Source organism: Arvicanthis niloticus, chromosome 15 (genome assembly GCF_011762505.2).
Source record: "Arvicanthis niloticus isolate mArvNil1 chromosome 15, mArvNil1.pat.X, whole genome shotgun sequence".
Taxonomy (NCBI): Eukaryota; Metazoa; Chordata; class Mammalia; order Rodentia; family Muridae; genus Arvicanthis; species Arvicanthis niloticus.
Window position 1 is genome coordinate 39,754,716 of NC_047672.1, and position 72,089 is coordinate 39,826,804.

At 40.1% G+C, this 72,089-nt stretch overlaps 1 long non-coding RNA gene across 2 annotated transcripts; it reads right to left on the reverse strand.

The window, feature by feature from the left end:
• Positions 1-6,000: 6,000 nt before the first annotated feature.
• Positions 6,001-52,679, reverse strand: LOC143434562 (uncharacterized). 2 transcript variants are annotated; one of them, XR_013104165.1, is made up of 5 exons: positions 52,458-52,679; positions 23,377-23,471; positions 15,309-17,203; positions 7,783-7,888; positions 6,001-6,549 (listed from the first exon to the last, which is right to left on the reverse strand). It is a non-coding gene; the product is annotated as an uncharacterized LOC143434562 (long non-coding RNA). The 2 variants fall into 2 exon arrangements; XR_013104166.1 differs by lacking the exon at positions 23,377-23,471.
• Positions 52,680-72,089: the final 19,410 nt, after the last annotated feature.

Consider the following 72,089-nt stretch of genomic DNA (forward strand, 5'->3'; position numbering starts at 1 on the left):
TATTTTTTTTAATGTTAATCAAAGGATTTATAAGTTTGGTAATGCTCAATCAGAAGCGTAACCCAATACCCAACCTAGATATAAAAACTATCTTTGACTGGCGGAGACATGTGAACATCTGCCTCCATGCCCCCTCTCTCTTTCTCTCTCTCATCACCTAGCTTCTCCTCTTCTTCATCTTCTCTCCTTGTTCCATCTCTTCCTCTCAGTACTCCTTCCCACTTAGCTCCTCCTACATATCACCCTTCCTGTTAAAGAAGAACTTTTCTCTCAAAATACAATTAGAGCATACTTATTCCTAATTGTAACAGTGAGGTACAAGATAGTCCTAGTACCCAGTCCATCATTCTGTTGACTAACCAGAACCTCTGTCATCTCTTCTAACTAAAACACTTACTTTTGATCCTGGCTTTTTGGCTTTAGAATGAATGTCAGCTGAAAACCATCCACTCAGATCTTTTCTCTCAAAGTAAATAGCCAGGATTGGTTATGAGACTATAGGTCTTCAACCCCATCAGAAATCCAGAATGACTGAGTTAACTGAAGTTATGGGAAGCACTAAACATAGCTTCTATAACTTAGCCAATTTATAGAAACCACTGAACACCTGAAAAGCCCCTATACTACCAAACGTTGGAGCATCAAATCTTCAGCCTTCTGGCCCAGAATCATCTGACAGACCTTAGTGGTGCAGGATTATTAAGGGCTGATTACTCTGTCTAGGCAGATATAATCAGTCGACTACTCTGCATGTGTGTCCTTTTCTGGACAGTAATTTGTCTGTAGATGGAGAGAAGCGAAATAAAATCGTTCAAGAACCCTTAGAAGATGTCTATATGTGGTAGACCAGCACTGAGGTCACATACCTAAACATAGAAAGAATATTCCATACCTCGTAGCTGTTTTAGACTAATCAGAGTTTATTAAACAAGAATGAGCATTCTACCATTTAGAATGTGGTTTATGGGATGGGAGAAAGGGTTCTAAAGAGGGTAATAGTAGGATGCAGGTGCTATGAAGGAGGAAATGCAAGACACAGAGGAAGGTTTTGACTATTAAAAAGAGTGTGGAAAATACAGAGGGGGGGACAGAGATAAAGAGAGGGGGGAGGTGGGAGTGAAAACACCACAGATGTTTGAAAAAACAAAGCAGGGAATCATATTTTTACATTTACCTAGATTTACATATAATGTTTATATGTATGTTTACATATATTTTTTTAAATAAAATTGCAACTGTACTTATATTAATAGTCAACACAAACCCCAGTAACTAGGCATGAGAAATCTTCTTTCAAGCCATTGGTCAGGATAGTCAAAGAAACGGCTCCCGCCAAACAATACAGGCTACTGTAGTTGCCCTTGGTTGCCTCCCAAAATTTGAAAGTAAGTCCCCTTTTTGGAAGACATCACACTCTTTGGATACAGGGCTTGGAGGAATCTAGCTGGACCTCACCTGAGAGCATCCTTCTTGAAAACTAACTCTCATAGTGTTGTGAGGTGCTGTATACACTGCCAAAAAAGAAAAGCAATCAGTAATCCTACCCAGCTGTGATGCCTACAAAACACAAAAATGACCAGCATGGCAAGATTCTCCAAAGCTACAAAAATAACACATAGATTGGTGGTAACAAACAGTTTTCTAATTGAACTGAAGACCTATTTAGTGAAAGGGAATTCATGCCTGCGATTGTAAAGTTGGTCTGATTACCCATGAATGATGAGACCATGTAATCTAGAGAGCCTACTAGTGCAGTTTGTAAGCCAGTATAATTTCTAATTGCCCTGTAAATACTCAACCTTCTAACCATAGATAAGTGTACTTCTCACTCCATATCAAAGAAGCTTCTTTTTCCAAAAGATCATTATAGAAAGCCATAATCGGCCATAATTGAGAGAATCGTGTGGCACCCAGCTCCAACTGATCCATCTACAACAAAACCTTAACACCTAAGGCTCAAGGAACATCAAAAAGGAGGAGAACAGAAAGACTGACAGGTTATCTGCTGCTGTAAAATATGTCTTTATAGAGAATAGGAAATGACATCCATGCAATCCCAACAGTGTGGTAGCCAAAATAAGAACTTGAACAGGGGTTCATATTTAACTACTCTTTAAATTTGCCTGTTACTGATAAATATTGTTTTAGTTATGAATGTAATTGAAAAAGTCTTCATTTTAGATTTTTGAAAAACAATGTTTTATAGTAGCGTCTTCCTGTTCTATGTATGCATGTGTAAGTCCTCTGTGTGTGTGTGTGTGTGTGTGTGTGTGTGTGTGTGTGTGTGCGTGCGTGCGTGCGTGCAGGTGCACATACACGTGGATATTTGTGGGTGTGCAGGTCAGAGGTCAGCTTTGAATGTTTTCTTCTATTGCTCTCCACCTTATTTTTTTTTTGAAACATGATCTTTCATTCAACAAGGAACTCAATAATTCAGCTAGACAGGCTGGTCAGTAAGCTCCGGGGGCTTCCTGCTTCCAATACTGGTATTATAGACACATATCGTTATGCTGGTTAAGCTTAGATTCACATGTTTTTGTCGGCAAGCACTTAACCAATTCAGCCATCTCCCCAAGCCCCAAATTAAACCTTTCAGAAAGATACAGAAAAATGAAAATGTTTTAAGTTCAAAGGAGATAGTGTCAGGCCCATTATTTATACTAAACAACAAAGTATATAGGTAGGTATCTGAGAGAGAGAGAGATGGCAAATAGGTAGATAGATGATAGACATACAGATAGATGATAAATTGATAGATAAATAGATGATAGATGATGGATAGATAGATAGATAGATAGATAGATAGATAGATAGATAGATAGATAGATAGATGATAGATAGATAGGTGATAGGTGACAGACAGATGATAGATGGTAGGTACATACATACATACATGGATAGATGGATAGATGGATAATTTAAAATGCAGACGTGAAGCTTGCCTAGTTGTTACCAAGAGTTATCTCTGGGAAAGGAGTAAAGACAACTAACATTTATCCAGTGTATTCAATTTTATATATTTTGAGTTTTCACAATAAGAATATGTTTGTAGAGACTGAAGGAAAGGCCGTCCAGAGACTGCCCCACCTGGGGACCCATCCCATATACAGTCTCCAAACCCGGATGCTATTGTAGATCCTGAGAAGTGATTGCTGACAAGAGCCTGATATGGCTGTCTCCTGAGAGGCTCTGCCAGAGCCTGACAAATACAAAGGCAGATGCTCACAGCATCTGATTGGACTGAGTGCAGAGTCCCTGATGGAGGAGTTGGAGAAGGGACTGAAGGAGCTGAGGGGGTTTGCAGCCCCATGAGGGGAGCAACAGTCACAACCAGCCACATTCCTGGAGCTCCCTGGGACTGGACCACCAACCAAATTGTACGAACGGAGGAACCCATGGCTCCGGCTGTGGCAGAAGATGGCCTTGTTGGACAACAGTGGGAGGAGTGGCCCTGGGGCCTGAAGGGGTTTTAATGCCCCAGTGTAGAGAAATGTCAGGCTGGAAGGCAAGAATGGGTGGATGGGTGGGGGAGAAGATGGGTGGGGGAGAACCCTCACAGAGGCAGGGGGAGGGGAGATGGGTTGGGAGGGGGAGTTCTGGAGGGGAGACCTCGAAAGGGGATAACATTTGAAATGTAAATTAAAAAATCTAATAAAAGGAAAAAAATATGTTTGTATGTATTTATGCCCAATAGTTGAGCTTCAGGTTCATGAGAAACTGTGTCTCAAAAAAATAAGGTAGAGACATAAAAGCCTGGTGGGTGGCACCTGTAAGCCTGGGGCTAGGCAAAGGACAAAGACAATAGATCCCAGGGATTTGCCAGCCAGGTCTAGTGCAAATTGTCATTCCCCAGGTTCAGTGAGAGACCCTGTCACAAAAAGTAAGGTGGAGAGACATAGAGGAAAACACCTAAAGTCTACCTGTGACTTCTGTGCACACAGACATGTACATACACATGCACATATACACAGAAGGGTAGGGGGGGAAAAGAGAGAGAGCAATCCTAAGTACAAATATATAATACGAAAAACACCTGGGAATAAGTATATCCAAAGAGGTAAAAATCTCTGAGCCAAGAAAGATATAAGCCATCAGTCAAGAAGTCAGAGAGTTTATAGGCAAATGGGAAGCCACGGCCTGTTTCTCAACAGGAGACTAAATGTTGATAAAATTCTGGTTGAATCTGTCATCTACAGATCAAGTGCAAACCCTATCAAAATTCCAACAGTAATCTTCACAGAACTAGAAGAAAATCCAAAAACAAGTATAAAAGCACCAAAAAAAGAAAGTTTTTCAAAGTCAATTTATCTTGAGCAAAAGGAACACAGCAGGAGACTAAACTAAATGAGATATCACAGAACCCTTGTCCTGACTCTGTGTCAAGGAGACAGATGATAACAAAAGCTGGTTGGTGGGAGGTGACTTTATACAGTCATAGAAGACAGTATGCAAGCAAACGTCTCTGAAAATATGGAAATTAACCTACTATATATGTGCCCTGTGCCAGCAATTCAAATATTGGGTAAATAACTGGAGAGAGAGAGAGAGAGAGAGAGAGAGAGAGAGAGAGAGAGAAACAGAGACAGAGACAGAGACAAAGACACAGAGAGTGATAGAGACAGAGAGAGACGGAGTGACAGAAAGGGAAACAGAGAGATAGGAAGACAGACAAGGAAACAGAGAGACAAAGAGAGACAGAGACAAAGAAAGACAGAGACAAAGAAATACTTAGTTCAGAAAATAATAGCTGCAGTTAATGTTCACTGCAATAGCAGTTCACTACATGTCTGAGTGAGCTTCTCTGTTCTGTTATAAAACACAGTGAACACAGGTAACTTGGGGAAGCGGGCCTTATTTTCTCTCACATATCCCAATCACAGTCCATCAGGAAGGGCAGTCCATCATGAAGGGAAGTCATCTCAGGAACTCAAGACAATAACCTAGAAGTGGAAAGTGAAACAAAAGCCATGCAGGGGCACTGCTTACTGGCTTGTTCTCCATGGTTTGCTCTTCCTGCTTTCTAACAGTACCCAAGATCACCAGCCCAGAGATGGCACCAACCATCGTGAGCTGAGATCTCCCACATCAATGATCAATCAAGAAAATGCACCTCAGGCTTGTCCACGGGCCAATCTGGTAGGGGCATTTAGTCACTTGAAGTATTTCCTTCCAAAGTGTCTCTAGCTAGTGTCAAGTAGACATAAAACTAACCAGAACACTACCGATAATAACCAAGAAACAGAAACAATCTCAATGTCCATTAAAGGAATGAGCATATTAAAAAAAAATACAGTGCATATGCACAATGGAAGATTACTCGGTTGCAAAGGGAAAGAAATGCTGTCATTTGCATCGGCGTGGATTGGAAAGCATTGTGGTAAGTGAAATAAGCCAGACACTGAAGGCAAATAATACATGGTCTCACATATATGGGGTGTTGTAAAAACGTTGATTTCACGGGACTTGTGAGAAGAATGATAGGTGTCAAAGGCAAGAAAAAGTAAACAGGAAACTGAGCCATGGAAAAGTTGGCAATGAATACTAAGCTGTGGTTTGCAGAGAGAATGGAATTCTGATGTGCTATTGAACCTTAAGAAAAAGCTGGACCCACATTAGAAACTGCATCTTAAAAATAGAGGGAAGGATTTTGAATACTTTTACCACAAAGCAATGACAGTTTGAGGAAACAGATACGTTTAACCATACATAAATCTTTTTTTTTTCGAGACAGGGTTTCTCTGTGTAGCCCGGGCTGTCTTGGAACTCACTCTGTAGACCAGGCTGGCCTCGAACTCAGAAATCCGCCTGCCTCTGCCTCCCAAGTCCTAGGATTAAAGGCGTGTGCCACCACTGCCTGGCACATAAAGCTTTTTTAAAGCATGGATTTATCAACACGTTCTTTTATATTCATCGACCGACATAATTTTTAGGCGGGTACCTATCAGCTAAAACATTTAATTAATTTTATAAAACAGCATGAATAAAGTGTTACCTGCTTTTTAAATACAGAAAAACAAAAGTTTGTTTCTCATGAAATGGATTAAAAGACTTTGAAACTAGGCCAGGCCTGCTAATACGTTCATGTCTTTAATCTCAGTACTTGGAAGGAAGAGGCAGAGGGGAGATCTGTGTGTTTGTGATCAGGGCCAGCCTGGTCTACGTAGAGAGTTCCAGGCCAACCAAGGCTAAAAAGGACTTTGAAAATCTTCTCATGTCAGTCAGTGACACCAATCTTTATTTAGTCTTTCAGCTCCGGTCCAAGCCGGAAGTAAGAAGTCTTGCTTCTACTAAGGATGCAGGAGCTTTGGCTTAATCCCACCTCTCTCAATTTTAAAAACAAATTCCAAGAAGCCAACGAAAACATATTATTTTGAAAATGTACTTTGCCTTTCAAGGATGTTATTATGTTCTTCCTCACACAGTATGAGGTTTCATGTGGTAGCCCAGGCAGTTTTTACAGCTAAACACATGGTCTGAGGACAAAATATAGTTGTGGTCTGCCGAAAGCCTGAAGCCTTAAACAGGATAGCATGCCGATTTTCTTCATGTCTGGAATAGGATAAGAAAGACTCTCCTGATTTAAGTATTCTCCGCAACATTTATCATAGCAAAAAAGAAAGAAGGAAAAAGAGAGAGAGAGAGAGAGAGAGAGAGAGAGAGGAAAGGAAAGAAAAAAAAGTCCATGTAAATCCATTATCTTTAAAAATATTTGGTGTTAAAACTCTGATGACTGTGTGATGCCCACGTTTATATTTAGTTATAGAAAGGTTCTAATCCGTCTCTATGCACCTTGGTTTCTTGGCTGCAAGACTCTTACTTCCCCTCAGCCTCTTGGAAGAATGGAAGAGCTTACAGATGGAGATAATTAGCATATTAAAATAGGCCAGCCAGATTTTTTTTTTTTTTTTTTAAATCAGGAAATAGAGGGTAAGTGCTCTTTCTGGCAAGGCTATAGAAGCCGTGTGGACAGAGGAAATGCGATTCAAACCCCCGTATGAGAATGGTATTTTACTTGAACCAGGTTTCAAAAGAGGAAAGCTGGAGTTCCTTTGAATGTAAACCATGAAGCTGGCGGGCTGAGCAGGGGCCTTCCTTGAAATTCTGCTCCAAGGGTACTGTTTTGAATTTTGTTTGAATGTCTTAGAATGGGAGTCACTTGGTTTCAGAAGACACAGGATAAACGCGGAGAACCCCTTTGCTTCCCGATGCGCGGTGGAGGAAGTGGCATTCTGGCACCGCCTCCCGTTTGAAAGAGGATTATTGAAGCTGGTGAGATGGGAAAGAAGGCCCTGGAACAAAATCTCAGGCTCCTTGGACATTTTTTTTTTCTAATCCTAAGGCAACAACAGCCTGAGGCTGCTGTGAGAGGTTCAGGCTCTATCAATGGGGTGTACCTAATTGCCAGATAATCCACTGCGGTTTCCTCAAGTCCTGACACAGTCAGCCCTTACAGTTATAAGTCTTACCCTCTTATTTGAAACAGACATAAGAGTTGGAGCTAAAGTAGAGCATTTTGAGGGGTAGTGTGGACACTGACTGAATATGGACTATCTCAGTAGGCCAGGCTCAGTGTTGGCCAGGAATGAACATTCTTCAGTTCCTGTGGTCATCTGCAAATACAGTTAGCCACGACTCTGACTCGACTTACCATGGGCTTCACATATGCAAATGTCTGTGATTATACATTTTTTCCCCTTCAGCAAGTAATTAGTACAAAGGACTGCACAGAGAAGTTACATGATGAACTCAAACATGGAAATAAAAATTGGATAGATTACTAACCTACTAATAAAACAAGGTCAGTCCAAAAGATTCCTGTCATCCTTCAATGGCTGGACCTCCATGGTTAGGCAGCCTTTCCTTCTGTGAAGATGGAGTCCCGGGTGTGCTACAGGGTAGAAGATTTCAAATCGATATTATCCTGACCTTTTCAGTGGTTCCCAACCTCTGGGGTGTAACCTCTTTGGAAGTCATCTTTCAGATATCAGATATTTACATTGAGTCATAACAATAGCAAAATAGCAGTAATAAAATAGCAACAAAATAATTGTATGGTTGGGGCCCACCACAACATAAGGAACTTATTAAAGGGTCACATCATTAGAAAGATCAAGAACCTCTATGATAAACAGGTTTGGTTGTTGTGTGTCATAGTGTGTGTGTGTGCGCGTGTGTGTGTGTTCTTCTTTTATTAAAAATATATTCTTTTCTAACTTAATATATTCTTATTATGGTTTCCCCTCCCTCTAGTCCAGTCCCTCCCCACTTCCTCTCTTTTCAGAACCCACTCCCTTTTTGTCTCTCATTAAAAAAAATAATAATAAAAGGCTCCTAAAACTTATATTAAAATATAACAAAATAAAATGTAGGATAAAACAGAAACCATTACATCAAAGTTGGACAGAACAAGTCAATAGAAGGAAAAGAGTCCAAGAGAAGACACAAGAATCGGAGATCCCCCTCATCCACACAATCAGGAATCTCATATTAATTGATTGTTTCCAAATCTCATAAAGCTAAACGTTATCTTAAAACTTATCATTCAAACAGATATAGTTTTTCATCTCTCAGGATTTGTCTTCTTGGGAGTAACAGGTCTCATCTATGGCAGGTGAGTGTCTTAGTCACGGTTTGTATTCCTGCACAAAACATCATGACCAAGAAGGAAGTTGGAGAGGAAAGGGTTTATTCAGCTTATACTTCCACACTGCTGTTCATCACCAAAGGAAGTCAGGTCAGGAACTCACACAGGTCAGAAACTTGGAGGCAGAAGAGCTGGATCTCATGGAGGCATTTCCTCAAGGGAGGCTCCTTTCTCTGTGATAACTTCAGCTTGTGTTAAGTTGACACACAAAACCATCCAGTACAGTGAGGGGTTGTTTTATACAGCTGGGGCAGGAAAGAATCCTCATGGACCAATTTCCATAGGAGTTCCTGGCACCCCCTTTATTCGTTGCAGCCTAGATTGCACATTTCCTCTTACCATCCTCTTCTGAGTGTTTTCTCAAAGACAAGCTCATGGGAAACACAGCAGAGCTGCCTCCAACCTTGTGTAGCAAAGTATATCCGCATAGGATAGGTAGCGGGGTGCAGCAGCCACTGAAATGTACGGCTTGGATCAAAAAGCCCCCTGTATCAGCAGACTTGGTTGACAGCCCAAAGGCAGTTCTTCTGGATGCCCTACCACCATCACACTTGTGCAAGCTTTACCTGACCACCTCGAGATTCAGGATCGAGTGAGGCATATGTCTTACAGACCACAGATGCAGGGATTCTTCGGGTGGGCAACCATGGCTTGAGGGTCTGTCACTAACCTGGCCACAGCTTCCTCAGAATTACACCACCATTTGGTTTTTCCTGGGCTGAGGATTCTCCACAGTTCCACAGTTACCATTCTTCCTTTCAAAAGTATAAATACAACAATCCCTGCTACTGTTTTAGAGGGAAACCTTGCTAGACCTCTCAATGTAAAGGCTTGACCCTTGAACCAGAGTAAGACTGATGGTTAGAAGCTAAATGTTTCCCCCAAAACACACACATCAAAGCCTTAACCCTGAGGCAATAGTATTTAGAGATGAGCCTTTGGGAGGTAATGTTAGATAAGGTTACAAATAAGCCTTTATAATGGGATGCTTGTGTATCTATCTCTGATGCTGTAATAAAGCACTGTGGATGGACAAAAGCAACTTATGGGAAGAGAAAATTTATCCAGCTTATACTTCCACATCATGGTCCATCATTGAAAAGTAGGGGCAGGAGTTCAAGAATTTGAATTAGAAACAAACAAAAAAAATCATGGAAAAAGATGACATTATTTGTGGCTCAATTGCAGCATCATTCTTACACATCCAAAGATCACCAGCCTATGGATGGTACCTCCCATAGGTGCCAGAGCCCTCCTCTATCAGTTACAGTCAAGACAGTCTCCTGCGGACCAATGTCATCTGGGCAATCCCTCAATAGAGTCTTTCCTCTCACGTGGCTCTAGGCTGTGTCAAGTTGACAGTTAAAGTCACTAGGACAGTATCCTTAAAAGACAGGCTATCAGAGCAGAAAACTAATGAACAGCCTGAGTCTGTCTCTCTCTCTCTCTCTCTCTCTCTCTCTCTCTCTCTCTCTCTCTCTCTCTCTCTCTTTCTTCCCTTTCTGTCCTTCCTCTCTCCCCTTCTCCCATGCATGCATAAAAAAAAAAGTCCTGTAAGCACACAGTGAGATTTTAGCTGCCTATAAGCAAGGAAGAAACTGGCCATGTTGGCATCCTCATCTTGGACTTCTGGCTTACAGAACTATGAGAAAGTTAATGCCACCCAGCCTATGATACCTGGTTGCGGTAGCCTGCATTGGCTAAGACAAGATCTCAGGACCATCTGGCATTATTTGTCATAATGCTAGTCACAGTGCATTTTTTTCACAACTGTACATGTTTTCACAAGCAAACTCACCATACAAACATTTAAATGCATTTTTACCTCAGGAAATATAAATTGTACTAAGAAGACAAAGTCTTTTAAAATTTTCTACAAAGAATATGGCTTTAAAGTGTGTTCCTGCCAATGCTTTGGTCCTTGTTGAGAAATGCCACTTAGGGGCTAGAGAGATGGCTCAGTAATTAAAAGTACTGGCTGTTCTTTCAGAGGTCCTGAGTTCAATTACCACTAACCAACAAGATAGCTCACAATTTTGTATATCTGTAGTCTTATAGGATCTTGTGCCCTCTTCTGGTGTGCAGGCAAAACACCCATATACATGAAATAAATAAATCTTAGAAGGATGAGGAGGAAAAGTAGGAGAGAAGAAAGGAAAGAAAGGGGGCAGGGGAGAGAGGAAGAGTGGAAGAAAGGAAGGAAGGAAGGAAGGAAGGAAGGAAGGAAGGAAGGAAGGAAGAAAGGAAGGAAGGAACAAGAAAGGAAGGAAAGAAGTGGTCACTTGGCGGCACTCAGTACACTTCAGGTGATTCTGTGACCCAAAGACAGAAGCAATACCCTCAAATTAAAACAAAACAAAAACCACAATCTTACAGTATTAAAGATTAGAGCAAATGATTTGCCAAGGCTGGGGGTGGGGTGGGGTGGAACATTGATTAAATCTATAAACTATTGATAGCTTTGAAACTTAGAACTTATTTATAAAGTGTTGAAAGCTTTCTGCTTCACATTCAGTTCATGGAAGTCTGGCATGTTGTAATACGTGTGGAACCAAGTATTATAAACTTAAAATTACTTTAATTCAAAGTTGATTTAAAAATTTTTTGATAAGACCACAAATCCCAGTGGCAGCTAGTGAGGAAACTAACTGAAAAGGAATTTGGGAATATGAAGTCATGAGAATGTCATTACACGGTGGCCTGGGTAAAAAAGAATGAATAATACATATAGTTACCATAAGGTTGTAAACAGCATAAAAAGCCTTAGCAAGCACTTTAAAATCCAGTTCCATTAACAGTTACTAAACTTTTATTAATATCTTGTTGTCCACACCAAATTTCTATAGAATGTGTTTGCCAGAAGTGTGTAGGAGGAGCGTCCACCTGGTTGATCCCCTGACTAGGTTTCTGTGTGTTTCTACAGGTGGAGATTGAATCCCAGCTTACCTTGCGCTGAGCGGGTCACTGGTAAACATGTGGCAGGTGGTGAGAGGTGGCCTCAGAGCCACTCCCCACTCATCTGTCTCCCCTAACAGACTGTTAAATAATAGAATTTTATTAGCTTCCTTTTTAGGAAGTGTAGCACTGCCTTTCTGCTCTCGGAAGAATAAGGATGCAGAAGTAAAGACATTTGCTCCTCAACAACGCAAGGAGCTACATTTCATGTTATTTGGATGTTGCCAGGGACATTGTGTGGTGTGGTGTGGTGTGTGTGTGTGTGTGTGTGTGTGTCTGTGTCTGTGTCTGTGTGTCTGTGTGTGTGTCTGTGTGTGTGTGTGTGTGTATGTCTGTGTGTGTGTGTCTGTGTGTGTCTGTGTGTGTCTGTGTGTGTGTGTGTGTCTGTGTGTCTGTGTGTGTCTGTGTGTACAAAGATCATGGGGAGCTCATACTTCTGTTTAATTTCTTATTCATTGTCTAGGTAATAGAATATCTAACTCTCAGCATGCTCCCTTGCTCATTCTACCCTTTTTGCCATGAGTGGAGCAAGGTGAGTGAACTTACCCCTTTTCTTGGTCTTTGAGTTGATGAAGGATTAAAAATAAAAGAAAGAAAAAAAGGAAAAAAAAAAAACCACACTCTTCTGAAATCCCTCTAATTGGCGACAAAGGTGGTTTAGGTTTGTTTATAGTATTTATCTTTTAACTTTTAGTCTGTGTTACCTCAATGTTAATTTACTTAAATTTCTCTTTTAGTACAACGTTTAGGCCATAGATCATTTGCCCACGTATAAACTCTCTCTGAAAGCTAATTTAAGTAGCCCATCCGTCTTGATAATGAACTAGGGACTGGCAGTCCTGTCATTGTCTCATCACTTTATAATGTGTACATTTCCCTGCTGCTGAAAACTTTTCCTTCAAGCTTTGGGGCTTAAAGAAGTACAAAGAAACGCTCTGAATACAAATTGAATTTTGAAAACATCATAGAAACTTTCATTCTTTCTCATGCCTGACTGACTAAACAGACTTTGAATCGGAAAGAAGGAAGATTCAAGTCAATCTCTGAACAGCAGGAAGAAGCAATCAAAACCACGATTCTGTCCTTGATGCTGAGAATCTTTCCTGCTACAGAGCATGCGGCAGATAAGAAGTGGGTCCCCAAACTGCCAGCTGGTTCACCCAAGATTCTTTATTCTTGAATCGCATACTGAGAATGAGAACGTGTAATTACCCTTGTTGTCATTATTTATATTTGTCAAATTTACTAACTTTACCAAAAGTAAAAATTAAACTAAAAGCAGTAGCTAACAGAGTTAGCACTATTGAGTTAACTCAGAACAATATATCTATCCCTCATCCATTCCTAAGTTCTGGTGGTTCCCCACTGAAGAGATGGGGTGTTTGTATGTAGTTATCAGGCTTTCTTTAAAGCTCTAACTCTTCTAAGTCCTTAAAATAGAACCTGTTGCCAAAAAAGTAAGTTATTAAAATGTCAAAAGATTGACAAATTCCAATGGTTTTCTTTTCTTTTCTTTTTTTTTATATACTCTGATTTAGTATCATGAGTCCAAAGCAAGAGTAGAAGCAGATTGGCATGCTTTCACAAGGGTTGCTCAGTGTATACTTACTTCAATATATATGTTTAAATCCTTGAGAATTGCATGGTCCACATTTGACCTCCCAATGACCCAATGACCACAATGACTATAAAAGGAACTATTCTATTGGATGTCACTTTCCTCCTTCCCCAATATCAGGGAGTAAAAATGTCAATAATATGCAAGCTAGGGATCCTGATTCTACTTGAACTAAGAAGCCTGAGGCTTCTAGTGCTAACATGGTTTTGAGAAGACCACATACGAAGGATTCCCATGCAAATGGAGGCTTCTGAATAAAAACCCCAAACCACTATCGCATAAAAAAAAATGCTTTTTAAACCTCTCCATGAGCTCAGAAATGAACCAATAAGAAAGTATGGCAAAATGCGAAGACAGCCAAGCCTGTGAAATGAGGTTTTGAAGTCTGAAAGCATCCTGCTGATGCAATAGTTTAGAACTCAGTCACGTTTCCTCCCGTTTATAGCTTTACTGTGAAGGTACCAGGAAGGGGGTTGAATCCTGTGTGTGACAAGGGCACAGTTTTTTGAATTATTATTTGGAAGTCATTTGATCTGTCTTTAAAGATAGTTTGGGGGGAAAGCCCTGTACTGGAACAGTGGTTCTCAACCTGTGGGCCACGAGCCCTTTGGCAAACCTCTATCTCCAAAAATATTTACATTACAATTCATAACAGTAGTATGTCTACAGCTATGAAGCAAGGATGAAAATAATGTTATGGTTGGGGTCACCACAAAATGAGGAACTGTATTAAAGGGTCACAGCATTAGGAAGGTTGAGAAGTACTGCACTGGAAAGAAGAAGAGGAAGAAAAAGAAGAGGAAGATGAAGAACAAGAAGAAGAAGAAGAAGAAGAAGAAGAGAAGAAGAAGAAGAAGAAGAAGAAGAAGAGGAGGAGGAGGAGGAGGAGGAGGAGGAGGAGGAGGAGGAGGAGGAGGAGGAGGAGGAGGAGGAAGAGGAAGAGGAAGAGGAAAAGAAAGAAGAAGGAGAAGGAGGAAGAGGAGGAAGGAGGGTAAGGGAAAAAGAAAAAGAATAGGAAGAGGTATTTAAAAGTCTTGGAATACAAATAAGAAACTTGGGGATTAAAGTGGGTAAAGATTACGATTATAATGATGGTGATGATGGTGGTGATGGCGGTGGTTTGGACTTAGCAAATTACTTAGTTAACCGTAGAACTTTGCTAAGCACCTTATTCCTTTGGTCTCATGTAGCAAATGGTTGACATCACTGCTCTACTTCTTAAAGTCATTATCCTAAGTCAAATACAAATACACCCCATGGTGAAGATGAAAACTGAGACCTGATTCTTTGCCTACAGGGCCGATTGCATCGGTTTTATATTTCCTTGGGTATTGATAACGTAGGTGCCTTAAAATCCAGTCAAACTGAATACCTGCTTTTACTCAGTGATCCACAGTGACTCCTATTGGATGCCATCAACTAAGGGTTCTCTATTTTCAGAGGTCACCAAAAAAAAAAAAAAAAAAAAAAAAACAGTGAATCAGAAGTTATTGAGTTTACATGGGTAGTTAGAGCATGGGGACCCTGGCTCACAGGTGTTTATGGGACCCAGAGGATGGCACTCCTAGCCTGTCCCTTGTGAGGCTCTGCCTGAAGGAAAAAAAAAAACAGGGATGTGACAACTAGTGCCACTGTCACTCACGAATAATGAGCAAACCAGCCTGCTGAAAACAGAATTAATAGTCAGGACAATGCTAAAGAGAGTGAAAGAAATCTGAGAACTCCAGGAAGAAAACATATGGGACCCATGATGGAAAGGATTAGCGCCTCTGCAAGAAAGAAATTCAGTCAAGTGAAGACTTCATGAGAGGTAAAAGAAGCCACTGATGTCAGGAATTTCTTCTGGTTTTGTATCCCTTTTAGCCTGCAAGTATGTGCTTCCTGTTGCAGACCGCTTACAAGGATGCTGTCCTATAGCGCCGCCCTGGTGTATTTAGTAAAGCTAGTTTCTCCCCTGCTGATGAGTGAAAAAATGAAAATATTCATTTACTGCACTTACTACTAGTTGCTGATACTTCATATCAGGTAAAATGTTTATTCCCATGTAGATTCCAAGCTTCTAAATCTGAACAATTGAACTCTCTTTCTCACCTTAGACTGTGGCAAGCTCCTCCCCTTCTCACCCACGACTTCTCTTCTTCTTCTGTTTTTCCTTCCTCATGCTTGTCAGCATCCAGGGCTTCTGGCCTTCCAGGTGTACAGTTAAGAGTGATGGGAAGAGTTTAGACAGTAGAGGTTATTTTGTTTGTAGGCCGGCAGCACACCCTTGGCTTAGCATGTGAGTAAAGCTGACTCTGCTAAGGACTCTTTGGCGAGTTATCTTAAGAATTCTCTCCGTTTCTTACAAACATCCATCTAAGGGGCTACAGAGATGGCTCAGTGGTTGAAAGCACTTCCTTTTCTTACAGATGACCCATGTTCAGTTCCCAGCACCCACATGGTGGCTCACAACCATCTGTAACTCCAGTTCCAGGGGATATAATACCCTCTTCAGTCCTTGACAGGCTCCTTAACCCAGGTTGTACATATAAACTCATGCAAGCATATACATAATACACATAAAAACAAAAATAATTAAAAACAAAACACCTGACGATCTCTGGACTTGGGTGGCACCTGGTAACATACTTTTCTCAACGTCTCCCAATATGATGATATTTCTGTTTCATCATCTACATGATCCTAAAATGCAAGGCTTATTTTGTATCCATGGCCCATTTAACACTTACCGTAAATGCTTACCTAGTTTTAGTCCAAATAAACTCCAAGATCTCTGGAGGAGTCCCAAATATAACTACTCTCTGACAGAACTGCCCAGATAGCCTTTTACACTTGAGATTCCATAGGAGATCCCTTCACCTGAAGGAATAAGTATCTGGCCATCAAAGCGAGCCAGTTGAAGAAGTGTCCTGGTGAGGGTGGGGGAGGGCAGGCATCTGTCAGAACTTGCTGTTGTAAGAGTGCTGGGCCCTTGGTACAGCTATATATAAAAAGCCTCCTGAGAACTCACTTTTCGACCCTCTTCTTAAGCTTGGATGCTCCTAATTAGGATGCGGCGACGATCTGCTTCTCAAATTCTTACCTGGAAGCCCTGGTCCATGACTCCAACTTGGAATAGGTGTCTGCTATTTTGAAGCCTGAGCTTCCATTTTATAACCTTGTTACAACAGATTGCATATGTTCTATATTTAATAGCTTCCACTTTTACATGTACCAAATTGTCCCAGGCCTCACCCAATTGGAATTAAAATTTAAAAAGAAACAAAAAAAAAAAAAAAAAAAAAAAAAAACCAAACATACAATCCACTTATTTCTAAATTACGTTGGCAGGATCTCCAACTAATAATTACCACATCCTCAAGTGTTCCCAAGATATTTTAGGGAGTTTACCAAAAGGGTGCCGCACATATGCCCACAGCCCAGTCTATAACTGTGTGGTGTCTGCTTTCCCTTCCCTTCCTACTCTCACCTATAATTTTCCACATTCTCTGTTTCCAGATTTGAAAGGGTGTCAGCTCATTTCTGGATTCCACTGAGCTGTAGAGGAAATAGTCCCCTTACCTACCACACGCTACATCTGCTCACTAGAACTCTGAAATGGCTCTTCTTTCTCAGAAATAAACCATGGGACATCTACTTTCCATGATCTTTCAAATCAATTAATATCCCTTCACAGTCAAAAGCAAAACCAAAACAAACAACAGTGCCGTTATTTCCCCAACCACTCCTTTTCTTTGTGAGGGTGGTACAACTTAGTACAGGGCCAAAGCCACTCCTATCCTTAGCTCCCCACAACCACAACCTCCGCGACCCAAATTCCTTCCTTCTTCTCCCTCTCATCCAAGTAGAAAACAGAAATGTCCATTCAGGTTGATGGATGGCTGGGATGGCACAGATGGGTACCACTGGTCATTTCTGAGTCATTGCTCTGAAACTAAGGATGCCCACTGTTACGCTGCTTTTACTTTTTAAACTTCAAGTCCATTCTGGAAAGGAAAAAAAGAGGAATGAATGACAGCGTACATCTACTTGATAGAAGTGAAATTATATATATATATATATATTTGCAAATGAAAACAAAGAAAAATTGTCTCTGAAAAGACATCCGAGGAACTGAATCTTAGAAAAGGCTGCTTCCAAGATCAGACCTTTATTGACTGGGAAGAGACGTGATGAAGATTTGCTCTCAACTGAATTTTATTTTCCATCTTTTTGAGTAGTTTCCCGTGTGCCTATATTCTCCATTCAACATAAATTTTTAAATAGTACTCAGTGAAAGGACTTCTAATTCTCGGGCTTTGAAGTTGTTGCCTATATGTCTTTGTTAGCTCCACTGAGAAAGAATTTGCAATGGGGGGGGCGGGGCGGGGATAGGATAGTGTGGAGAGATTTTTCTCTTTTTCTCTTTTTCATAGGTAATCACATTCTTTAAAGCTGGGATATTCTTTTACAAAACATATCACCCTAAAGACTATCTATTGTACTGTATTGTAATAAATATAAATCCAGTAAGTCTCCATTTCTCCAAGGAATTTAGACAATGATAAATTACAGAGTGGCTGACTATATATTCTTTCTAACATGGATTCTTCCACGGTCCCTTATGGATCTCACCAACGTCTTTTTAAATTAACAATATCGAAAGTTTCAAGCCAAGAGCACACATTTCAACGTTATTATTCTATACATTTTTAATTTGACCAGCCTAAATTTATTTATGGCATCGTACCTGAGGGTGTTTCTCGTACCTGAGGGTGTTTCTACTTCTGATGCGTGAATGCATTGCCTGATCACTTGTTCTCTCCCAGGCTTTCCTCACAAGGTAATATAAAACATGTTTTATGTAAAAATGGATAAGTTAATTTGTTGTCTTTATGAGACTCAAGTAATGTCTCTCACTGAAGCTGAAACATATCCTCACTTTCCCAAAGCCTTAGCAACTGGGTTACAGTCAGGTACAAGTGTTGCAGGAGAATGATACACATGAAAATAATTTGGGAAATGGTGTATATAATCAACATATGTGGGTATAAATAAAACATGACATCAAAGACATTAGTTCTATATTCTCACTGGTAAAAGTCAGAAATCTCAGCTTCCCTTCTTCCCTCTAGGTCCTTGATGTGACCAAAAATCTTCTAATATGTGCAAGTTTCTTCTACCTAAACAGTTCATGCAAACACATACATAAACGCACACACACACACACACATATATACACACACACCAGTGAATAGAGAGATACTAGAACGCAAACATGCACACTAGAGATAAAGGAGTACATAAACATAAACAACACAGACACACAGAGATATACACACATATAGAGACCCTACAGTTACTCCCAAAAGCCTCATTGCCCGGCTCCATATTCTCAAGTGACTTGGAACGTAGATCCACAGGGCTATGTGTCACATCCTTTTCCTTCCTCCCTCTCCCTCTACACTCTTTTCTCTGTTCCATCTCATCCGTTAATGGCTTTACTTTGAATCCCTGTTCACCTCAAAGGCTGAAGCAGTGTATGTTCATCATCCTCTGAGTACCTGGCCTCTCTCAGCATCTGACATTGTAACAATTCCTTGGGAAAGCACATTTTGTCTATGAACTTCATGAATTAACAATCATTGCTTTTCTCTTAACTTTCTGATTACTTGTTTTTTTGTTTTGTTTTGTTTTGTTTGCAAAACTTTGTCATTGTTAGTATCATTAACTTAACATATATTTGTATTGAGATCTTTCTAGAAGACAAAGAACACAAGATTTTTTTTTTTGTTCCATAGAACGTGATAGCAAATGGAAATGAAAATCAATAAAGCCAGCAATTATAAAAGTAGCAAGTATCAGGCTTAGAGCTAGGCCAAACTGGGGATAGAGCAGAAGCACTTGAGCCTTTAGATATATGGGCAGACACATTATCTGAGAGAAGTGTGAAGTTTAAGTCTGCAGAGTAGCAACCATACACACAAGGGGGTTGTTCTAGGTTGAACTGGACCAGCTTTTCTCCCTGGAACCTCAAGGGAGAGAACTAGGGATGAGAAAATTTAAAAAATCAAAAATTGGGGTCTGGAGATTCAAGGATTGAATAGTCATAGGAAGCTGCAAGGGCTGGTGACTCAGGACAACAGCTTATGGATGTTACAGCTCCCCGTATACCACTCAAATGAGAAGCAGAAAACAAGTCAGTAAAGGACATCAGACAGCAGGGAGCTCAGAGCAGCTCTTGTTTCCCTTTTCAAGGTACATGCTGGTACAGTAATCAAAGCATTTCACATCTCAGTGGCTGGAACATTGGCCACACAGCTTTACAGGGAAACTGTCAAGCTTTAGTCTCCAGCCTCAGCCTCACCAGAGCCCTGGCAAAAATCCATTGCTGGCTTGGCCAAGCATGACCCTGACAGGAAACAGAAGCTTGGCACTCCTTGTTCCAGTCGACAGGACCCTGAAGGACCTTTGGCCCAAAGTCACCCTGACACCAGGCAAAGGAAGCAAGTCCGTAAATGAGAGAGCATCACTCCTTTGATGAACTAAGATGGTTTCACAGTCACTGCGATGACTTGAGAATTGATGAATTTCATTCCTGGTGTCTACTGGGAGCTGGGTTCTAGATAAACCACTATTTGACATATTCTCTAGTTCACTTCAAACAGTGCCAAAAGACAGTAGTCAATATATAACTAAAAGCTTACTATTTGGCTATGGTGTTTGATATATCTTAATGCCTCTGCACATTGACTAGTCCTAGAAAGCTTGTTTTATTTTTAAGATTTATTTATTTATTTTATGTATGTGAGTACACTGTCACTCTCTTCAGACACACCAGAAGAGAGCATTGGATCCCATTACAGATGATTATGAACCACCATGTGGTTCGGTTCCTGGGAATAGAATTCAAGACCTCTGGAAGAGCAGTCAGTGCTCTTACCCTTGAGCTATCTCTCCAGCCCCCATAGGAAGCTTATAATCATAAAGATGTACCCTCTCTCTTCCCCTTGCTTCCTCCCTTTCCCCCTTGGCGCTACTATAATCTCCTCCTTTCTCTCTCCTTTTCTCACCCACACCTGTTTGGTTATCATGTCTATTTCCATGTTACCAGTTCACACAGTTTGACAGACAAGGAGACAAAGGTAAACCCAAGCAGCACACACTTTTACAAGTGTCACGAGACCTCAACATAAAAAGTAAAAATAAAGTTTCAGGAGAGTTTGTTGGTGATGGAGCCCCAGAAATAGGAGGTCAGAAACAGTGGGAATGCAAATTTTAAAAAGGAGGAAACATTGAAGAATAGGTTGGTAGCAAGGAGAGGAGAGACTCCCAGAGGGATTATCATGTTCAGTAAAGAATAATAATATGGGGGGCATTCACTAAACACATATTTTTTAAATTTTTTTAACTACTACATTCTGTGTTATTAATGATTAAAACTGACTGAAATCATCAACCTCGAGTTATATGGACAATTCCTTATAAGAGAAATATTATATACTCACAAACAAGTTGTGCCATTCCTAAGAAACAGCATTCTTTTGGGTTTTTTTTAGATTAATTTTTATTGGATATTTTATTTACATTTCAGATGTTAGTCCCTTCCCCATTTTTCCCCCACCCAGAAACTTCCTATCCCATACTCCCTCCTCCTGCTTCTATGAGGATGTTCCCCTACCTACCCACCCACTGCCTCCTCCCCACCCTCCAATTCCCCCACACTGGGGCATCCAGCCTTCACGGACCAAGGACTTCCTCTCCCATCTATGCCCAACAAGGCCATCTTCCCCTACATATACAACTAGAGCCATGGGTCCCTCCCTATGTGCTCCCAGGCTGGTGGTTTAGGCCCTGAAAGCTCTGTTTGGTTGGTATTGTTGCTCTCCCCATGGGGCTGCAAACTCCTTAAGCTCCTTAGGTCTTCTCTCTAAGTTCTCCATTGGGAGCCCCATGATCAGTTCCTGGTTAGCTGTGAGCATCTTGAATGCTTCAAAGAAACAGCATTCTTGATAGGCACACTACCATGATTGAATCTATTTATTAGAAAAATAGGTCATCTTGCCTCTACAGTCTACAGTGTTTTCTCGCCATGTGATTATCAAATTCAGTGTCTGTAATAAAGGAGAATGAGGTACTTGGATTCATAGTCATATTGCTGAGAATCAGTGTGTTACTTGAATCATGGATATTACCATTGACTGAAAAATGAAAGGCAGATCAACTTTAGGTAGCAGTACATTTTTTTGTCAATCAATATGTATAATAGTGGACTGAGATGAACCAAAGTCGTTTCTCTTGACTGTTTAAGTTGTACAGGAAGTAAAAGAAAGCACAGTATGGGTTTTAATGCTGTCTCTCAACAGGGACCCTTGGGAGTCTATCCTTGCTGAAAATAATCTCCATCTTGGAAAATAATCCTATCTGATTGAGAAAACATAGCACAAAAGGGCAAAAAGTAGCATTTTTAACCCTCTTGACCTTAACCAGCTGAACGCTCCTTTTTCTTCATTTTTTAAAGATGTATTCATTTTATTGTATATGTATGAGTGTTTGGTCTGCATGTATGTATATATACCGTGTGTGTGTGTGTGTGTGTGTGTGTGTGTGTGTGTGCCCATAAATAACAGGTATCCACATAAATGACAGGTGTCCACAGAGGATGTGAATGCTGGGAGCTAAAGTTGGATCCTCTGTAAAAGCAGCTAGTGCTTTTAACCACTGAGCCATCTCTGCAGCCCTCAGCTGAATCCTTCTTATATGCCTAGTATCTTTTCTTTCTTCTTTCAGGCAAATATTGTCTAGTTCAAAAGTTATAGCCAAGCACGCTCAAAAGCAGCTGTAGGAACGTGCAGTTTACATGTGCGGATGGCTGAAATACCAGTGACCTTTATAAACTGTTCTGTGGAGTCCCCATTTCCAAGATATGCTGAAAGAGCAACATTTTCCCCTTGTTTTTTCAAATTTACTTCAACCATAAGAATCTTTCTTTCTTGAAAGTTACCCTCTGCTTAACTTTTTGTGTTTGTGTGTTGTTTTATTTTTTTGCTTTTGTATTTGAGACAGGGTCAAACTGACCTAACCGAAAACTCACTACGGACTTGAAGATGACCCTGAACTTCTGATACACCTGCGGCTTCTAATTCTGCAGTCCAAGATTCCAGAGTACCAAATCTGTGCTAGAGATTGAACTGGGGGCTTCATGGATACGAGGTAAGCTCTCCACCAAATGAGCTCTGGCCCCTAAATCTATACTTTCATTGGTTTTGTTTGTTGTTGGGTTTTTTTTGTTTGTTTGTTTGTTTTTTGGTTTTTTGGTTTTTTTTTTTTGTATCTCAGTTAAATCTCAAACATTTTTTATTTCCTTCCTGTAGTTCCTTAGAATCTCTTCTAAGTAAATGCCAGAATCACAAGGTCTTAAAAGTGCCTTAGTATTCTGTTTTATGTCTCACATTGTGTTATTGATGTCGAAACTGAGGCTCACGAGAATAGAAGGATTTGCTCATGATTGCTTCAGAGACGGTCGCAGCACAGTGTGTAGACTGAGTAGCTAATTGCATAGATTATCACAAATGAATGAGTAAGCTCGAGGAAGTCAAAGAGCTCTCAAACGGAAGCACTATGGGACAGCATCCTGTCTACCAAGACTACCCTACATTCTCTTGAAATTGAAGGTTTCGTGGCATTGCATAAAAGTCCAGGCTGTAGAGTTGTGATATTCATCTTCAAAACAGCTTTCATAACCCTTACTCAAAAGTTCGCTTTATGCCAGGCAGTGGTGGCGCATGCCTTTAATCCCAGCACTTGGGAGGCAGAGGCAGGCAGATTTCTGAGTTCGAGGCCAGCCTGGTCTACAGAGTGAGTTCCAGGACAGCCAGGGCTACACAGGGAAACCCTGTCTCACAAAACAAAACAAAAAAAAAAAAAAAAAAGGAAAAGTTCTCTTTATTAGTAAAGAGGCTACGTCTTGAAGAGATAAGTCTCTGGGCTAAAAGCCTACCTGCAGTTGAAGAAAGACTAGGTAAAATTTAAGCCTGAGTCTTGAATGCTTCTTGCAATAGACTAAGTTTCTTCTCTTTCCATGATTCCACCAGTTCAGAGATAAAATGGTGAGTCTATGCTGGTTTTCCTCTTTTTGATATTCAGGGAGCCATGTATCTCAGATGAGCATCAAACTCACCTCATTGCAGAGGATGACCTTGAACTCCAGATCCTCCTGCCTTCACTTCCCTAGAGCTAGGATTACAGGTGCGCACCACCACAGCCAGATCAACTCTACTTTTTGGATGACAGGAAAAAAAAAATATTTAAGGTTAGCAAAACTGATATGCATGCATACTACTTTTGTGTTTCTTCCCTTGGGTACTTATTCACAGAGTAGTAGACATTTGAAACACAGGGCATTAATGCACCTCTTCAGGGGGGGAAAAAAAAAAAACAGAATGTAACCTTCCAAGGTGCTCAGTAGAACTCTCAACTACCAGCTCTGATTACTGATTTAATGTATGAAAAACATTTATTTAATATGTTGTTCTAGGGTACATACTAAGAAAGAAAGGGTATTTATTTGAAAAAAAAAAGTCTGAAACTAGTATGATGATTAAACAGTCAGAAAGGAAGGAGTTACACAGAGGGAATTATACTGTCAACTCAAGAGACATCAACATAATAATAGTTTTCTAGGGTATGAAAGACTATTATCCTGACAACGATGACAGATTGTTCTCCATTTCCAAATGAAATAAAACCAGAGGAAATGTAACAAAACCTGGAGAGTTTAGTCTGCAGAGCATGAAATTTAAAACTTTGTTTTAATTCATGGTGGGGAAAAATGAAATTTCAAGGACAATGGAATTTTTTATCTCATGAAACTCCATAAATTATCGTTTAACCCAAGGTGAACCTATGATTTTTTTTTTTCTAAGTAAGGCACATATCAGGGGGAAACTGGAGAAAAGTTGACTTTCAACGTCTCTGAAATTTCCAGAGTTCTATAATATAAATTATGTTTTAACATCATTTCATTCAAAATATAATCATACTATTTCCTACATAAAAGTATTCCCAATTAATATTGTCATGGTCGCTGCAATCTGGGCATCACAGCCTTGGTCCAGTTCTCCCACCTGTCTACATGTAGTCTGAAGTAGGCCGGGAGCTAGGTCTAAGTCTCAGGAAACAGTTCCAAGAGTCTAAGGAGAGTGGTCCTCTGAAGATCACAAGGGCCAAGTGAATAGAAATCTATCACACAGGAGCTGAAGGATAGACTGAGGGGGAATTCAGAGGCATGTCAGTAGCATTCAGTGATACCCTATGAACTGTGTTCATCGTTTGATGCGCCTTCAAGTAGTCAGTAATGGCCAGGCAATTTGTCAGCTATGAAGCAGGACCGACTTCCCTATCTGTGTTCTCAGATATGAATAAGTTAAGTCTACCTAAAGCTTCGCTATCATCACAATTGCAGTTTGTAAGGGTGGTTGCTCCTTTGGACGCTCTCAGTTGTTAAGAAAATAATTAGTGATGAGACAGCAAGACAAGTCAATGCAATGATAGGTCTGCTATGGGGCAGCACAGATCTTCACAGGCAGTATAGCCTTTGAAGAGGCACAGGAGAGGAAGTGGGTTCCATCCTGAGGTCTATCCCATCATCCCCACTCTGCCGGATGTTCCTTCCTGACAGAACAGAGGTACAGAGAAAGACTGTAGGCCAAGGGAATATAAAAAACATCTATTGGAAGTGGGGCAGCTACCACTCAGGAGGCAGAGACAGGCAAACCTCCATGAGTTCAAGGCCAGTTCCATCTACAAAATGAGTTCCAGGACAGCCAGGGCTACACAGAGAAACCCTGTCTAGAAAAAAAAGAGAGAAAAAAGGAAACTGCAGACTGACAGAGCCTTCTATTACTAACCCTTTCTTGTGCATGAAAAAGGACAGCCAACTAATAAGCTATTTGTACAAAATCTAGTTTGGGGGACTCCAATTTCTAGACATCTTCCAACTTTCAATCTACCATTCAATTACTCTATGGCTTTTTACCGCTGATCAATTTATCTCGGATGATTTTCTTGAATAGTTATATTCTGAACAATGTTTGACTCTTCAAAATTATTTTGTAAGTCAACTATCCCCAGAGTGCCTAAACTTAGGAGTGGAAATAACTTTTCATTTTTATGTTCCAATAAGCCATATGGGCCACACTGTATTTTATTATTCAAAAAATGGAGGAAAATATCAATCTTGGATTGAAAATGAAAATAAGAAACTTGGAGCCCATGGAAAAGAAGAAACTTAGAATGAAAATATTTCCTAAGCAAAACACTAATGAAACTTGATGACAACACAGATGCTCAAGATAACTGAAGCTAGGTCTGAATAATAAAAAAAAAAAATGTCTACATCTTGAAGTATGAATGTTTGCCCATGCACTTGGGTCTTTCTTTAGAAAAATACATGTTACATTTTACCTCTTTCAAATATTGATTTTGTTGGCTTCAATCTTTCAACTTAGTCTTGTTTTACAAAATGTGTGACTAGAGGGTTGAAGAGATGGCTCAGTGAATGGGAGCACTGACTCCTCTTCCAGAGGTCCTGGGTTCAATTCCCAGCAGCTACATAGTGGTTCATAATCATCTATAATGAGGTCTTCTGGCATGCAGGCATCTATGCAGGCAGAACACTGTGTACATAATAAAGAAATACATCTTTTTTTAAAAAAAAAAAATGCAAAATGTGAGACTCTTTTTACAGTTGAATAAGCCCATGGACAGATGGCATATGTAATTTGAAATGAAGCTTGTTCTATAATGTAATTGAGCTAACTGACATGCAGCATCTAACTCTTTCCCCCAGTGTGTTTAATTTTTTTTTAGGGGGAGAGAAAGAGAGAAAGAGAGAGAGAGAGAGAGAGAGAGAGAGAGAGAGAGAGAGAGAGAGAGAGAGATTTTTAAAGGCATCTGCAAACCTAATTACCATGAATTCTTAAGAATCATCCCAATCTATTGTCATACTAAAATCTTACAAAAGCAAGAACTGTTTGAAATAAGTAGGTCATGCTAAGGCTGAACAATTGTTCCTGACATTTTGAAATTATCACTGTTCTGGTGAAGATTTCCTACAAAATAAGGATTTAGCATAAAATTTGCTGTTTTTCATTCACCAAGAAACTGTTCATGATTGAGAAGGATGCAAAACCAATATACAGTGTCAGGATCTATGCATACTTTAAAGGAGTACCAGCATTTATAGGCAGTTTGCACTTACTAAAGAGAATCGAGAAAAATAACTTATTGCTGAAAAGATAAAATATATGCTATTGGGAGAGATGTGTATGTATACATATATGCCAAGATCCTGAAGCTATATAAAATAAATGCCAACAAGATGGGCAGACGCCAATATAGAAGTTAAGAAGGTAAGGTTTCATCACCTTCAAATGGGAATGTGTATCAGTTTGCGTCTAGAAAATGTTAACCTAAAAAGATAGAGTCATTGTGAATTTAAAATTAGCGTACAAAATGGCCACGAGAATCTTAGACTGAGGAACATAGGTTAGATGAACTTTGAGTAAGTCTACGTGGTTTCAAAAGGAAGAAACAAGGATGCTTTATCTCCTAGGGTATGTAGAGCCTAGGGATGCTGGAAGCATGGTGTCGGGGTGGCAGTAGAGGGAGGAGCTTTTCATGTCACTCGAGAAAAGGCACGTAGTCTGTGTATCCTACAGTTGTATTACGGGAAAAATTAGAAAATTTTGACTCCTGGGAAGACACCAGAGAGCCAGAGAGTAGATGACACTCCTAGAAGAATCTAATTGGGAATGGAAAGTATTCAGTGTTTTATGTGGGTTGTAATGTGTGTAATTCCATCAAGACTACACATCTCAGGGGGCATCCAGGCTATTGCTCTCGAACCACAGCATCAATTACAATGTGTCGTAGCCAATGGATGCCAGAGTTGGTTGATAGCTGAGGTTTCTTTTCCTGGACGATAGCTTATGTGTTGAGAACCAGCACTAGTCCCACGTTCGGGCACGAAAAATGTTGAGGCCCTAGCTGCCCCACTTTGGGCGGCCAAGAATGTTGCCTGCCCGAGCTGCCCCACGATTGGCCGCCACTATTTCCCAGCCTAAGCCACCGCTCTGGTCCAGAGGGTCAGGGGTTCAGTCAAGAGAGAGAGTGAAGGCAGACTCGAAGAATGGAGACCAGACAGAGTGCGTTTCAATCCCGTTTATTCTTCAGTCTCTCTTCCTAGTCCAAGTCCCAAGTCTTGAGTTCCTAGTTCCTAGTTCCTAGTTCCTAGTTGTACTTATCCTAGTTCCTAGTTGTACTACTTCTAGTTCCTAGTTGTACTCCTTATGTTCTCTTCCGAGTGTTTAATGTCTACTCCTACTCCTAGTGTCTGAATCTCTGTTACTCCAAATTGTTCTGTCTAAAGTGTCTGATTCTCTGATCTCTCTTCTGTCTGCCTCTCACCTTTATATGTCTCACTTCTAAGCCATGCCTCTAAGTCACACCTTTAAATCACACACCTTTAATCTCACACACCTTTAATCTCACACACCCAAGGAAAGTCCTGGGTATCTAAAGCAAGATGTTATCAGAGTGTACTCAGCTGTTGTAGGCTATTGTAATCCAAGTCTCATGTCAGGGTATATGGCTCAAGATGGCTGCAAAGCTGATAGCCGCTTTCTGCTAAAAGTCGGCCCCCAACAGTTATGTCATCTAGGACTTCAAAGATCAACAAAATGAAAAGGATGGAGAAGGGGGGGGGGGAGCAAGTTCTGTATTGGTACTGTGAGTTTTGTGGCTATAAAATTATGTTTGTAGGCACAATTATATAATGAGCCATTCATCAGGCAGCATTTATTGATTTAGAGCTTAAAAACACTGTCATCTCTCCAGTCACAGCTACTCTAGTAAGTCCCAGAAATATAAATGCTAATAAGAACAAATTCTTCCCTCAAGATAATTACAGACTCACATATATATTAGTGGGGCTTTGATGGTATACTAGATCTTTGATAGAAACTGCTTAAAAGAGGGAGATATGTATTTTGGTCATGGTTTCAGACGTAATACTGATACCATGGATTAGCTAGCTTGCTTTGGGCCTCAGGCTGGTGTGAGTATCGCTGAGGCAGGACCGTGATACAGCAAAGTAGCTCATTTCACGGTAGTCGGAAAGCAGAGAGGGAAGAAGAGAAAAGGTCAGGGAAAGAGTTCCTTCAAGATGGCCTGGCTCCTCCTACCAACCAGCTCACCACCTCCCAATCATCTATTTTCATTTTGAACCAATCAAATCAGCTTCTTAATGAAAGAAGTATCCTAGCCGGGCAGTGGTGGCGCACGCCTTTAATCCCAGCATTTGGAAGGCAGAGGCAGGTGGATTTCTGAGTTCGAGGCCAGCCTGGTCTACAGAGTGAGTTCCAGGACAGCCAGGGCTACACAGAGAAACAGAGAAATCCTGTCTCAAAGAATAATAATAATAATAAAAAAAGTATTCTAAAGATTCAGCTGTTTCTCCAAAGCCCTACATTGAATGCTACCAGAAGTAGGAACCCAGCTTTTAATGTATGGGTTTTGGGGAAGAGGTAGGAAGCACTTCATATCTGAATACAATGGCACGATACGAAAATACAATTGAAATCCATGTGTATCTTCTGAAGACTACCCAAGGGCTACTGTTTGGATAACCCACTGGAGCCTCTCTGCATCCTTGTCGTCTCGCTAATCTTTATTTATTTGGACTCTTCCTTGTTTTTGTGCCTCCATTTGTGTACTAAGTTCTTAGGATTCTTTCCACTACTCCGGGGTTTACCAAGTGCCACGTGAAAGAAAAACATATCTAATAGTCAGAAGTCACACAAGTGTCACAGTTCAAGTTTCTCATCTACTTCTTAGGAACTGAGTTGTTATTTTAAATTTTCCCATGTTTGTATGAACATTCTGACGAGAAGTGTCTACTTTGCTGAGATTTTGTGACTATCAAATAAATGTGACTATTAAAAATAAATAAATGTGACTATTAAACAAAATGGTGTTTGGTGCATATCAAGTACTCGAGTGAGGAAAACCAATAAACTAACGTGTTTAGGTGACCTTGTGCATCCTCACAAAGGACTCCGTTTCCCAAAACCTCACAGGGTTTCAGTGGGCATGTTTTTATGAAACAGTTCCTTCTCATAAATACAGAAGCATCCATGGGTGGACTGCTAACCTTGGGGAAACACACTGAAGTGTTTCCTACATCTACATGTAAATAAGGAAGGTGCTACACAGAGACAGAGAAGGCTGTGGAAGCAATCCCACTGATGACATGTTGTGAGGCATGAAACCTAGTCACTGGCTGTTCTGGACAAACTCATATCCTAACACATGGACCACTGAAGACACTCAGACAGCATCTGCCTCCGCCCTCTGCTGTTCTCAGCTACCATCTGAGTGGTTCTAGGAAAGGAGATGACAGGTGAGCAGTTCCAAGATTATGTGGAGCCTTCAGAAAGCCACCCAATACCCTATGAAGATCTCCCCAGGGATCATTCTGAGAACTTCACTCAGTCAGGGACACCTTGAGGGTACTACTTCAAAATATAACCACTACGGTTGCTATTGAATTCTGGTGAACAGAACTAAGGATCTGACACATCTTTATTTAAGAAAGAATTTAACCTAAAATTTGTTTGTTTGTTTGTTTTGTTTGTTTTGTTTTGTTTTGTTTTGTTTGTTTTTTCGAGACAGGGTTTCTCTGTGTAGCCCGGCTGTCCTGGAACTCACTCTGTAGACCAGGCTGGCCTTGAACTCAGAAATCCACCTGCCTCTGCCTCCCAAGTGCTGGGATTAAAGGCGTGCGCCACCACCACCCAGCTTAACCTAAAATTTTGTGAATTGTTTTAATAGATAACATTAACATATATTATTCAAATATTGGAGTTGGAGCAGGAGAGATGGCTTGGTGGTTAAGAACACATAAAGTTCTTTGTCTGCCTCTCTCTGACTTGTCAGTATTTCTTTGTCTCTGTCTGTCCTCTCTCTCTCTCTCTCTCTCTCTCTCTCTCTCTCTCTCTCTCTCTGTGTGTGTGTGTGTGTGTGTGTGTGTGTGTGTGTGTGTGTGTGTGTGAACCCACTTCTGACTGGCTATGAAGATGAGTAAGAAAAACCTGGATGTTGCCCCAGGCAACAAGGGACTACAGCACTGGTTTGGACTGTTACAGTGTCTGTAGACAGTGAAAGTCCATTGGATGCTAAGCTCATCTTTCCTTTTATCAGATGATAACCATTACTCTGATCTTCCATCCATTTGCTTGTAAGAGGAGATGGCTTAAATAAATAACTTAAACTTTAAAGAAGAAAGAGAGAACCGGGCGCACGCCTTTAATCCCAGCACTGAAGAAGAAGAAGAAAAATTTTGGAAAGATTTTGGACTTTGGACAATAAGCAGTCCAGGACAAGGATGCAACAGAGAAGAGGAACCGATAGGGTAAATACAACACAGAGTACATCTGCCCAACCCTCCTTCCTTAGTTAGGTTTACTATTGCTGTGATGAAACACCAAGGCCAAAGCAACTTGTGAGGGAAGGGGTTTATCTGGCTTACACGTCCACATCACTGTTCATCATCAAAGGAAGTCAGGGCAGGCCATAGGAGAAGTGCTACTGATTTGCTTTTTCATCAATCACTAAGGAAATGTTCTACAGCTGGATCTTACAGAGAGACACAGATAACTCTAGCTTGTGTGGAGTTGACATAAAACTAGCCAGCATACTTACTATATAGTTTCCAGGGAGGAGGAACTGGGACCAGAGGGTCGCAGTTGAAAGGGTAGAGCTGAGAGCCTAGGAGGCCAAAAGGAATACATTTTTCAATATAGATTACTAGGGGGGAAAGTATGAAAAGAAAGGAGAGTCATACAAGACAGTATTTCAGAGATCCACAGTTTCCCCGTCAGGTCTTCAGGTAAGTACCAAAAAACATGTGCGTTTGTGAGGACACCTCCATTCGAAAAGAAAAACATGGGGACCATATTAGCACTCACACAGAGTTGGGAAGAGTGGCCAGAGTATAGCTCCTGCTCAAACATGGGGGTAGGAGGGGTAGATGTAGTAAAACAGCTGCTCTGAACTTTACTAAAAAAATATAAAAAAACAAGTTCCAAAAGGTTCATATGGTATCCAAGTAACAGGGCCCCAAAATACAACTTAGTAATATCATCAGCAATATACAATCATCCAGTACCCAAGGATTAAAAATCTGTGGCCTCCAAACAAAAACTGCCACATTGAATCAGTAGAAATGGATTCAGAGATTACACAAATATAGAGTTATTTGATAAATTCCTTAAATTAGTTGTAACTGCATTCTAGATGTTCAATAACACAAAAGAAATCCTGACGCCTCAAAGATGATTATGGAAGGTTTTAAAACAAGATACACAGTGAACTTCTAAAAGGGAAAGTGTCCTACCTGCGGTGGGAGAAACTGTTCTGATGAAGTTAATAGGCACGGTTGACCAAGAATATCAAAATCTAAGCTGCGTCCAAAAATTGTCAAGATATTCCAAAGTGAAATATCAGAATTTGGCATTTTTACACCATCTGGGGTCTTTAACTGACTTGGTTCAGTTTTTCTCTTACAGATATTCTGTCATATTAAAGTTCAGTGCTTTTCCCTTGGCAGTGTCTGAATCTATAATTAGAATGACCTAAAGCTGGGAAAGATGTTTGACACCGTGACATTTAAAAAAAAATGTCAAGAGATTGTTAGCATTCCATGAAATCGTTCCATTAAACACTTCTAGTGGTTTCTAAATAAAGTATAAAAAATTAGAAGGCTCATCTATTGAGGGTTAATACCACTGTAAGGTACCAGAGGGGGTTTTGAGGATGCTCAGCTTCGATGATGAAGATGGAGGCATGTGGTACTTTGGTGATGTACACTCTTCATTTACCTCCCACTTTGTCATAGTAGTATACACTTCAACTATTCAGTTATGAGACTATACAATCATGCAGACATCAGCAAATCGAAAGTCTTGACAAATACAATATAAAATGCCCATCACATCAAGCGGAAATCCTCCCTGTGTTTCTTGAAGCAACGACAGCCTTGTTTCCCTATAAACCTGTCTGCTAACAAATATTTTATCCATATCGACATGTATAAAGATGGCCTCAATGTTAAATATTTGACCTACTTATAGGATTAATAATAATACAGTAAGATATTTCAACAGATGAAACCCCAATAGCTTTTCACTAATCATGTTGGTGGAATTTATTATTGATTTATTTATGTTGTATTTGTTTATTGGGGGTGTTTTGAGACAGGATTTCACTATTGGTTTGTCTGTCCTAGAACTCACTATGTAGACTATGCTGGCCTGAAAATACCCACCTGCCTGTGCCTCCTGAGTGCTGGGATTAAGGCATGTAACACTGCACCCAGATGGCTTTTAATGGAACTATTAGAACTAATTTCTGAATCACTGAATTTCTATGTGAGGGATCTGATGTCATCTGCGTAAATGAGCTTCACTGCTTGTAAAAGTCTAATGGGCACAGCACATTAGCAACTACTGCTTTATTTTTAGCACATGTGAAAAGAAATGGATCGGTAGTGGTGACTCATGTCTGTAGTTCCATCATTCAAGGAGGCTAGGGTAAGAAGATCACAAGTTCAAGGCCAGCCTAGGGTTTACAATGCATTTCAGCCTAGGCTATATAGTAGGCTATGTCTTGAGGGAAGGAAAAAAAATAGAAAGTAGAGGAATTAATTTCAAGGGACTCATTTGCTTTAGGTGTAAATTATCCGATGCCTTTTAAGATGGCCACTACTCCAGTAGACACTGATCCATCTTCAGAATATTTTTGTCTTCTGGATTTGCAGTCAGTAATGTCACAATTGCATCTTAAAAACCTTCAAATGCACAGTTGTACAATAAACATCTTCAAAACTCACACTTTCTTGTCGAGTTCATCCTCACCATTACTTAGAAACAGAAAAGGAATTGCTTATCTTTCCACTAAATATGTACTTTTTGTTTGTTTTCCTTTTTTTTTTTTTCTTTTTGTGTGATACTGGAAACTGAATCCAGGGCCTTCCCCACACTAGGTAAATACTGTTTTATTAGATTCCAAATGGGTTATTGTTTTATTATCTATAGACATGACAATTACTACAAACACCTTTGTGATCACTTCTGACTTATCACAGCATTTACTTGTGTGCAAACTTTCTGTCTTGAACTGTTTGTTTCATATGATGCAGGTAGTCTTTTAGCTTTGGAGTTCATTACCATGTATGCACATAGGTCTGGCTCCGTAAAAGTGTGCTGAATGACTGGGTGGCCATTGATATGTACACAAAAACAATATTTCTCCCTTAATCTCCAAAAGATAATATAAAATCTGTCAGGGGGCATGGTCCCTATAAGCTTCCATGTGGTTCTGTTGGGTCTGTTCACTGGGTCCTGAGTCAGGAAGACATAAGTGTTCCTTCTACTCCCCCTTTCCTGGGCAGAGCCTAGGTATGCATTTTCTGATATGCTGGGCTTTTGTGTTCTTTCTATAAAGATTTCTTTAAATAAAGTCTTGCTATAAAGTCTAAAGACCACATGAATAAGTAAGAAAAATCAAAAGAAATTAGTTTCATTGAAATTTAAATATACATTTGAAAATCCAAATGACACTAAAAATAACATAAAATAAAGTAATAAGACTACTGGATTATTTGATAATCTTTTTAAAAATTAACAGAAGCAAATTATATGCACCCAGTAGAAAATATTTACACTTTTTCTTATTTTGACATGAAACATTATTATTCAGAGGTGTGGATATATGTCAAGGGACCTGCAGGGCTTGTCAAAACACAGATTGGTAGACTATGTGGCTGCATCCCCAGAAAATTTGAGTCAGTGCTTAGGAGGTCAGAAATTAAGTGAGAATTTGCAAGTCTAGTTAGTTGTTTCTGATGTGCTTCTACTGAATTCTGATGGCTCTGGGGCCACCCTCAATGAGCAGCTGGTTCTCTTAAATAATTAGATAATCCCTTTTTAATCTCTGCTTCTTATTCTCACCACAATAAAAACTCTGTTATTTAAACATTGCTTTTCAGGAAGCATTGTCCTATGCTATTAATGACAACTCTGTGACTTTGTTTTTCTTTTCATTTCTCTTCCCTTTCAGACGAAGAAACCCTTGTCGTTAACATACCACCACTGCCACACTTGCCCCGGTGTCAGCTCATTGCCAACGTTAATGTTTGCAGAGTTAAATTCTGCAGTGTTCAGATGCAGAATTCCATTCTCTGCAAGGTTGTCTCCAAGTATTTGCATAAAAATTACTTAACCTTCATATTTCAAAAAGAAAACACCAAAACCTCAGAGTCCATGTGTCATAAAAAGCTTGTTGTCTTCTATACTGTGGAAACTGAGCCTACAATGGAATTTGACTTTTACACTCTCTGAGGGAGAAGCCATAGTTAATGGTATTGGGGATTCAGTTAGCTGTTCCACAAAACCCACAAGAGTCAGTGATGGAGGACATTTGAGTCGTTTCCACCTCATTAGCAGGTGATAGCTGATTTTAGATTGCTTGGCACATGTAACCGTTGCTAGCTGAGTTCTGCCAGATGTTGGCCTGCTTCTGGAATAGTTGTAAACAGCTTTTTCTCAGTGCTGCATGGAAGCAAAGGCTTGTACTGCATTTAGGAGAAATCTGATTCTTTAACTGCCCACTCTTGCCCTGCACTTCTCTTAGCATCTAATAGGGGAAGAAACCTACCCCATCCATCTGCTCAGTGGGATGCATGTCATTGACTTGAACCTAAAACTGTAATTTTAAAATGTTTGAGAGAAAACTTACCCTTCTTCCATCTTCCACTGCAGACTAGTTTCCCAGTTTTCTCCTTTAAAATTTTCAAAGGAAAGATAGTAAGACAGTCCTTCGTGTGTCTGATAAAACGTTTAGTGAATTTCTCCATGGGAAACGGCAGAGTGTCACACTATAACAAAGAACAGTCTCCGTATGGTATTGGAATTGACGATAAGGTCTACGGAATGAAACAGACATACTTATTCCTCCAAGTGTAACTTAGACCCGCAGTGTTGATTATAAAATAGAGAAAACAGAAAAAGAGGAACCACAGGACCAATGAGAATAATCTAGTAATGTGTGTTCAAAGTGTGTCTATGTGTATAGTATATATGTGTGTGTGTGTATGCATGTATGTGTGTATGTATATGTGTGTATGAATATGTGTATGTTTGTATATGTATGTATGTATATATATGTGTGTGTGTATATGTAAATATGTATATTTATATGTATGTGTGTGTGTTATTTCTATTACTTTTAGCTCTCATATTTCACAGATGTGAGTAAAGTTGAAGAAGCTGGTTACCTGGAGATGCCAATGGATATGGAGGGGAGTAAGATCCATTAAAAAAAAACAAATAAAAAAAAAAAAAAAAAAAAAAAAAAACTTTTTCTCTCAAGGTAAATAGCCAGGATTGGCTATGAGGCTATAAGTTTTCAACCCCGTCAGAAATCCAGAATGACTGAGTTAAGTATAATTGTGGGAATCTCAAAGCATAGCTTCTAAAACTTAGCCAATTTATAGAGACCTCTGAACACCTGGACACTCCCTCTACTACAAAACGTTGGAGCATCTGTTCTTCTGCCTTCTGGCCCAGGATCATCTGACAGACCTTAGTGCTGCAGAATTATTAAGGGCTGATTACTCTGTCTAGGCAGATATAATCAGTCGACTATTCTGCAAGTGTGTCCTTTTCTGGACAGTAATTTGTCTGTAGAAGGAAAGAGGCAATTCTTGTCTAGTGGCTGTCTCACCACAACTGGAGTAACTCCAAAGACCTTGAGAGAAAAGATTTGAGTGGGTGGTCGTCAGCTGACATTCATCCTAAAGCCAGGTTCAGAACTAAATGTTTTAGTTAGGATAGATGACAGAGGTTCTGGTTAGTCAACAAAATGATGGACTGGTATTAGGACTATCTTGTACCTCACTGGTACAAATTGGCATAATTATGCTCTAATTGTATTTTGAGAGAAAAGTTTTATTTTAACAGGAAGGGTGATATGTAGGAGGAGCTAAGGTGGGAGGAGTACTGAGAGGAAGAGGAGGAGAAGAAGGAGAGGAGAAGCTAGGTGATGAGAGAGAGAAAGAGGGGGGAGACAGGGAGGCAGATGTTCATGTATCTCCACCAGTCAAAGATAGTTGATATATCTAGGTTGGGTAGTGGGTTACAACTCTGATTGAGCAATACCAAACTTATAAAGCCTTTGATCAACATTTTAAAAAATGTATAAGTGCAAAAAGAAAAAGGGGGCATGGGATAGGGGTTTTCTAAGGGGGGGGAATGGGGAAAGGGGATGGCATCTGAAGTGTAAATAAAATATCCAATTAAAAAATGGAAAAAAAAAAAACTTGTTCTTTCTAGCCAGAGACTGAAAAGAGACAGTTGAGAAAGTAAGATGTTTAGATAATCACTGTGCGACTTCGACCAAACATCACGATAGGAAGATAACAAAACTGTGGTGCCGTGTCCATTGAGGTTGTTAAAGGTCAAGAATGGAGCCAGGACTATCTTCCCATCCTCTAGGGAGTGGAAACTTGTGCCTGTCCCCTTATTCAGGTGTCAGTAGAGGGCAGCAGGGAGTGTGGGAGACATTCCACCCTGACAGTCATTGTTATGATGTGACAAATACAAACACAGTTCTGAACCAAATCATTCATTATGTAAGTTACCAATAAAGAGACACAAGCCTAATTTGGTGACAATGAAATTGTTGCTCATTGGTATAGCAGCCAGGGAAAGCAGGTTCAAGCATCATCAGAGTTTTCTTTCAGCATTCTTTAGTGTCTGGTTCATTCCATAAGAGCATGAATGCTCTAGTTTCAAATCTGTTCTCAGGATAATGTATATCAGTGTCACAGTCACATTGCAGTCTTTGGGCCACTTAGTAATGCATCCCGAAAGGTTTCAATTTTACAAACATTCTCGTTTTGGAAAGCAAACATTCTTCTAGCAGATTAAGTTTGAACACCAGGTTTAAAATGACAAAGAAACCCATCTGGAGTTTCTGAAGCTTCTATTCATAGCTGAATTTCACCCTTGCCATTAACAATACATTTATAAAACACCAGGTCTTTGCCGAGGGGGTTATTAACTCTACGTTAATTATTTCAACTAGGAATTCTATAAGCTGTAAAAGGGAGCTGAACTTCTATTGTTAACACACACACAAATGTGTGTGTGTGTGTGTGTGTGTGTGTGTGTGTGTAATTTATCAGATTTCTAAACTTTGGTCAAGTTTCATGTGTTTGATTTTATTTGACAGGATTTTGTTTATACCTCTGGCTGTCCTGGAACTCATGATGTAGACCAGGCTGGCCTTGAACTCAGAGATTCACCTTCCTTTGCCTCTTGAATGCTGGGATTAAAGGTGTGAGCCACCACCTGGCTTACTTTGTGTTTGATTTTATAAACTATGAACACTGTAAGAGTTTAAACTGAATTTTTTAAAAGTTGAGCCTAAATTTCTCTCTCTAATGGCTTATTTTACTAATTCATAAAACCCTCTCTATGCATAGTCACTGCTATTAAGAAAGGGAGAAATCTAAATTTATATATATATAATATATATTATATATACATATTTTATGTATATGTATATGATTTAATACAATATGCATATGTGTGTGGTGTGTGTGTCCCTACATAATTAAATGTTGACCAGGAAGAGGAGCCATAGTTAATCTCAACATGAGATCACTAATGAAAGCCCAAGTACCTGATCCAGAATTTTACTCACCATATTTCCAGGTGGACCGGGCTAGGCTGATGCTCAGATGCCTTCCTCAGCGGTTTCCACAGCTCAGACCCTGCCTCATCTGACACTGGTTTTTGGCAGAGTTTACCCACAGAGGAACCAGGACATCTTACACTCCCACATCATTTTTGTCTTTCCTAAACATATTTATTTTCTATATCATAAGTAGGTAGGTAGGTACCGTATTTTCCCTTTACAGGTCTTTGAGAAAAGGTATTTACAACATTAAAAACCACAAAGGGAGGTTTCTGATATTCAGCAGCCCACACCTTCAGGCTTTTCAGCCTTTTCAAAGCTAACCTCATGCTCCTTCTTTAACATGGTGCCTTTGCACCAATAGAAACTTGCATAAAGCATCCAACTTTTTTCTTCCTAAGAAAGTACCCTCTTTCTAATTAAAATATGCAGTAATCTTAAAGACTTCATTAACATCTTACAGATTTCCACAGTAACACAGTATCCTGATTCAATTTTTAATATTAAATTCAATGTGTATTCTAGCCTTGTGTTAATTTTTATTGGAAAAAGTTGTGCAAAATGTATTTAAAAGATTATTAAGAATTTCAAGATAAAAGCACAATTGAAATATTTGCTGAGAACCACATCCTTTTATTCAAATAAGGCTAAAGCCATGGCAAGGTTATAAAATTATTTTTTCTCAGTATCTCAGAGCAGAATTAGTGAAGTCTGTGGAGGTGGCTATTCTACTTATCCCTGCAGAAAAAAAAAATACACAGAGTTGCCTCAGCAGTAGAAAGCATTTGGGGCAAATATAGATGCTATTGCTCATATATATCACTAGATGGCGCCATCAGAATCTAAAATAGCCAGCCCTGGCGCACGAGTTCTGAAACATCTTTGTCAGCATTTCTTAAATGGCAGAGCATTTCACTTTTAAAAGAAAAAGTATATTTTTTTCCTTAAAATTACTTTTAGCAGTTTTGTGAAAAAAATACTTCTCTCTAAATGTTTAAAACGACATGGAATTCCAATAAAAATTGTACTTGTATTTAAGTCTTGCCACCTTTTCGAAACTGCTTTCCTTCTGGTTAAAAACTGTCTACAATGATTAATCAGCCTCGCAGGGTTCTGCCAAGCCGAAAAGGAAAAGGCTGCATTACCGTACCTTAAAAACTCTTTCCCAAAGAGCCCATGAATGAGAAGGGAAGCAGGGAGGGGTGTGTGGAAGGGTTTAGAAGTGGGACAGGAAGAGGAGAAATATTGTCGTTAAAATACAATCTCAGAAACTAAGCAAACAAACAGAAAAGCTTTTCCCGCATTGCATAAATTTCTGAAAGAAAACTAGAAATAGCGGTTGATAGAAGCTGTCTTGCCTAAAGTCGGATAAGCAAGCAAACTTGTCCCACTGTGCTCAGTTTTTTCAGAGTCATCAAATTGTAGTTTCTGTGATTTACGGGTTAGGTCTGAAAACTATGGCCCCAGACAAAGCAGAGTCTTTATTTTGGTGATGTTGGGAAATAGCCTCTAATTTCCAGATTCGGGGCTGTCACTTAAACAGATGAAATTTGTCAGTTTATAATTTCCACTTGACACAGAACAGATCTTAGGACATATTTTTCCCCTCTGTTAAGTTATTAGCTAAAGTGTCGCTGTTATGGATGCTTCTCTTGCAAAGACTCCTAAGGAGGAGATGGGGCAGGACGGGCCAGACATCAGGTATTCAGTGGCTCTAGGTATTTCCTTTCCTGAAACTCTTCTACTCACTGGGAGTGATTAAGTATCAACGACAGAGCACAGGCATGTACTAAGTATGTAGTACTTAAACCGGTAACATAATCATTTGTTTGGCAAATGAGTAAGTGCACGAAAGCAATATAAACTGCTTTTTAAAACCGAAAGTGCCCTATTTTCTAAATTTCGAAAGTGCAAATTATTTCCAAAAAATGTGCTACTACTGTCTGAACGTCTTTCGCCGTCTAGTCTGATGGTTTTCTAAGTGAGTATCTTATAGCTTCCATTTACTTGGGAAGTAAAACAGAGAAGAAAGGAACCGCTCCTTGTCCTCTCCTCTTCGTCAGACTTGAGGATTTCTCTCCACACTGCCTGAGGCAAAGTGGACCAGACAGCAAAGAGATCACACACACACACACACACACACACACACACACACACACACACACACACCTGTTGCCAGTAAACCAGACTGTGTCTACAGGTGGTTCGACTTAAGGCTTTTACAGGAAGAGTAGACAAACTGTGGACCCCATGTACTAAAATATCTACCTATCAGAGGCAAGTTGTGTCCATGTGTACTGTACTTGGTACAGTAGAGGCATGACTACTCTGGGCTGAAACCGACTCCCTCATGATTAGATCTGATGCCCCCTTCACAGGAGGAATGCATACCTTATATAGTAGATTTACTTGGTCAAAAGTCTATGGTTAGAAAGACCATAGGCAGCACCTATGGGGGAGTCTACTAATGTTTTCCTGAACAAATGTAGTTAAAATGCCTTCTAAATATTTATGGTGATACCCTTAGACTAGTCCAGCTTTCAGCATTGACCAGAGAAGCATCTTTTGACAGTGGGACACAAACATATAAACATATACAAATAAATAGATGTTCTTAAACGTTTTTATAGAATTGAAAGACAAAGGTGAAGATAACCTGACTGATTCTTATTATTGATTTTAGAATTAGGATATTAACTTACTCGTTCAATAAAATAGTGTTTGCGTGAGATGAACAGACAAGCTTGGCATTATGGGAAGAAAGAGACAGGAAGAGAACTGTGAAGGAAGAAAAAAAACTAAATTTGTTGTCTCATGGTACTTTCCTTATTTTTTTTATCTTTTTTTTATTAGATATTTTATTTACACTTCAGATGCCATCCCCTTTCCCCATTCCCCCCCTTAGAAAACCTCTAACCCCATGCCCCCTTTTCCTTTTTGCATTTATACATTTTTTTTAAATAATGTTAATCATAAGCTTTATAAGTTTGGAATTGTTCAATCAGAGGTGTAACCCACTGACCAACCTAGATATAACAACTATCTTTGACTGGTGGAGATACATGAACATCTGCCTGTCTCCCCCCCCCCCCCTTTCTCTCTTTCATCACCTAGCTTCTTCTCTCCTTCTCCTCTTCTTACTCCTTTTCTTCCTCTCAGTACTCCTCCTACCTTAGCTCCTCCTACACATCACCCTTCCTGTTAAAATGAAACTTTTCTCTCAAAATACAATTAGAGCATAATTATGCCAATTTGTACCAGTGAGGTACAAGATAGTCCTAATACCCCATCCATCCTTTTGTTGACTAACCAGCACCTCTGTCATCTATCCTAACTAAAATATTTAGTTCTGAACCTGGCTTTAGGATGAATGTCAGCTGACGACCATCCACTCAAATCTTTTCTCTTAAGGTAAATAGCTATAAGTTTTCAACCCCGTCAGAAATCCAGAATGACTGAGTTAACTATAATTGTGGGAAGCACAAAGCATAGCTTCTAAAACTTAGCCAATTTATAGAGACCTCTGAACACCTGAAAAGCCCCTATACTACCAAACGTTGGAGCATCAAATCTTCAGCCTTCTGGCCCAGAATCATCTGACAGACCTTAGTGATGCAGGATTATTAAGGACTGATTACTCTGTCTAGGCAGATATAATCAGTCGACTATTCTGCATGTGTGTCCTTTTCTGGACAGTAATTTGTCTGTAGATGAAGAGAGGCAATTCTTGCCTAGTGGCTGTTACCACACAACTGGAGTAACTCCAAGGATGCTCAATTTCTTCTTAGAATCCACGACAGGAAGCTGTGGTACTTTCCTTATAAGACTAAAACTTCAGCTGGGCAATGGTAGCACACCTTTAATCCCAGCAATCTGCAATTAGAAGCTGAGGAAGGTGGATCTCTGTGAGTTCAAGGTCAGCCCAGTCTTCATAGTGAGTTCCAGGACAGCCAAAAAAACAAAAAAAACAAAAAACAAAAAACAAACCTACAGTGTGATCCTATCTCAAAAACACAAGAAAAGGTTTTGTGTGTGTGTGTGTGTGTGTGTGTGTGTGTGTGTGTGTGTGTGATTATATATATGATAGTGGCTTGCCCCAGGATCAATCCAGTCTCTGTTTGGGTTTCTGTGACAATGAGTCAGTCCTGTAGGCTTGTATCCAGTCAGCTGCATTTTGCTTCCAGGGCTTCTTCTCAGCATATCTCTAGGGGTGAAAGGTCATCCACAAGGCAGCCTAGAGACTGTCAGAGTTCTTTGGGTACTCAGAGTTTTGTTCTCAGCAATGGCAAACAACAAAGAGGGAGAAACTTGGGAACACTGACTGATTCAGAAGAAAATTGGAAGAACTGGAAATTTGTTAAGGTTGGCAAGCACATTCTCGATAAGAAGATCACATCTAATCACAAGTGACAAAATTAGTTTTTCAATAATGGGGAAATAAATCAAAACAAAATCTCTAACCAAACACAGGACGGTTTCCTTATCTATGAGTTAAATGCAATTTACAAAAGGGAACAAAGTAGGTCAAAAGGCAAGGGAACTGTTTTCTAAATCTGATTGTCCGAACATGTCTGCTATACTGTTCCACTGAAATTAAAATTATCTCCTACTTGTCATGTTTTGATTGAGGATAACATCAAAATCACTCTTGATTACAAAACAATGTGGTCTGTTTTATTGGATTTGCCCTGGTTCTTTGCACAGGACAGTAAAAAAAATAAAAGGTAGCTTGCCACATCTTTAATAAGTTTGTTTTGCAGAAAACTGTCCTTAGAAACTCTAGGTTGGGCTGTCATCATATACCCCTTGTGACTGGTAACCAAATCACAGATTCATCACCAGATCTGTCTTTTCCTTAAGATCCCCAAATGTCCTGAGGTTCAGGGAACTACCTAAAAGTAGCCTTTCTAACTCAAAGCCAAGGTTTCAGGACAATTTTCCTAAAGGAAATTCACAAGCATGGCTGCATCAAGTCAATCTTTGTTTCTCAAGTGTCTGCTTATATCAGGTCAGACAAATATCATTATCATATAACTCGGCAGACACAGTCTTAGATACATAACTAAGGCTTCCAACTACTATGTCTTGTCATGTAACAAAGAGAGCAGTCCTTGACTCTATGTTGTGTGAGCAATCCTTGACCCTATGTGTGTAGCTATGCTGTCCTAAAAACAAGAAAACTTAATAAAAGCTAGATATATTGTATTTCTCTTTAGAAAAGATATTGCATTAAGTATGCTATAGAACAGAAATAGTTTTTTAAGGCTCCTTAGAGCCAGAGCACAGAATTGTGGAGCATCAGCAAGACTCTAACACTCATCTATCATTTTATACGCTCCTATGTAACTGTTATTCCCCTCAGTCTTGGGGTAGCAATATCATGAATCTGTTTTGTTTTAACATTCTGAAACTCCTGACTCAGTCTGCTGCTATGGCCTTACTCAGTGTTGCTTCTGCAATGCCATCAGAAGTTGTAGCCAAACTTGCCCAGTGCCGTCCTTTCCCGTGGGGTTCCTTAATTGACAATGATGCATTCTGACCAGGTGCTGATTGTGATGGCTACAAGTGTAATGGCTACAAGGTGGCAACACACCCAAACGGAAGTGTTCTGTAGAAGGCCAACACTTCAAATGTTTATGACCTAATTATTGATGAGTCTCACAACTCAGAGGTCTGAAAGAGGGAACACTATGGTCACAAAGAAACGCCGTTGGCAAGGAAACTCGGTTGTTTCTATAACATGAAGATTAATATCAATAAAAAAAGTTAGAGATAAAACGCATATAATGGAAAAACTAATGTTTATTTTCAAAAACTTGATATTTTATATAATTTATAAAAAAAATAAATGAAGGTTGTTTTTACTTGGGAAAAAAAGTCATCAAAGAATCCTGGTATGTAATATACTGTTAATAATTAAACATCAGTTAGAATATGCCAAGAATGTGCTAATATTACTAAAAAGACTCGGTATCTTCCGAGTAGGTAGTTTCCGTACATCTTTACAATAAGAACACAACTGTATGCATAAATGGGGTAACTGACCAGCTTAGCCCAGTGGTTTGGAGTTATTGACTTTAATTATAGAAGTAAACATGCAGCTTCTCAGTTAGCATGTTTATAAGGAAGTGAACTCATGACTGAGAAGATTATTCTGCTGTCTAAGATGGAGATAGAGAAGATTTGGTATCTGTACATCAGACACAACGTGCTGAAATTCAAAGGGAAGTTGGTTCACACTATTTCCTGAGATGTTCTATTGCACTAAATGAATTCTGTGAACCCCTTTCTAATGTGTATGAAAAGTAAGTCCTTAACCTGGGACAAATCACAACATCTTAATAAAGTTGTGATTTTACACTTGGTAGCCATTTGTATTGCCTATATTTATATTTATATTTAAAATCCATCATAATTTCTCATTCATATTAATTTGTCTCTTTCTACCATTACCACCAATTAGAAGGATAGCACTAAAAATTCTCTGCCCCCTCTACACAAAGCTATACATACCTTATGTATGCATGCAATGTGATGCTTTAATATATTACTAATATGTGAAAATGTATTCATATACAAGCAAATCCACTGAGCAAGCATCTCACATTGTCACCTTTTGCATATGATACAAGAATTAAGATCTATTTTTGGCAATTTCTGGTATATAGTACAATATTAACAACTACAGTCCTCATGCTGTACATTAGATTTTTAGGGAACTAAGTATTATAGTAATACACTTCATAACTGTAATTTTGTACTCTTTGATAAACACATTGCCAGTTGTCTGACCTCATCCTCAGGCGACTGACTTTTTACTATGCTCTGTGTATTCAAATAATCACTACATATTCCCTAAGAATTTATGGTTATACTAGACACATTGGGAGTTAAAATATATTACCAATATGCACCTATTTGTGTAGATTTTAATATCTTTCAATTTTTTTTTCCCTCACATCTTTTTTGAAGTGGGCTTCAGTAATTTAGAAGGTTTCCTCATTATTTATGGTAACAGTCTTGTGAAGAGATGAGTCTGACTAGACAAAAGAACAGACTAAAGGGCAGTCACTGAACTTCTGGACATAGCTAGTAATTGGTGCCCTGGTTTTCTTTACAGAGACACTGCTCATCTCCATCCAGTCCTGAGTTAACCCTTCAGCCAAGGTGCCTTTTCTTTATGCTAATATAATGGTTTTAGTCAAAACTCAGTTTTCGTAGGTAATATGTATGAGGTGAAAGGAGAGACATTAAAATGGAAAAGTCTCTAGTCATTAAACTGTATTTACTCTCAATCTCTTGTCAATGTTATTTTAAAACATATATTTTAAAAGCATTAGGGCTGGAGATATAGTCCAATGGTACATTCTCTAAAAAGATAACAGATGTTATATGAAATAGACCTACAGTATGAAATGGTTCAATTATTAGTTTCATTTTTGCTCAGGTAAAAGTCCAAGGTTTCTAAGCTTGGGAAAACAGCTGAGTAGGTGAAGTGCTTGCTCCCAAACATGAGAATCAGAGTTTGATTTCCCAGGATCCATATTCAGAGCCCAAGACAGATGAATCATAAGGGATCCCTAGCCACGTAGCTGTAGATTCAGTGAAAGATCCTGTGTCAAAAAAGTAAGGCAGAAAGCAGGAGAGGATGATAGTGGAAGTTAACACTTGGCTTCCACAAATGTACACAGATGAATGCATGTAAACACATGCACACACACACACACACACACAAAAAGTCCAGTGTTTCCAACCTTTATCAATTTGTAGATTTTTAGTAATTTGTAATTAAGGATGTTTCTCACTTTAGAAATTTCTGTCCCCTAGAGCATCATTGTCACGTGCAACCAGCAGACTAATTAGACATGTGGGCAGAAACACACTCTTCTTCCACCTAGAAGGAAACCCTATCTTGCATGGGGACATTGTATTAATGCCAGGACAACTGTAAAGACAAAATGGTCTGGGAAAGGTAGTGTGACATTGAGAAAAGAGGCAAGATTCTGTGTGACTAGCTAGTAGTTGAGAGGGAGTAAAAAAGCCCAGGGAACAGTGGTGGCGAACGCCTTTAATGCCAGCACTTGGGAGGCAGAGGCAGGCGAATTTCTGAGTTCGAGGCCAGCCTGGTCTACAGAGTGAGTTCCAGGACAGCCAGGGCTTCACAGAGAAACCTTGTCTTGAAAAACAAACAAAAAGAAAGAAAGAAAGAAAGAAAGAAAGAAAGAAAGAAAGAAAGAAAGAAAGCAAGCAAGCCCAGGGAAGCTCACAGCAGCAAAGGGGCCCAGTTCCCACCAGGATTTAAAGGAAGTTAACTGGTGGTTTTCTGCGTGTGTGCAATCATACAATGGAAATGGGCATCAAATAATAAAAACTCAAAATGCCTTGCTTGAAATGGACTTGTTTTAATCCAGCTGATTATAAAGGCCTGCTCTGTGGATAGGACTGTGTTGTCACTTGCTTTCTGATGTGACACTGATGGACTCTTCAGGGACTTATTCATTTATTTATAACCAAACTCCCTACTCTGAGAAAAAAATCCAAGGGCATTTCAGGTGGAAAGAGGCCTCTCGTGGGGACCTGGGGAATTAGTGGGATTATCATTTTCATGTTTACATCTTTTTTTTTTAAATTTTATTCTTTGACATTTTCACACCTGTATACCATTTTTTTAAATCTCATTTGCCCCCTCTTGTCCCATGCCCATTTCTGTGGAACCCCTTCTTTTGCTGAACAAGTCCCTCTCCCAGTTCCTTTTAAGTGACCCACTGACTTGAACTGGGGCTGTTCCCATGAGAATGGGTGAGAAGTTTTCTACTGAGACATGGGCAGCTTACTCCTGGCCACAACACTGAAGAAAGATTAGCTCCTTCCCTAAGCAAACATCAACTGCCCCAAGCTCCTCAGTTAGGGATGAGGCCCTGAGAACGCCTTCCTCTACTCTGTATCTTAATCAAATAAAATGCTTTGCAGACAGGGCCATAGTAGTTCATGCCTTTGACCCCAGAACCTTTGCAGACAAAGACAGGTATTTGTGAGTTCAGGATCACCTTGGTCTACATAGTGAGTTTCAGGCAACTCAAGGCTTCATAATGAGAAACCTGTGTTGAAAAAAAAATTCTGCAGACACATCTGCAATTATTCTGCTGCCCTGGGATAACAGCAGAGGGATGCCTCAAATAGTCAGGTGGAAAGAATTCCGACTTACAGCTGAGCACCTAGCAATGCGAACAATTAACTGTCAACACAATAAGACACTCCTTGTTGTCTTTAAGAACAAAAATCCGAGCTGTTCTATTTTACCAATGAAGACTGAGGAGCCACACTGCTGAGGGTAAAAACCATGCTAGCTCAGAGAGGCAGAGAAAGCACCCAGCTGGCCTTTCCTACTCCACTGAAGTTCCAGAAAGAAAAAGCTGCTTTTCCTTCTGAAACATCTTTCGGCTCAATGTCCCTCCATTCTACTTGCTTAGGTTGACTTCCTCTCAAATGGTTCCTTGCTCTGCCTCTTGACCTGTGGTTAACTTCATTTAACCCTGTTTACAGAAAGCTTTTTGGATTAAAGGTGCCTGCTGGGGCTGAACCACACAAGGTTTTACCAGTTCACAATCTTGGGGTTCACAATGTGAACAAATATCTTGCAACACACTTTATCACAAGCAGAGATTTCAAAACCCTTTCTGCCCACCATCCCTTTCTCAGAGATATGCTGAAAGATGTTTTCCACCAAAATGAGGGCCCAGGCTAAGAAAGAGAAAGGAGGAAATGAAGGAAATAGCCAACCATGCGAGAGATAAAGACAATCCACAGAACATCTGTTCCTCAAAATCCTCCCACAGAACAACACAAAAGCAGTGGATTACCAGATAATGTTTGCATGGCTGCAGTAAGAGTTACATAGCTAGAGAGTGCAAGGAGAAGCTTACAGAGAAGTAAAAGGCCAGAGCAATCCAGTCCATAGCAAAGATCACTGCTCTTGCTTCTTTCTTCTCCTCTTCTCTCCAATCTCCTCCCTCCTCTCTCTTTTTCTTATTCATCAAATGATTATATGCTATAAACAAACGAGAGGGGGGGGGTAGAGGGAGGGAGAGAAGTTGGAACACAAAGGACAGATGGTTCATAAAACAAACAAGTAAAACAGCTGTGTTCTACTCCCAAGAAGAGATAGAAAGCAGGGATAGGGCAGGACCTCACGCAGGCATATCTTCTTGTCTACAGCGATAGTGGGTAATACCATCATGCCTATAATGTCTGTCTTGAAGTTTGAATTTATTGGTGCTGTTCAAAAAGGATGCTGGTTTTGTCCTCTCTGAAGGTCACATCATGACCTAACAAAATGGCACGGGCAGGAAATTGGGCTGCCAGGCAAGGTCCTTCCAGAATGACAAACCGAGGCACACCTGGCCTTTGACTCTGAGACCTGTGAATTTTGTGTAAAAGTCACCATCTCCAAAACCTTGTCCCTTATTTGGCTACCTTTGCAGTCAGTCAACTCTTATGCTTGACCATCACATTTCTAGGTGCATTGTGGGGAACAAATGGTCTCCATCTATCATAAAATGTATCTTATCGTTTTACATTCACCTCTTTCTTGTAGGGGTGGTACTTAGAAAACTGTGCCCGGGCCAGCTCTGCTTAGCTATGGCTGCCATGTTACGCACTAGGATCAGCCAGAAGCCATGCGCACCATAGCTAGAGTCCAGGCGTGCCACAACTAGACCCACACTGCCAATCCTCCATACTGCATCCACAAAGCTCAGCTGAACCCCAGACAATATCTGCCATCCTCGAAGTACCCAATAGAAATGAGACTCTTAAAGCTTAATGATAATCTAAAGGATTTATATATTTAGAAATGCTCAATCAACAAGATGTCCACACAATTAGAGTTGTTACCCATCTAACCTTTTGATAGAAATTGCTACTCAGAATAGCTTTTAACCCATCTGTGGTTCTCCATGGCTGCTCCCTCTCCCCTCCTTCTCCTCCCCTTCCTCTTTTTCTCCCCTACCCTTCCTCTCTTGTCCCAGCTCCACCTTCTTCCTCTTCTGCCTAATCACCCAGCTCGACTTCGAATACAATGTAACAGAATAAATATCCTGCTACACTTTCCTCTTCAGGATAACCAGGATGTTAACTATTAAGCAGATCCTAAAACCAGTGTTTTAAAGATGTCAGTCTAGGACTTGTACAACTATGTGGAGAAAGAAATCTAAATAATTTGCCACGATTGTTGAGTGAAAGATGATTGATATTTAGCTACTGATAATTTGTTGGCTTGCTCTCACTAATGTACCAAATGAGGTAGAAGGCTCCTTTGCATCTCAGTATCTATGTCTAAAAAAAGATGGATTTGGACCTGACAATAAATATTTATGGTAAATGCTGATTTGTTCCAATTTGTTGAGAGCCACATATAAAATAAATATTAATAAATAAATTTAAAATTCAGGTGTCCAACAAACTAGAGAAATATATTAATAATAAAGAGAGAGTTGATGAATCTGAGAAACTCGGGGAAGGATTTTAGGAGAAGGGAGGGAGAAAGGAACTAAAGAGTGTATCCAAAGCTTAGAACTCTGTTTGGCCCGATGTCAAAGGACTGTGCTTCTCAAAGCAAACAGAGGCAATTTGTGCCCACAAAGAAAAAGAGAGTGTAGCATGATATCTTGACTGAGGATAGAACTCCAGTTAAAGTGAGAAAGAAGAAAGATTTGATGGAAACCAGACAAGGAAAAGACACATGAATCGGAAACCCAGTGAGCGCGGAGACCCTCTGAGTCAGCGCACGGATCCCGCAGCTCGTATTTGCTTTGGCATGGCTGACCTCAAACATGCGCATTCTCTACTTTGTCTGGTTTTATTACACCCGTTTAAATGTGCTGCAACTAAATTTGCCAGCAAAAGTAGCAACCATAGTCCACAAGAACATAAATGGTGGTTTTGTGGAAGGATGGAATAACAGGTTCGGTTTGTTTCCGAGGCCTTGGTTGTATCTCAAATTACAGAGTGGAGTTAGGATATTGACCAGGTGCACACAATGAGTAACAGTGGCAGGAACCTTAGCAGGACGGTTTAAGGCAGAGGGCCTTCTGGTTTAAGGGGTGAGGCAGTAAGTGGGTGTCCCAACGGAAGAGGTTCCAGAGAACATGATCACAAATAGGCACAGGGTCTCTAATTGTAATAGTCCAAAAGCTGGACTCCATCCACATGAAGCAATTTTGTGCCTTACCCCAGACAAGTGCCACAGCCTGGGTATGATGATTCCCCGACAGAACGTCTAACAAGTACAGACCCAACCCTACTTCCGCATCTGAAGTCTCAGTTGCCCGGTTGGAAATGCACCACGAATTCAGAGGCTTTCTCAAAGACAGATTTGGAAATGAGAAGAGTTGCTTTCTACCCGTTAGGGTTTCGAGCTTAGGGATAGTGGGGGAAAAAATGGATGAGTGGATAGTTTCGGCTACATCACAACTTCAACAGTTTCTCCAGTGCTTCTCTCAGTGTACTCTCGGCTTCCAAACAAGATTTAGCACCTGCTTATTAAAGTTTTATGTAAGTTTCAAAGTGGTAAACAAGGGACTGTGTTTGACTGAAGTCAGCTCAGCAAGGAGCCTGGGTCCATATGATCGTGAAGCAGACCAGTAAAATATACAGTGTCCTATAAAGGCAGTAACTCTGAATGCTGTTTTCCGGAGGTCCCTGACAAAAGTGAGAAACTGAAATTCCCCTGATAGGAAATAGAGAAGACAACCAGGAGGCTTCTCGAGCACCTCACTGTTCTCTGGCGGGATGAGAGAGCATGCTGATACCCATGGTCTAATTGATACCTATGGTATATTGGTCTAATTGATTGTGTCCCTTACAGCCCCTGGATACATAGTGCCAATACACAAGGCCTTTGCAGAGTGTGTTTCTGCCCTGATGGCTGTTGATATTTGGATAATATTCGAGATCAAAGCAATCAGAAATCACACACACATCTCTTTAACTCTTAGTCTCTTTTCTGTTACCAGTTATTGGATATTGTCTTACTTAGAGACAAGTTATTTGTCAATTACCAGACTGTTATAAAATATAAGAAAAAACAAAAAGCTGAGTTTCTATGAAGAAAATTCAGATTTCAAGACATAGTGGAGCTAGGAAATAAGAAGTTGGAATTGAGTCAACCCTATTCTTTTTAAAGTAACAATTTTCTTTCCCCCTCCCTCTCTTATGTGTCTGTCTCTCTGAGCTATAAAACATAGTAGGTTACTTCTCTTAAAGTAGTAAGGAGACCTGTGAATTTGAGAGGAAAATTGCTTCTGTTAAGGCAAAAATGGTTTTATTTCTGTTTCTAGTTTGTAAGTAGTGATTAAATTTAGGTTTCATACCAATGGGCCTCCAAGTTTAGCATGTATCAGAATTACCTGTTAAGACAGATTGTTAAGCTATGCTGAAAGTTTTAATTCAATCTGTCCATCTGGTATAGGACCTGAAAATCTGTGTTTTCATGATTTTTTTTTTTTTTTTTTTTTGTTTTTTTTTTTTTTTTATGATACTGGTCACAGGAATGACTTCAAGAAGTACTAATTTGGGAACTGGGGAGCTGACTCTGTGAACAAGTGTAAAGATCTGAGTTCAGATCCCCAATAGCTACATAAGAGACAGAATCGCAGAATCTCTATGATGAGATGAGGGTGGTAGAGACAGGAAGATTCTTGGAAGCTCATGAACACTTGATGTTCTGACCTTCAAATGTACTTCTACACAGATAGGCTTACTGGAGGGCTAGCTAGAGGTATAGCTCCCTTGAAATGAACTTTAGGTTGTATCTCCAGCATAGTGGCAGGGGACAATTACCTCAGCAGTCTAGAGGTAGAGGCAGAAAAAAATCAAAGGTTCCAGTCACTGTTTTCTTTGCAAAGCAAGTTTAAGGCCATTCTGGGATACATGAGAACTGGAATAAATGTACACACACACACACACACACACACACACACACTTACTCTAGTGTGCAAACAAGTAAAGACTGGAGAAGAAAAGAATCAGAGGGCATGTGGTATGAGATGGTAATGGAAGGCCCCCAAATATGTGAACTGGCTGTGATTGGGTCTCTTCGCTCTAATTATTGGTTACTTCTACAGTTGTCTGTGTGACGAGCCATTATTTATAAGGGAAGAGATATCTGTGCATTATTTAAAGACGAAAGAGCAGAATATATAAAAAGAATACAGTAGCTGCATCTCTTTGCTTGTCTCTGTCCATTTCTTCTGGAAAGTGTACTCCAGCCACAGCCCTTGGAACAAGAGCAATGTGTAGCCGGGTTGACTGCTAACCTGATCAGCTATTAACAACATTGTCCGTGCTCTTAGAAGACTCTGTACTCAGAAGACGTCCTCCACCTCTGCATCTCCTCCGCACCCCTCCATCCTGGAAAGCAGACTTGGTCAGAAAACCTACCTGAGTGGATGCTAGCTTATCCTTTGACTGGTTGAGGACAATCAAGATGTTTTTTCTTGGAAAAGCAAGTCTCTTTACACGAGCCAGGGAGGAGGTCAATGGTAGTCCCTGTTCCTGGAATATCTGTGGAGTCAGGACAGTGTTTTCCGTTTTCAGGGCGAGTCAGAAGAAGTGGTAAGGAAGAGTCTGAGGAAGTAGAGAGCCGCATGGAGAAACTGTGAACCCAGGAGGCCTTGTGAGAGTTTGCCCTGAAAGCTAAAGAGGCTTACTTCCCCTTTTCGGAGCCAGCCAGCCTGCTGGGCGTGCTTGCCTGCTTGCCTGCTTGCCTGCTTGCCTGCTTGCCTGCTTGCCTGCTTGCCTGCTTGCCTGTTTGCCTGCCTGCCTGCCTGCCTGCCTGCCTACTGGAAATGTCTCTCTCGAGGGTTCTCTAAGACCTCCAGGAATCTAATGGCGGGCAGTGGTGGTGCACGCCTTTAATCCCAGCATTTGGGAGGCAGAGGCAGGCGAATTTCTGAGTTCGAGGCCAGCCTGGTCTACATAGTGAGTTCCGGGACAGCCAGGGCTATACAGAGAAACCCTGTCCCGAGAAAACAAACAAACAAACAAACAAACAAGACCTCCAGGAATCTCTTATCTTGCTTCTTTTATGGCGGCTACTTTGAAAGGACCCCTTTCACTTATAAATCAAAACACATTGAAGTACCCAGCATATCCCAGATGGAAAGCCAGCACTCTGGGAGCTGAGACAAGCTAGCTGAGAGTTTGAGCATAGCTTTGGCTACAGTATAAGTTCTAGGTTAACAGAAGCTACAGAGACCCTGTCTCCAAATCAAACCAAACAGAATATCACAGCAAAACACGGTAAAAATCACATTTTGAAGAAAGCTGCTGGCTAAGCATGGGCCAAGGTGCCCAGCAAAGTCCTGTTCAAGATGGTGTGTTCTAGTCGTCTCTAATTCTTAGTCTTCTTGTGTTCAGGGGACAATGGTTGTTCTCCTTTTTCTGTACAGAAGTAGGAAGTGTGAATATAACCCTCAGCTGCCTTCTAACACCTTCCAAGAAATTACCCGTGGTATGTTTTAGCTCCGAGGTGGGAAGATTTCTCAATCATGATCCAAACTGTCTGTAACAAGTTTCAACACAAACTATAAATAGCCAAGGCGGGCCATCTGCTTCCCATCTTCTTATATAATGAAAAACGAGGACAAAAGCTATTTGAAGTCATCAACTCGAAGCAGTCTGTTGCCCTTTGAAGCCAGGGCAAACATTTTCTTCCCTCTTAGCCTGAACTCACCAGTGCGAGCACTGCTTTCCAGTATGAGTATGTGCGTTGTTCATGGGTAAATGGGATTCAGTGTAAGATTGCTTTGATGAAACCATGTGTCTTTACTAATGGGTGTTAATGTCAGGCGCGATTTTCTATTCCTGTTATGATCGTCCCTATTTGTACCTACACCTGGGATACAATAATAGAAGTTCCTTCTCATGAACAATTTATCTTTCAAAGAGTCTCACTGTGTAGGAAATAGACGTGTATTTTCTTATGTTAATTGATTTATAATTTGGTGATTCGATTCCCAGACCCAGCCACTGAATTTTATTTTATTTTACTTTTTTATTTATTCATTTATTTAGTTAGATTCCTTCTCTTCTGCTATTCATCTCCTAACTCCTATTTCCTCTTCCGTGCCTGCAAGGAGTAGGGTCTTAAAGGACCTGATGAAATGAGGTAATGCAAGCGACAGCTGAGTTTACATGGCATAGCTATGCATCTGGGGGACAGAATTGGGGTGGTCAGAAAAATAAGTGGGAGAAGAGAACCCTTAAAACAGGATTTTATGTACCTCTTTTCTTATAGGAGGCTGTGAGATTGGCTCATGCAAGCCTAAGATGGTCTTTACTATGCCACGTGAACCTGACATACTGTAGTCACCGCTACGATAGTTTCCTACACTTCTACCTTCTGTATGGAGTCTAATTCAATCATCATACCCATCCTACCCTGTGCAAGGCAGGGGAAGACAGTCCGTGCTGTAAGCTTACTGTGTATTAGTAGGGTTGAAGAGATGTCTCGGTGCTTAATGGTGGTTACTGCTCAGCCAGGCTGCCATCGTTCAACCCCTGCCCCCGAGCCCACATAAACATGAAGGACAGAACTGACTTCATGGAGTTTTCCTCTGGTATCCATCTGTGTGTGGTGGCACACACTTTCCCTTATATACTCCCCCCCTCTCTCACACGCACACACACTTCCCCTCATTATACATACACATATACACACATTCACATACACATGTGCAGGAACATTTCCCGTCATACACACACACACCTACACACTTCCTCTCATCTCACAGACATACACACAAACACATACATACAAATTTTTAAAGAACTATATACATAGAACTATGCATGCTGTGATTTTAAATATAATTTTTATTTGGTGTGGAGTTAATTAGTGATTAATATGCTATCTCAAGGTTGAAAAAAAAAAAGAAGGTCTTACTCTAGAAATCTCTCATCCCTTGTTGTCATAACAAGCTCTTCTCTTGATTAGTTACTTGACTTGGTAATTTTCCCTGACTGTGCAATTGTTCCTTCCCTGGATGTGCATATTTTATTTCACCAAAATTGTGTTGCTGAGTAAATGTATCGTACAGAGTAAACACATACAAAATAAATTTTGAGACGTATCCAATACCTATACAGAAGAACCGCAGGCAAAATCGAGCAGATATTTCGCCTGGCATTACTGGGGATGGTGTACCAACATAGAAGTCACAGACTTTATGCAGACTCCAGACAAATCCCATGTTGCACAGTATGGACCACGTGCATATGTTCTAGACGCATCGTGGCCAAAGTTGCAGTAGACGTGGCTCCTTCCAGATCAATAGGTAGAGAAGATCTATAGGGAGAGGCAAGCCTTGCACCACACAGGGGGGACATCCAAGCACTATATGACACTTGGTACGAAGACAACCATGAGATTAGCCATCCTATTTTTGTTCCAATATTAGAGGGGAAGTACTTATTCTTTTATAGTTAAATATGAAAATTATTTATAACCATAAGAACTGTTTTGGTTTGGGATAGTTGCAAAAATGACAATTCCATTTTATGGTTTGCTCAGAGTTTTTAAAACTCATCAATTCATATTGAATTTAGCCAAATCCTCTTTCGGGCAACATTGTCATCTATTGAAATTATCATATAAATTTCACCTTTAAATTCAAGAATGTGTCATTTAATTTTTTATTGTAACACCCGTCTTTACATTGCTGACCTAAGCTCTTATTAGATACATTATCTTTTTTATACATTAATTAATTTTATTTAAAAGAATCTTTAAAATATGTTTTTATATGTTTATGAGTTAAATTACATATAATTTTCATTTTGTAACATTCCCATATTAATTTTAATAATATGGTATTATCTCCTTTATTAGAAATTTAGTTAAAACTTTATTAAAATTTGTTTCACCAGGAATATAATGGACACATAACTTCATAGGAACTCTGAATCCACATTGTAGCATTTCATATATATGACCTACCCAGCATTTTACCTTAACTTCCTGTTGTATATCTTATGTCTTTTTTTAGATTTATTATTGTTATATATGTTGGTATGCATAATGTGAATGTGTGTGCATGGGTTACCAATGAAGCCAGTGTGTCCAATGCCCTGGGGCTAGAGTTGCAGATCTTCGTGAGCCACTTCGTGGGCGCTATGATCTGATGGTCCTCATGAGGGAACAGCAGGTACCAGTGATTGCCAACCACCTCTTCAGCCCCATGCATCTTATCTTAACTATGATGACTTCTAACATTGTTTCACGGGTTTGTGAGCCTGTTTGTTCATCGTTATTATTTTGACTTTGCTATGCACGTGTGTTGCTTTCTTTGCATGGGGGGGGGGGGATTGATAAAATTTTTATTTCTGAGCTGGAGTTAATTCATCTATTCTTACGATTATTATGTGTGTGTGGGTGGGTAGAGGCTAGGGGTTCACAATCTACAGCATATGTACAGACAGTTGAGGACAACTTACAGAAGTTGGCTCTCCTTTCATCTTGCTGAGGCAGAGCCACCGTTGAGGTTTGCGTCAAGCGGTGAACTCGAGGCTAGGTATAGGAGAGCTTCCGAGTGATTCTCCTGACTCCACCTCCATTTTACCATAAGCTTTGTTGGGATGCATGCCACAGCATCAAGCCTTTTCACATGGGTTCTGGGGATCAAACTTGGGTTTCCGGGCTTACATAGCAAGAGATTTTGCCCACAGATGTATCTCATGGGCTCCTGGGCTGAAATTTCGAAATTGAGATTGGAAAATGGATCTGGCTTACTGTTTTAAGTGTGCTTTTTGGCCCTTTGGTGAACAAAAATGAGGGCATGACTACTCCTGGCCGTGGTCCAGGGAAGAGCTTTTATTGTAGATATAGAGAGTGTAGTCACAAGCATCCAAAAGGATCCAGACCGAACTGGGCCATGAAAGGAAAGAGAGGGGAGAGAGTGGGACAAGAAGCTACAAACATCTAGGTGCTTGTAGGTTCCTCTCTGATCGTGTGCCTAACTGGGATCTGCTCACTGAATAAGAAAGGACAAGTAGACAAAGAGAGGACCCAAGGACCAAGAGAGCCCGTGGCTGAAATGGCAGGTTCATATTAGAATGAGAAACTGGAGGGAGGGAGGTGAAGCCCAGCCCCTATGCTGGAGAGGTTTAAGGTAGGAGGTGGGGTGAGAAGTGCTGGAAGGAGACATGGGTGTGACTTGTCCCCAGTTTCTTTGGGACCTGATGCCTAGATGCTCTGGGACCTAAAAAATAACTTACCTCTTGAGAAACCATTGTAAGATAATAAGGTAAGTTAGAAGCGCATTGAATCTGCCAGCCAAACACACTTAGGTGTTTGTAGCTTCTGTCCTGGTCACACCTAGGAGTTGCTCAGTGAATAGGAGAGCACTGAATGCCCTGTCCTGATAGCATATCCAAAATTCAAAGTCACTTCTCTTTTGTAGCATCACAAAGTCAATGAATCCTTAGGCTGAGCTCTCTGGTAAGCAGGTGTCTGTGTCTCTCTTTTCAGACATCAATTATACACGCACTACTGTTACACTCTGTATTTCCCAGTGGTCACTTAGGCTCATGATTAAGTCAAAGATGGGGTGACCCAGTTACCTCTAGAACCCAGAGATGTGCTTGACTAATCTTCTAGATGATTCTCAGTGAAGTCACACTGTCAATCATAATTAACCATCACACTCCCATTAGAGCATACAAATACTGTACTACATATCCTTTTCCTTCTCCTTGCTTTCCCAATATATTTTAGAGGCTACTCCATGTTATATATATAATTTAATATTTACCTGTTATTATTTTACATAAATACACCAATTTGCTGTGTAGACGATCCAAAATTTACTTAACCAGTCTTATACGAGGATCACTGAGTTGTTTTCATTATCTATTATATCAATGGCAATAACGTCCTTATTCATTTACTCATTTTTTTGTTGTGTGTGAACATGTGAGTGTACTCATACCATGGCGTACATGTGGAAGTCAGAGAACAGCATTTAGGAGTCAGTTCTCACCATGGGTTCTGGAGACTGAACTTAGGTCATCGGACTTGGCATCAGGCATCTTTATCTTCCGATTCATCTCACCAACCCAAGAAATCACTTAAACCTATATTTTTTTGTGTTTTTCTAGTGTATCTATTGTTGGGCTAACTTTATGGAAATGAAGTTCAGGGTCAAAAAAAAAAATAACTGCATGTGTGCTTACATTATGTATCGTCAGGTTTTCTCCTCCAGTGATGAACATTATAGTTTCATTAGCTTTGAGTGAGCAGTTCTGCTTCCCTTTAGCCTCAACATTATACTGGGCTTCTGAACATATGAAAGCCTGCCCATCTGATGGCTGAGGATAAAAGTTCCTCTACTACCAGTATCTTGGGGTTTTCAGTTATACTGCAAAGAACAAATTGTAAACCACTCTGCATAGTGTCCCGGACCCTAAATGAGGGTTTCATTTACCATGTAATTTATTTCTAGTTCATATTTCTGTCCCAAACAAGCTTTTGGGTTTGAGGTCATAAACAAAATAATTTGACTGTTTACTTGTGGTTGAACAAATGGCATCAATATACACATGGAAAAAATATCCTTTTTGAAGGAGGAAAAGTAGGGCAATAGTTTCCAAAAATTATCATCTATTTGTATGACAAACTTTTGATTCAGTAAGGTTGTAAAAACACTTGGTTTCTATTATTTCAAGGACTTTTCTTCTTCCAGCAGAAGACCTCTGATAAACTAGCTGAAAATATCTGGTAGCCATTTATTTTTATAGTCCTTCTTATGAGAGTGGCTTGGGTTAGATTCTCAAACTTTACTCCCTACAGCTTTAAAGATTTTTTTTCTTTTGCTTCAAATTTTGTTCAGTTTCCTACATGGTGATTTGCATTTTGTTCTTTCTCATCTGGTGGATTTTTTTAGATGGGGTCTCTTGCAGCCCAGACTTGCCTAGAACATACTATACAACAAGATTGGACTTAACTTCTTGACTTTCCTGCCAAGTGTTAAGATTGCAGGCATCTGCCACCATGTCTATATCCTTTCTCACTTTAAAAACAAAACAACAAAAACAAAAAACAACAACAACAAAAAACCCTCAATGTTATTTACTCTTCTCTGCTGGCAGCATTCCTTTATTTCGCTTATACATTCTTACCTTTCATCTTGGTTTACTCTTTCTCTGTAGCCAACTTTATCACCCGAGTCATTGTCTTACTTAGGGTTTCCACTGCTGTGAAGAGACACCATGACTATAGCAACTTATATAAAGGAAAGTTTCCAACTGGGGCTGGCTTACATCTCAGAGGTCTCTTGTCATTATGGCAGGAAGCATGGGAGCACACAGGCAGATGTGGTGCTGGAGAGGTCGCTGAACGTTCTATATCCGGACTGACAGGTAGTATGAAGACAGTGACACTGGGCCTGGCTTGGGCTTCTGAATCCCTAAAGCCACCCCAAGTGATACACTTCCTCTAATAAGGCCATGTGTACTTTAAATAGGCCACTCCTCTCAACAGTGCCACTTCCTGTGAACCTATGGGCGCCATTTTTATTCAAACCACTACAGTTATGATTTACAATGCTCCAAAATGAGAGTATATTTGAGCTTGTGTGTGGGTCTGTGTCTATGTGCTTGTGTGTCTATAGGTGTGTGTGTGTCTGTGTGGTGTTCTGCAGCAGAGTCTTGATGTTTACTAGCGTAGGCTAGCCTTAAGCTTCTGATCCTTCTGCCTCATCTCAAATTCTGAGATTGCTAACATACCTAGCTAAAGATATTGCCTTTTTAAAATGATGTCTTAGGGTCAGAGAGTAATTCCATCTATAAACTGTTTGCCTTCTAAGAACAAGGATCTAAATTTCATCTCTAAAGATGCTGGCACACTCTTGCAATCCCAGCACTGGGAAAGCTAAGACAGTAAGTAGCTGGAGTGTTGAGATCAGCCCTAAAGCCTACTTAGAGCATTCCAAGCCAAGGAAAGACCCTGTCTAAGGAAGAAAGAAATGTCACCTGAGGACAACAGGCTGTTCTTTGACCCTCATACACACATGTGCATGTCCTACACTACATGCACAAGTGCATCGGCAGGCACACATGCACAGTATTGTGTTCCCTGTCCGGATGAGCCTAACTCTCATGCTCTACAAGGATTACAGGTATAAGGTGGTGAGCAAGACTGGCACATCTGTGCTTTCTTCATGGACACTTGATCATTGTCTGCATCTTTCTCTTTACTCCACTGATCAAACGTTCATGGTGTACCCAATAAATTCAAACTCCTGAAGCAGAAAGGAAGGACGCATAAATGCAACAGTGCCAGGTTCATGGTCTAGTGGCCACCTAATTCCAGTCAGCAGATGTGACTCTAAAGGATATGTGGAAATCTCTGATCCTGCCTGCCTCCCTTGTCCCTCCTGGATGGCTGACTCATACTCATACTGATGGGTTACTGTTTTGTATTTGTGGACAAGGATGATTTCCTTGGACTCATAGTTCAGGAGGTTTGGGTAACGGTTGCTTGGCTCCATGTTACTTGAATGTTACATGGTGGACGTGGGAGCCTGTAGAGGAAGGTGTGCTAACCTCAAAACGGGCAGGTGGCAAACGGCCAATAAAGAAAGGTTCCAGGACAAAATATTCCAAGGATCTGCTTCCAGATAGGGCTATCTCCTAAAATTTTCAGACCCTTCCAGAACAGTGCCAAGAGCTGGGAACAAGTACCTCAAATAGCCCCACAAGAGATGAGTCACTTTTTGGAGGGCCACGGGCCCCTCATACGCAAGCCAGCGTCTGAATGAACATGTTGTAGATATTGTGCTCTCAAGGACCTTTAAAGTACATTTTAAGATGACTGCTGATTAAACTTATTTAACTTCCTTCAGTGGTAGGGATTGCTACCTACCATGTAATTCTAATGAATAATTCTTTGTGACGTTTATAGACAAGTATAGTGGCTAGATAAATCTCATGACTTTAATCAGTAATGTCTGAAGGCTAAGGCACCATTGTAAACTCAGACCTTTAAGAACAGAGTGAAGTGCTATCGTATCTGCCCAGCTATAAGCACAACTGAAGAATCAAAGCATGGTACGTGTGGGTTGGGAAAAGGAAGCTGTTCATTAATATTATATTTTCCTATAATTTTTCTGCTTATTATTAGCTTAATACCAGAGAAAGCATGTTTTAATTTCCTGGTGTGCTCAGTATTTCTCCTGGAGTAAATTTATTTTACCTTTTAAATTTAGTCTGTGTTTTGTTTATCTTAAAACTTTTTTTTTAAGATTTATTTTATGTCTATGGAAGTTTTGCCTGTGTATATGATTCTGTACCACACGAATGCCTGATGCAGATGGAAATAAAAAGTGGGCATTGGATCCCCTAAAACCAGAGTTGCAGATGCTTGTGAGCCACTATATGGGGGCTTGGAATTGTACCCAGGTCCTCTGCAAGAGCAGTCAGTGGTCTTAACCACTAAACCATTTCTTCAAACCTGTAATTCAGTAGATGGTTTATCTACATAACTCATTTGCATCTGTAAAGATTATCCCAAATTATTCCTGAAGGAATCTTTCATCTTCCTTCTGTGTGTAAATCCTAATCAACTTCCTAAAATAATTCTCTAATTTTCTTCTATTTTCTCCCTTATCTCATCTCTGAACCTCCTGAAGCTTCTTCCATTTAGATGCTTATTCTATAGCCCCTGCTTCACGTTAGTTCTAGTGGCTATGCTTTGGTACTCAAAACAACTTAGCTAAGAAAGTTGTTTGTCAAAGACCTTTATCGGTACTGGAGATATGTTTGCCCAGTATGCACAAAGCCCTGGGCCTTCACAGCATTGCCTAAAACTGGGTATAATGTCATGACCAAGCCAGCAGTCAGTCAACAGGTTCTCCAGGGAGGGAGGGAGGATTAAAAAGAAAAAAGATAATGAGACAGCACTGTAGCATGGCCCCAGCCAGTTCTGAGGTTGAAGTGGGTTTATTTTTTCCCAGTCAACTTTTATAGCATTTTAATTACATGCAAGTAATAAGGTCAGTTCTAGGTTAATGAACAAGCAAGACAATAAACAAAGTCACATGATCACTGTTTCTAGGGGCTTATCAGAATGACCAAGATATTTGAGCCTACTTCCCTGTCCTAGCCCAACGTCAAATTCTTAACTGAAGCCTACTTCTTTGTTCTAGCCCAAAGTCAGATTCCTGCCTGAGCTTACTTCCTGGTGTCCTGGCTCAATGTCAAATTCCTGCCAAGTTTTGTTTGTTTGTTTGTTTGTTTGTTTGTTTTTCGAGACAGGGTTTCTCTGTATAGCTCTGACTGTCCTGGAACTCACTCTGTAGACCAGGCTGGCCTCGAACTCAGAAATCCGCCTGCCTCTGCCTCCCAAGTGCTGGGATTAAAGGCGTGCGCCACCACTGCCCGGCTCTGCCAAGTTTTTAAAAGCAGCCCCAAAAGCTCTCCACAGTGGCACACTCCTGTAATCATAGCACTTGGGAGGTAGAGCCAGGAAGATCAGAACTTCGGGATCATCCTAAGCTTTGTACTGAGTTTGATGCTAGCCTGGGCTACATGATCTCCACTCTGGGTGGGGGGTAAAAAGACAACTGTTAACATTGCAGATACTTGAATGGGAGTGCCTCTCTTTTTGTTTTTATTGAGTATTTCTTTATCCTGAGTCATGTGGAGAAAAAAACATGTAATAGCTTGGTTTTTATTTCCCAATTTCCATTAAAAGGCCAACTTATGCCACTGTGTTGTAGACTGCTTTCTTCTGCATCAGTATAATCTGTAGCCAGATCATTCTGGAGTACTAAACAAACTAAAATGTATCTGAGGCTTAAAACAATACCCTGAAATTTCTTATGTGTATTGTGTGTCTCTCACAGATTGGTAAGGACATTTTGCTTCCTCCTTTCTTTTAAGGATACAAACTACTACAGCAACCACTATTTCAACTGTTACTGTTTACTGTAATAAAAAGAAAAGGCACTTTTTTGATGTTTGGCAACAGTGTTTCAATGGCTATATAGTTATTGAATGGTTTTGGCTGGATTCAGTCATAACCCCACCCAAGTCCAAGAAATCAAAATCTAAGTCTAACAAATAAAGTGGAAAGGTGTCCAGTCCAGCTGGACAATCTACTGGGACCCTTAGACCCTGTGGAGAGGACTGAGATGAGTGAGAAAATAAGGAGGCACAGCAAGTCAAGAAGCTGATCAAGCTGACAAAATTTTTATTGTTCACACAGGTTATATACTCTGAAAACAGGATATGGAGAGGGGTAGGAAAGGAAAGAGGGCTTTGCAGGTGGAGGAAGCTAGCTGCAGCTGTGGGGTCTAACTAAGTTATTCTCACAAAGTCTTGACATTACCAGGGATTCTAAAAACATCTATCTAGCAGGATGTTGGCTAAATCTAGAGATCAGGAGGAAGGGTTACTAAGGTGGGTTGCTATGAGGCCTTGTTTGAAGTTCTGAGAACTGAAAATACAGCAAGTGAATCATGGAAGGTAAGCAGAAAAAAGAATAGTAGATAGGAGAGCCAAGGATGAGTGTTTGCCAAGAATAAGGCCTTGCCATGGCTTCCCACAGAAACATGATAGAAATGATAGGAAATAGTTGGTGAATGTTCCAGTGACTGCCCCAGCTCACTCAAAGAAAAAAACATATTAAAGTAGGAAATCATAAAAGAAACTTGAATAATGTAAAGAACTTCTTATGATATCCTCTGCTTCCAGAAAAGAACTAACTTGCAACTCTGGTGATTAAAAAAAATAATAAATAAAAGAACTAATACAAAAGGCACATTGCAAACATATTCATTATAAATTAAAACCTACATTCTTAATAACTATTATTCTTTGTGATGCATTTTACTGTGCCTACCTTAAGAGCTGTTGTTTATTAATAATTTATAACTATAATTTAAAAACATGGTTTAAGTAAATGTCACTTTATAAAAAAACTAGTTCATTTTCTAAAAAATCTGAGTTCATTTTCTGTTGGTTGTCTATAGCTTGGACATGCAACTGACCATTAAAAGTTTGTTTCACCACTATGACTTCCTTGGAGAAAACTAAATTTTCATTATCAAGTGGTTATTAATTGGAGATTGCTTCTGGGTGAGGGCCCAAGGCACATGGCCACTTGTTTCAGCTCTAGTACCTTCATTGGTGCAGATGCATGCAGGCCCTGTGCATGCTGCGTTATTCAGTTTCAGTAAGTTCATATGTGTGTTCATGAGTCATGTTGATTTAGAGTGCCTTGTTTTCTTGGTGTCTTCCATCCCTTATGGCTCTTACAGTCTTTCTCCCTTCTCTTCTGCACAGTTCACTTATGGAAGGATTTAGTGGAAACATCTCATTTAGGGCTGAGTCTTTCATACTCTCTTATTTTCTGCAAAATATCTGGCTGTGGGTCTCTGAATTTGTTCCCATTTGCTGCAGGAAGCTTCTGTGATGATGGATGAGCAAGGCTCAAACCTGAGTGTAGAAAATTATTAAGAATCCTTATTGCTCTGTTTCTTCTTCTTCTTCTTCTTCTTCTTCTTCTTCTTCTTCTTCTTCTTCTTCTTCTTCTTCTTCTTCATCCTCTTCCTCTTCCTCCTCCTCCTCCTCCTCCTCCTCCTCTTCCTCTTCCTCCTTCTCCTTCTTCTAACAGTAGTATTTGTTTTTTTCCTTAAGTTTACTAGTTTCAGGTTTTTGATCATCCAAGCAATGTCACACTGCATCTTGTAGAGTAGGCCTTATCAAATGAAATATTGGTTGGTTATTCCCCCAAGCTTTATGCCACTATTGCACCACCATCACTTGTAAGCAGGACACCTTTGTAGATCAAAGATTATGTTGCTGAGTTTGTGTTTATGTATCTCCTCTGGTGACACGCAGAGTAACTTTCTTTACTAAATGCACTAGCTAGCACATAAAGGTGACGTGATGGCTCTAGTTAGGCACCAGCACTGTTTCTTCATGTTCAGTGAGTTCTGTAGGTATTATCTTTAGGGAGGCTTGCCATCAGTTTGTGGAGAGTAACCTATAGCTCTGGACTACAGCCTGGGTTGTTTGGGGATTCCTATGGGAGGCCTTTGCCTAACAACTCAATTAAGTGTAGCCAAATCAAGTACTGGAAACTTCATTTGGTCTCAAGAGATGTCTTGTTGGGGTTCTGTCTTTGGAAATTCCTTGTCTCATACTTTCATGTTAGGGCTTTTCCTTTTGTCCTTCCTTCCTTCCTTCCTTCCTTCCTTCCTTCCTTCCTTCCTTCTTCTTTCCTTTCTTTCTTCCTTCCTTTCTTTCTTTTTTCTTTTTAAATTTATCTTATTTTTATTTTATTTTATTTTATTTTATTTGTATTTTTTTCTTCTCTCTTTTTACCCCACAGGCTCTTGGCTTATGCAGCTTCCAATTCAGTGTTTTTATGGGATTCCTGAGTGTACAAATGAGTGAGTCTCTGGGTATATATCTGTTTCTTATGCCTTCTCTTGGGTTCTTCTTCTTTGGTTTGTTTGTTTGTTTTGTCCTATTCTAATGTGTTAGTTTTTGTTTTATCTTATAATAAATGGTTGTTGATCGATGGAATATAATAGAAGACCCAGAAATAAACCCACGCACTTATGCACACTTGATTTTTGACAAAGAAGCCAATACCATACAATGAGGAGGGGAACCATTTTCAACAAATGGTTCTGGTCTAACTGGATATCTGAATGTAGAAAATGCAAATTGATTCATATTTATCACCCTGCACAAAACTCAAGTCCAAGTGGATCAAAGATCTCAATATAAAGCCAGACACACAAAAAGTAATATAAGAGAAAGTGGGAAGCTGTTTTGAACACATTGGCATAGGAGACAACTTCCTGAACAGAACAGCAATAGCTCAGGCACTAAGACCAACAATTAATAAATAGAACCTCATGAAACTGAAAAGTTTCTGTAAGGTGAAAGACATCGTATTGAGAACAAAACAGCAGCCTACGAAATGAGAAAAGATCTTCACCAACCCTACATCTGACAGAGGGATAATATCTAAAACATATAAATAACACAAGAAATTAGACACCAATAAGTAAAATAACCCAATTAAAAAATGGAATACAGAGCTAAGCAGAGAATTCTCAACAGAGGAATCTCTAATGGCCAAGAAGCACTTAAAGAAATGTTCAATGTCCCTAGTCATCAAAAATGAAAATTAAAATAACTCTGAGATTCCAACTTACACCATCAGAATGGCTAAGATCAAAAATTGAAGTGACAGCACATTATGGTGAGGGTGTGGAGGAAGAGGAACACTCTTCCACTGCTGGTGGGAATGCAAACTTGTACAACCACTTTAGAAATCAATCTGGTGGTTTCTTAGAAAATTGATAATAGTTCTACCCCAAGTACTACCACTCCTAGGCATATACCCAAAGACACTCCAATGTGCCACAAAGACACTTGCTCAAATATGTTCATAGCAGCTTTATTCTTAACAGCGAGAAACTGCAAACAACCTAGATGCCCCTTAACTGAATAATGAATGGATAAAGAAAATGTAGTCATCTACGCAATGGAATACTACTCAGCTATTAAAAACAAAGACATCATGATAGTTGCAGGCCAATGGATGGAACTTGAGAATATCAGCCTGAGTGAGGTAACCCAGACCCAGAAAGACACACATGGTCTATACTCACTTATAAGTGGACATTAGCCACAAAGTACAGGTTAACTATACTGTAATCCACAGATCCAAAGAAACTAAGTAATAAAGAGGGCCCAAGAGAGGATGTGTGAATCTCACTCAGAAGGGGAAACAAACTAGTCATTAGAGGAGGATGGAGGGAGAAAATTGGGTAAAAAGTGGTAAGGAGGAGAACGGGCATAGGAATCAGGTGTGGGGAGATAGAGGCAGGAGAAAACTGGGACAAAATGGAAATTGGTGTGAGGCATCTCTGGAAAAAGCCTAAGATCTGGGATGGGTTAGGATCCAGGGAGTCTATAGGGATAACCATAGCTAAGTTTCTTAAGAGAGAGGAATATGAAGACTGAAGAGGCCACCTCCTGTACCCAGGCAGGACTTCCAGTGGAAGGAGGGAGATATCAACCCACATACAAAACCTTCAACCCAAAATTTGTCTTGCCTACAAGATTCACAGGGATAGAGATGAAACAAAGATCAAGGGAATGGCCAACCAATGACTGGCCCAGCTTGAGACCCATCCCATGGGAGAGAGTCAGCCCCTGACACCATGAAATGATATTCTTCCATGCTGGTAAACAAGAGCCTAGCATAACTGTCTCCTAAGAGGCTTCATCTAGAAGTGAATGGAAACAGATGCAGAGACCCACAGCCAAAGATCAGGTGGAGCTTGGGGAGTTTTATGGAAGAGTGAGGGGAAGGAATATGGGAGGGGAAGGGGTCAAGAATACCACAAGAAGACCTACAAAGTCAGTTAATCTGGGCCCATGGTGACTCACAGAGACTGAACCACTAACCAAAAGCATGCAGCAGCTGGACCTGGGTCTCCTACAAAGCTTGCTCTTCAAGTGGGTTCCCTAACAATTCGAGTGGAGGCTGTCTCTGACTCTTGCCTGCCATTAGATCTCCTTCCCCTACCTGCTTGCCTTGCCAGGCCTCAATGGGAGAAAGTGTGCCTAGTCCTGCTTTGACTTGATGTCTCAGCGTAGGGTAGTACCCAAGGGGAGCTTCCCCTTTTCTGAGAAGGGGAGAAGGTAATGGTGGGAGGGGTTTGTGAGGGTAGGACTGAGAGAAGGGAAGCAGTAAAGTGAATAAATAAATTAATTAATGAAATTTGTATCTCATTTTTAAAATTATATATATATATTCTTTTCTTATTTTACCCCACAGGTCCTTTGTCTATATATTGTGGCTTCCAGTTTAGTGTTTTTATGAGATTCCTGAGTATGCAAATGGGCGAGTCTCTGTATTTACATCTGTTTCTTATGCCTTTTCCTGAGCTTCTTTCCTTTGGTTTATTTGTTTTGTCCTATTCTGATGTTATTTTTTTGTTGTTGTTTTATCTTATTATATTTTATTTTATTATTATCCCTCTGAAGCCTGTTTGTTTTCTAGTGAGAATCAGAAAGGAAGTAGATTGGGTGGGAGGAGAGGGGGAGGAACAGTGAAGAGTAGGGGGAGGGGAAGCCATAATAGAATATATTATGTGAAAAAATATGCATTTGCATATTACTTAAAGTCTTTATGTGGTAGATAATAATTCTTCAATTTCTAATTATTTGAATCTTCCTGTTTATAATCATCTGTACTTAGGTTTGGTTTTTCATTGTACTAGAAGAGCTGAATTTGTGTGTGTGTGTGTGTGTGTGTGTGTGTGTGTGTGTGTGTGTGTTTTGTACATGTGTAACAGGAATAAGACTTTAGCTGGCTTCTATATTCTCTAGTATGTGGCATTTTGAGCCATAGAAATAACCACATTTTTATGAGTACGATTTTGACTTCACTGACCAAATCTGCTTTTTTTCCCTCTAAAATAGTTGAACATAAATACAGCCTTAATATCTTTCTTCTTCTTCTTCTTCACCTTCTCCTTCTTTTCCTCCTCCTTCTCCTCCTTCTCCTCCTCCTCCTTCTCCTCCTTCTCCTCCTTCTTCTTCTCCTTCTCCTTCTTCTCCTTCTCTTACTCCTCCTTCTCCTCCTTCTTCTTCTCCTTCTCCTCCTTCTCCTTCTTCTCCTTCTCCTCCTTCTCCTCCTCCTCATCTTCCTCCTCCTCCTCCTCCTCCTTCTCCTCCTCCTCCTCCTTCTACTCCTTCTCCTCCTACTCCTTCTTCTCCTACTTCTCCTTCTCCTCCTCCTCATCTTCCTCCTCCTCCTCCTCCTCCTCTTCCTTCTCCTCCTCCTCCTCCTTCTCCTCCTCCTTCTTCTCCTTCTCCTCCTTCTCCTCTTCCTCCTCCTCCTTCTCCTCCTCCTTCTCCTCTTCCTCCTCCTCCTTCTCTTCCTTCTTCTCCTCCTTCTCCTCCTCCTTCTTCTCCTTCTTCTCCTTCTCCTCCTTCTCCTCCTCCTTCTTCTCCTTCTCCTCCTTCTCCTCCTCCTCCTCCTCCTTCTCCTCCTCCTCCTCCTCCTCCTCCTCCTTCTCCTCCTTCAGCCTTGCATGGAGTAAAATGACTCTTATAAGTAAGAGGCGAGAGAAAATTCTTCCTCCTCTTCCTGAAGATTGGTGTCTACAAATCTGCTGAACTCAGTTGGCAATAGACATATTAGTAGAAGGGAAGGCACAGGAACCTCTTTACATGCGTGGAGGCATCTGATAATGCAACGCTATGCAAAAGTCCACATACATCTGCATAGGGAGAAGAAAATGGGGCTGGAGGGAATTTGTGGGTAGAAAGTGATGTTTATGAAAGATGAGCAGCTCTGGAGACTGTTGTTGGTTCTCTGGGCTTTGGGTGTGCTATTTGGCTTTCAGTCATCTCTTCTTGGTATCAGTCCAATCCTCTTTGGAAAATAAAACCTCAGTAAAAGAACTGAAGGCAGTTTGTTTCCTTTTTCAGCAGGTCTGCCTTTGTGTAGATAAAGTGACTTCAAGGACAAGTGTTTCCCTGAGTGACCGGATGGGTGGGTTGACAAGGGTGAAGCCAGAGCCATCTTGGTTTTGAATCAGCTTGTTTGGTTTTCAGACTTCCTTCACTTTAAAGTATTTGGCACACTTAAACACTATTTAGGGTATGGCTTTCTATGCCCTCAACACACAACAACCACTGTAAGGAAGATGGAGGGTCTGTGGTGAGATTCCCATTTAACCAGTCCTAATGTGCTTTTGAGACGTGTTCTGTCAGGCAACTGGGCCCTTAGAGTCCATCCAAGCAGTGATTAGGAGGCTCTGGGGTCCTACTGCCAGCCCAGATCTCAGACCCGGCAATCCATCTCCTGTCTGGTCTTCATGTGCAAATTAAGGATAATAGTAGTTTCTACTTCATAGATTCTTTGAAGATTTAACCAACAAATACACTTTTAAAAATATTTGGTACACAGTAAGACAAAATTTATACTGCTTTTCTCCCTTTCTTTCTTTCTTTCTTTCTTTCTTTCTTTCTTTCTTTCTTCCTTTCTTCCTTTCTTTCTTTCTTTCTTTCTTTCTTTCTTTCTTTCTTTCTTTCTTTCTTTCTTTCTTTCTTTCTTTCTTTCCCTTTCTTGGATTGAATTGCAAATGTGACAAATGTTGTCCTTAAAGTAATTGTCACCCATCAAAGGAAAAAAAAAATTGAGTTTGTGACCTAATTGTGGAAACGTGTAAACACAAAGTCAGGCTAATTAAGACTCATGGAGTGCCCTTGCCCTCAGAACAATAAGATCGGGCATGAAATACAATTGAAAATAGTTTACAGTTACATGTGAAATTTATTAACTACAGCATGTCTGGTACCTGAAAGACAACATCTGGGTATTAGAAACTGTATTATTTTAACTGACTTCCTCCCACTAGTTACTTTCCAAAACACCAAGCAGGATTTCATATTTTCTATGAAATTGTTAAGAATGAAATGGAGAAGGTACTCCTTTATTGATCTGGAGGCACAGTGTTTTCGGTTCTCATTCTATGTGCTTCACCTTTTGGCCATTGTCCAAGACTTCATTAAGATGTGGTTCCCGAATTCCCCCAAAGCATCGTTTCACTGAGTCATCAATACTAAGAGAGGATGACAAGGGCTCAGTGTTTCCTTTGCCAGCATCCTCTTCCTCTAGCTCTGTGCACCCCCATATTCAATGTCATCTTAGAGCTAGGCTCTCAGGGATCCCTGCTCCAACCTTTTAAACCAATTTTCTGGATTTAGTTTTCTTCATAGCTCCTAAAAAGTTCCTGGGCTGACCGTGGTGGCATGTGCCTTTAATCCCAGAACTCAAGAGGCAGAGGCAGGCGGGTCTCTGTGAGTTTTTGAGGCCAGCATGGTCTGCAAAGAGAGTCCATGTCAACCAGGGCTACACAGAGAAATCCTGTCTCAAACAAACAAAAATTACTGGATAGATTTTTACTTTACTTACTACGATGATGATTTTTTGTTTTCTTCAGGGCTAGAGAGATAGCTCAGCAGTTACGAGCATGTATCTTTTTTTTATATAGGACTTACGTTCAGTTCTCACCACTCATGTCTGACACCTTACAAACTGCTTATAATTCCAGTTCCAGAGGATCTGATGCTTCTGGCCTTTGGGGGCACCTCACTCATGCTCAGATACATACATACACACATACATACATACATACATACATACGTACATACATACACACACATGCACACACACACACATATACACATACATTTTTTCCAAAAAATTCGTTTTCTTCCCTGTATATTTCCAATTCTTGGTAATAGCTGATGCTAAGTACGTTCCAGTTAAGTAACTGAATATATTTTTCTATCTATTCAAATATTGTTGTTCTGATTAGTTTTAACTGTTAACTTGATACAACCTAGAATCATCTAGATGAGAGTCTCAATGAAGAATTATCCATACTTCCTGCCATAATGATAATGGACTAAACCTCTGAAACCACAAGCCAGCCCCAATTAAATATTTCCCTTTATAAGAGTTGCTGTGGTCATGGTGTCTTTTCACTGCAATAAAACCCTAAGACAGTGATAAAAACAAATCCTAGAGCCGAGCAGTGGTGGCACACGCCTTTAATCCCAGCACTTGGGAGACAGAGGCAGGCAGATTTCTGAGTTTAAGGTCAGCCTGGTCTACAGAGTGAGTTCCAGGATAGCCAGGGCTACACAGAGAAACCCTGTCTCAAAAAAACAACCAAACAACAACAACAACAAAAAGTCCTACACTATCAAGTCCTCAAGAGAATCAACTGACAATATTTTTTAAATGTACAAGTACTTCATCCTCTATTTCAAGTACTGGGAAACAATGAGGAAAGATGCCTACATGCTTTGTTTTCTGTCTGTGAACTGACATTTAGAAGTGATGTGAAGGCCACTGATAATGATTTGCCTCTGGTTACATAACAATAACTGTTTATACTACACACAGTTACTCAGTTTATATACTGTGATCTCTAAAATACAAACTGTATATTGAGAGGTTGG